Below are 71,402 nucleotides of genomic sequence, written 5' to 3'. Positions count from 1 at the left end.
GGTGGATATGAAATCAATCTTCTTTTTTTTTGCTGTGCCCATGCGCAGAAGTAACCTGACATGCACCAGATGTTTTCTCACACAGAGTGAAAGAATGTGAGCTTGCGAGATCAGGATGGTCTCATGAGGCTAGCGCAGAAGAAAAAAAAACTGAAATTGAAAACAAAAAGTTAAAACGATATAAAAATAAAAACGAATCAAAAAAGCTAAACTATTATAACCTCGACCTGAACAGGCCTCAGTAGCATCTGCCGCACACACACGCATGCAGGCAAGCACACACACACAAGCACTATGCACCCACACAGACCTCGGTCTTCTTCTGGGAGCCCTGGGCCTCTCTGGTGACGGTGGTGAAGCAGATGTTGAACTCCTGGATGATGGATGGGTACAGGCTGTTGAAGTCCAGCAGCAGCACAAACCTGTCATAGAAACCTTGAAAAGGAAAAGAGAACAGTTAGGAACACACGCACACACACACACACGGACACGCACACACACACAGGTACAACTACTAACCGACTTTGGGATCCAGCACCAGACCACCAGCGTAGGCTGCCTTCTTCCTCCTCTTCCCTTTCCCAGCGTCCACATCCTCCTCTCCCTCCGCCTGGCAGAGAGAGTGAGAGAGTGTGAGAGAGAGAGAGAGACAGTAGGAGAGTGAGAGAGTAAGTGTGCGCGCGCAGCGCACCTCTCATAAACAGCACTAGCAGCAAAGTCACCGAAAAACTAGCGATTCGATTGTGTGGGTGGGCGGTATTTATTTATACCGAGGACTGAGATTAACCAATTCAACTCGGTTACATTTGTGTGCCTGTGTGTGTGTGTGTGTGTGTGTGTGTGTGTGTCCGTACCAGGTCTTGTTGGGCCTTCTTGAAGGAGGGTTTGTCAGGAATGATGTAGTTCTTCTCATGGAAGGCATGGAGCAGCAAAAACTCATTTCTCTCTGCACGGCCTCCCATCAAAGTACGAGACTGAAGAGAGAGGGGTCAGGTGGCTCACAGGGGGAGGGATGAATGGTCCTCAGGTGTGTGTGTGTGTGTGTGTGTCTCACCATGACGTTGCCAGCGATGTTGGTGATCTGCAGGGCCAGAGGCAGCACGTTGAGCTCACACATGATGTGCAGGATCAGCTTAGCATCCGTCCAGGTCAGCTCCAACAGGTACAGCAAGTGAGGGGAGTCACTGAGGGAACCGCACGCACGCGCACACACACGCACACACTACCAATAGCATCAGATAGCATGGATGCCACACCTGTGGAGCTAGAGATTCAATACAGAGAACGGCTTTGTCTATACAGATGCTCACGGCAATTACTGAGGGAACCACACACACGCACACACACACCTGTAGAGGTTCTTTATGTTCTCGGGAGAGATGGTGGCTCTCTCCGTCTTCAGCACCTGCACCGCCAGCTCAGTCAGGTGGTAGCTCTTACAGCGAATCAGCTCTTTCGCCGAGATCTCCACATCACACACTAGGCGGCCACAGGTGGCGCTCTTCTCTGCGAAGCCACTGCGACCCTGATGCAAGGACGACAATTTTGGAGAAAACTGGATTAATCTCTAGAATTTCTTCCAGATATATAAGGATCATAAAGCTAATATTGTTTAGGCCTACAAGAAACATTATGATATGACTGCAAACCCTGAGCCTACCTGCCTGAAGGCAGGCTTGGCAGGAGACTAAATAACAGTGATTAAGGATGACAAAAGCATGTGTACGGCGGTGTTCCTGCTCACCCCTAATTTGGGCATGTTGGCCCGGCGGAGCCGACCCATCTTGGACCAGTGGGGGACCTTGCACGAGGAGATCCTCTGCAGCAGCACTTCCAGGTCAAAGCCAAAGATGTCATGACCCTACAGGAAGCGGCAGACGAGGCGGTTTAGCTGCAACTTCAACGTGAGAGGAACAAGCCCGCCCCCGCGCTTGAACTCTCCAGAATTGCGACCTTCCTTCTTCCCCTCCTCCTCTGAAACCAACCAACCACACGCTTCTCTAAATGGTCATTGGTAATGTTAAATAGATTGAACTTATATAGTGCTTTTATCCAAAGCGCTTTACATTCACCCATTCACACACACATTCGCACACCAATGGATGCAAGGTGGGAGTCATTTGGGGTTCAGTGTCTTGCCCAAGGACACTTCAACATGTCGTCAGGAGGAGCCGGGATTCGAACAGCCGACCCTACGATCATTGGACAACCCGCTCTACCTCCTGAGCTACAGTGGCCCCATGAATGTACACAGCTATTAGCTACCGTATGATCTACGCTTGCCGGACCGGTGTTTCTGAGGAGAAGGAGGAGGAGGAGGGAAGGATGGCGTATTCAAGACTGACCTCATCACAGACACTCTGACTCTGCTCTTATGATGGATCCCAGGCAGGCCGCAGGGGTTGCTACTCACCACTAGTGTTGCACGATATACCGGTACCAACGGTCTACCGCGGTGCCAAAACGTCACGGTACCAACTATACTATAAGCTCTATACAACGGTACTACCGTGGAATACGGTACTACCGTTGAACACGGCAGGGGGACAATGTTACCTCTGTTCCCAAATTCACTGGTTTCTGCTAATGAGAAGACTGGCTCGCGACACCGTTGTGCAGCTCCCAATGTGTTGTCTCGCGCACACATGCAGTCACAATACATAGGCTATTGACGTTATCTGTATGCCTGGGCGCGAGCCAGTTTTGTTCTCAGTAGGCTATCCTAATGTCAGAAGCGTTCTCTAGCTCCGAGTCCGCACCATCAAATGTAACATTATTGAAGAAATATAACTCTAAAAGTTTAATATGGAAGTATTTTGGTTTTAAACCATATAAACAAGGAAACGCCATAGATGATGGCCGTCTGTTGTGCAGGCGATGCAGCAATGCCGTACAGGCAAAATGAGGCAACACATCAAACTTAATAAAGCATCTACAATCTCGTCATCCAGACCTTGCACTGGAATACAAGCGAGCTAATGAGGTTAGTATGACTTTATTTGTTATAACTAGAAGTGTTCTTGCCATTAGCTAATATTACAAAAATTTATGAATAAACCTCTTAGCTAAAGCGTGTGCTGCTGTTGCTAGCTAGCCAGCCGATGTTAGCCAGCTGGCTAGCTAATGAGCTAATGAAGTAACGTTAGCCTACCTGCTGTCATGTCGTCATGCACAGCTGTTGAATGAAATTTGTCGTTCTCTCCATGGTTCTCTCATTCCAACTCCAAACTCCTTAAAATAATGTGAGCTAGATTATGTAGGCTGAGACGAATCCAATGATAATCCAATGATATCCACCTCTTGACATTTGGTCGTTTGATCTGGTTTTGACTTAAACGAAAGTGAAAGCTAGATAAAGCATGTTGATGTCACTGCCATCAAAACCCAGTGGCCCTCTGCTGACCTTTACTGGTGGTTGGTGATACTACACTTGTGTGTATACATGGCTGATTCTGTCGTTGTTGTTAGATATGCTTTTTAAATATTGAATATTAATAATTCATAATATGCATAATATATTTTTACTTACCTGTAGAGTTACAATGTAATGCGTTAAATGCATGTTATTCATGTACCACTCGTATAAAGTGATTACACTGTACTGTAATGTACTGTAAATACATTGCACGTTCATAAAAAGAAGAGAGAAAAATGTAAATGCTGCGGTATCGTGATACTACTTGGTATCGTGATACTTTGGCTGGTATAGTATCGCAGGTCAAATATTGGTATCGTGACAACACTACTCACCACCAACACGTCAGGGTCGATCTTGTGCATCTTGGCCAGGAAGAAGCCCAGCAGAGTCCTCTCAGTGGCGGCAATCTCCACCTTCCCATTCTGACACAGGAGAGAACACGAACGAACACACACACACACACGAACACACACAAACGAACACACACACGAACACACACACGAACACACACACACACACACACACACACACAGAAACACACAGAGACTGATCAGATCACTTGATTCCTGAAGATTATTTGTACATAAGATGTCGAGGAGACTTGACAGGAAACATGTCTCCTAGGTACATGCCAACTCCAGTCACTCACCTTTTTCTTGACGGCATCTTTGAAGTCGTAGGGGAAGATGCAGTCAATGGGTTTGCTGACCACTAGAACGCAAGACACACAAGATAAATATACAAACTCTCAACGATCAGACTCCTCTTTTCTCTCCTCCTCCTCCCCAGTTCATCTTTTTCCAATTGTAATATTCTCCTCCCTTCCCCTGTTCTGTCTAACCTGACGAGCCAGATGGTTTGCTTCGCATTACCATCTGGGAACTCTCCATTGAAAACTGTTTGGAAAAGGGTAAGCACTTGAAAAATACGTGGCAGGTGATTGGATGAACGATATCTGTCTATCATCATCTATCACTTACTTAGAAATGTAACGGCATGAAAATTTCATATCACCATTTCACAAAGTTTTATATTGAAAATCACAAATAAATTTGCAGCACTATGCACTTTTTGTTTGCATTAACATTAAAATAATGCATCTTGGAGACTGTTGATAACTTTGGTTGATGCTGGACAGTATTTACAGTGAGTTTTTCAAAGCACAGAAATCAAACACTGTTTAAGTGATAATTTGATTGCCGTTTATCATATCGTTACATCCCAACCAGTCCTCGCCATCGTCACACCTAGCCAAGGCCCAGCCTTGCTGTTTGAATTTCCTCTTAGAACACTGATTGGCAAGATCGTTTTCTGATCTGACACAAACGGTTGTCTATGAAGAGTATCCAGACTGATTTGCGAGAGAAACAGAATGTGAGCTTGCAAGATCAGGATGGTCTTAGGAGGCTAGCTACGTTCTGTCCGTTCCTCTCATCTTCCCCTCTCTCTCTGTTGGAGATTGGGGTCAAACTCACCACAGAAGTGGGTCTGGTAGATGGGGTGGGGAGGGGCCTTGTCCAGGTGGAACTGATGGTGGACCAGAGCAGCCAGGGCCACAATCTGGGGATGGACAGGAAATAAAGACAAGACAGGGGAAATGCTCTGTCACTCACGACAACGCTTTCCCGATAGGATTTCTCTCAAAGCAGATTGAAAAAAAAATTTGTAATAGATGCTGAAGACTCCCATCAGCACTCAATCTATAGATGCTCAATCTCCATATACAAGGAGCAGTGGGACTGGCTAAGGTTGGCTGCACCCACCTCGTTGTGGTGGGTCTTGGGGTTCTGGATGGTCTTCAGGCTGATGGACATGATGGTGAGCGGGGGCGTGGCCAGGTCTTTGACCACGCTGACCAGGTCGCTCCTCAGAGCCAGCGCCTCCACCTTACACCAGCTCACCGGCTGGCTGCTCAGCTCTGTACACACACACACACACACACACACACACAGGACGGACCACAGATTAGACTGGGGGGACTGGACCAGTGTGTGTGTGTGTGTGTGTGTGTGTGTGTCCTGGGACTGCACTGATGTCTGTGCAAATCCGAGGATGATGCAGATCAGTGCATGTTTGTGTGTGTGTGTGTGTGTGTATGAGTGTGTGTGTGTGTGTGTGTATATGTGTGTGTTAAACACCACTCACGTGGGGTCTTGATGTCCAGCCAGCAGGGTCCCCTGATCTTCCTGCTGAGGAGGAAGTGCTCCAGACTGGAGGTGTTGGTCCCAAACACATGGGAGAACGTCGCCCCCTTTAGGTCGGAGGGCAGAGTCGGAAACTCAGCCTGCAGGCCAAACAGATACTTGTTAAAATGTGTGTGTGTGTGTGTGTGTGTGTGTGTGTGTGTGTGTGTGTGTGAGAGAGAGTGTGCAAGCGAGTGTGCAAGAGAGCGCGTGAGCGAGTGAGTGAGCTAGTGAGTGAGTGAGTGAGTGAGTGAGTGAGTGAGTGAGTGAGAGCAAGAGAGAGAGAAAGAGAGAAGTGTGTCGTATGTGTCTGCACTCACGGAATATCTGACTTCCAGGTACTCGCACTGCGTGGGCACATCAGGTAACTCAAAGGCGTAGTTCTTCTCCACTTTCTGTAGAGGGGGATGGAGAGCATACACAGATTCACACACAAGCACATCCGTCTCACATCCGTCTCACATCTCTCACAGGAGGGAGTTAAAGGAGAAGGCTCTTTTTCGACAACCTAGACCTTATTTACGGTATATTATAAGACGTTTGACGCACCGAGATAACTTTGGTGTAATTCGCAGGCCTGTAGAAGAAATTTAAAATCCAGCGCAAGCCAAGTATATCCATGTAATGGTGGCGGACGGGGCACCGAGAATGCAGCTTCTAAAAAATTTATTTTCTGCAGCGAAACGGTTGTTTTCATCAATCTGTTTTTATGAATCGCTAGTTGTGCTTCCATAGAGCGAGGGCTTGTTGTGGTTTTCGCATGCCTCTGTAATATGATCTTTAGAAACGTCTTTAGAAACTAAATAAAGCTTCCCCTCTTGCTCCAGCACGCATGCGCAGAGCACTGCGCAGACTGGCTATTCTCCGACTGTAGGCTACACTCGCGGTTCACATTCTCTATGCTACGATCAGCTTGTTGGTGCCTGGAATATTGTGTGCAATATGGCTGAATATTTATCATATTTTGAGGATATAGAAGATGACTTAGAATGTGATGGAAGCCGATCGTAGAAAGCTGCTTCTCTCAAAATGACAACAAACGTGCAATAAAATGACAAGCGCGTGGCTGATTGTTGCCGTAGAGACGACGTGAAGTGTCGCCCGAAGCATAAATGCTACATGTCGAGCTACACATTTTTTTGTCAAGCAACACTTTTCAAGAAGCATATATTAGGCTTTAGGTAGTTTATCTAGTTTTTCGTCTCACAGTACAAGTGTACAGACTCCCATGTTTATGTAGAAGACCGAAACTCTAGCACGCTTGACAGCACAGGTAGAGGAATATAGATAAACTCTACCTTGGACTTGAACTTCATGATCTTGAACTTCTCAGAGAGGTCGTTGAACTCCTGGTAGACGTCCATCATTCCTACAGGGGTGTCGGACACCTCGCCAGTCTTAGGGTTCATCTTCTGCCAACAGCAACACAACCACACAACAACCCGTCATGTCCTGCCGACCGCAACACAACCATGCAACAGCCCGTCATATCCTGCCATGTCCTTCATCACAGTGAATAGGCTATGGCCGTGTAACAGGAAGCGGGAAACTCACATGTTCGCGGGGCAGGAAGTACATGGTCCTCTCTATGTTCTTCACAGCCACACAGCAGCTGACATGGGCCTTGGCCGACTCGATCCACACCTTACCAAACAGGTAGACCACACCTGGGCCACAGCCATGACATAACCATAACACAACCATACTTCACCAAACAGGTAGACCACAGCTGGAGGGCTGTATGTGGTAAAAAGTCTGTACTGGGATGACTGGTCACACTGGTATGATCATAGTACCCCACCTGGTTGGCTGTACTGGTCCTCGAAGGCATCCAGCCAATAGAAACGGAACATGAACTCTCCGTCCGGTCCCTCAACCAAGGGCAGGCTGCTGGGGTCCACCTGAACCTCCGCAGGGGCCTCGCTCCCCTGGCCCTCCTCCTCTTGACCCCAGGACCCCCCCCAGGACCTGGGGAGGGATGAGAGGAGGTTAAAAGTGTCTCTCTCCCTTTTCCTTCTTCTGTCTCTCTCCATCTTTCTTTCATTCACACACTCTCATTCATTTCCATCATTTGAACAGGCTCACTTAGGCAGACTTGTTCACCAGTAGACACAAGTAGATGGACATATGTTGAACATATGCAGTCAAGCATAGACCTCCACTGGGCAGCACACAGGCACGCATCACTCACAGTAGGACAGGGTCCTGGGGCTCCGCCTTGAGCTCAGCTTTAACCTGAGCTTCGGGTTCTGGCCCCGCCTCCTCTTTGGCTGGCTCCTCCTCTCCCTGTTCATGCCCCACCTCCATTGGCTCGTCGAAGTCCACCTCGTCAAACTGCAGACCATCATCCACTAAACAAAAGCACATACACACTGTCACAAACTCATATCAGAGAGACAGAGAAAGAGAGAATAACAAACAGAAAACTGATGTGTGCGTTTGGTTCTTACCCTCCTCCTCTGGCTCTTCCACCATCACTCTCTTCCTCTCCACAGCGACAGCGGGAGCCGAGGGAGGGGGGCGGGAGGGCACCCTGGGTGTCAGGTCAGAGGGGGTTGGGCGAGACATCTTGACCTTTGACCCCGAGGGCGACACCTGTCATCAGGGAAGTGACACGTAAAATTGGAACTAGACCAGCTTTTCAAAAGAGTGTTGTTGCAAAAGAGTATGTACTGATAGGTAATACATAACGGTGGTGGTGGCGGCGGCGGGTTATTACCTTTGGGGTCTGAGGTTTGATGGAGAAAGGGTTCATGGGAGATCCAAGCGACTTCTTTTTCCTCAGAGTGACAACTGGCGGGGGGGTCAGAAGTGACGGCTTCTTAAAGGGGAGGGGGGGCGGGGGGTATAGGGAGAGAGGATTTACATATTGTAACAGACCAACAAACTAAGATTATGTTCATTGAGGACTGAAGCGTCTGCGGGGGGGGGGGTGGAGAGACTGACCTCGGAGTGCAGGTCCTGCAGAATGTCTCCTAGCAGGTCGTCTTTAGACAGGTCCACGTCCTTCTGCAGGAAACACAAACACATGTATGTCTGAAGAAGAGCAGTGGCTCGAAACGTCACTAGAATACATTTATGAGAAAGGAGATGAAGTGTGCGGATCTTCTATTTTTCTGAAACACAAACACACACATGGTCCAAACATGCGGTGTCTCTGATCATGGCAGAGACACACACACATACACACGAAACGCACGCACACATGCAAGCGTGCGCACACACACACACATACATACACACGGGTACCTCTGCTGGTTTCTTCACATTGCTGTTCATGAAGAGACTCTTGATGCTGTTGGGTTTGGCCACAGCTGTCTTCTTCACACTCTTCTGGCAGTTTGCTCCTTTAGCACCTGCTTTACCTACACACACGCGCACAGTTGTGGACAGATGTGTACACACACAGAAACAGCTGCATACTGACATGCACACACAAAGACACAGGCATTCACACACTAACAAAGTCTAGTGGAGATTCCTACCTTTTTTGCCTTTCTCCACAACGTCATCCTCCAACTCTTCGTCAAAGATCTCTCTACCATCCTCCACATAGCCTGTTCCGTCTGAGATGGGTTGGTTGGTAGAGAGAGAGAGGGTGGAGAGAGAGAGAGAGAGAGAGAGAGAGAGCGAGAGAGAGAGAGACCATCAGTGGAGAGTAATGTGGTTTAATGGGAGATCTAGACTACAATTAAAGATGATTTAGATGACCCGTCAGGCCCGGTGGAAGGCGATTGGCCGCCCTAGGCAAACTAATGACAGTGCACCCCCGACAAGTTGTTGAGCGAGGGGGTGCTAGCGGACATTTCCGATTGTCGGGAGATGTGTAAAGTGGGGGGGGGGGTGCTAGCGGCTAGGCCACCTTACCATACCATACCATTTTATTTATAGAGCACATTTAAAAACAACAAAGTTGACCAAAGTGCTGTACAAGTCAAACAACAATAACACACAAAGAACACATAGTAAAACATACGCAGTATGTCACATGAAAAAGGACAAGTCTCTTAGGCCATGTCAGGAAAACGCCAAAGAATATAAGTGAGTTTTGAGGCGTGATTTAAACACCTGCAGAGTGGGGGCCTGTCTAACGTGCAGGGGTAGCTCGTTCCAGAGCTTAGGGGCGGCCACTGCGAAAGCCCGATCCCCCCTGAGCTTCAGCCTGGATTTGGGGACAACCAGGAGAAGCTGATCAGAGGACCTGAGGGACCTTGAAGGAGCATAGGGTTCCAGCAGTTCTGAGAGGTAGATGGGTGCCAAGCCATTTAGGCCATTTGTATGCCAAGTGCATGCGCTGCCCCTGTGACCTGTATGCTTAGTAAATACATTTAATATCAGGAGAGGTGTTCTGATTGACGTTTTTATTTTCCCTGAGGGGAAAACCGTCTTGGACACAATATGCTGCAAGTGTATTAATAAAATAAAAACATCAAGAATAATACAAATATCAAGTACACTAAAATCATCAACACTGGACAACATCAAACACTTATCTTATATACAAAGAGACTCGAGACCAGCACGCTCAACCAACATTTCACTCTGCCAGTACAATCATTTAGTGCCATTAGGTTACTGGAAGGAACTACAAAGTTCATTCTGCATTGGGGTACTGTTTGCTAGCTGGAAGAAACGAGTCCAGCCTTTCCAGGTCTGTCGGATTCGGCCTATGGGGTACTCCCACCAAACTGAAGTGGCCAGTCACTTAAAAGCCCCTCTGTTTTCAGACTGCCTGGCGTGAAGTGGGCATAAGAACTTGTGACTCACCATCGTCTATGATCCAGTCATCCTCCTGTCTGTCTCGCACCATCCGGGAGTACTGCTCCTCGTCCACCTCCTCATAAACACTGGCAAAGTCCTCCACCTGTTGGGCATGAGATGAGTGTGTACACACACACACACACACACACACACACACACACACACACACACACACACACCATTTATTACTCTTGTTATCTAAATGCAGATCATATGGGTCTACACACACACTCTCTCCACGCACGCACGCACAGTCCCTCACCTCATATTTAACCTTCTCCCCCTTCTTAGCTTTCCTGAGCTGCTCCAGAGCTGACTTTCTCCCCACTTTCTCCTTCTTCTCCCGTCGGGAACGAGACACAGCCAGACCACAGTCATCACCTGAGAGAGAGGGAGGAGAGAGGGAGGAGGGAGAGAGGGAGGAGGGAGGGAGGGGGGGCGAGGAGGGAGAGAGGGAGGAGGGAGGGAGGGGGGGCGAGGAGGGAGGAGGGAGGAGGGAGAGAGGGAGGGAGGAGGGAGGGAGGGGGGGAGGGAGGAGGGAGGGAGGGGGGGAGGGAGGAGGGAGGGAGGGGGGGAGGGAGAGAGGGAGGGAGGAGGGAGGGGGGGCGAGGAGGGGAAGACACGAGAGCTGTCAAGTTGAAATACAATGAAGACTGCAAATATATTGCATGGAAACTAGCTGGGAATTAAAAGAACAAACCTGCGAATCGTGAATTAAGAAACTGTAACAGAAGTCTATCAGGACACACGCACAGCAAGCTGACCCTGTATCTAGCTAGTTCGCAACAAGTTACACAAGTTAGCACGCAGCTAGCCCTTTGACGTTAGCGTGCTAGCTGGCTAGTGTCCTGTCTTTGTTGAAGTGGAGATATTATTTTCTAACTCAAAACTGCCTCCAAATTGCCACCAAACACTCACCGCCGTCTATGGTGTCCGCGTCCTTCTCTGGGTTGGACACGGGAGCCATGGTTTAGTCTAATCGTTATAATTCCGTTGCAATCTTCCGCACCGTCCCGGGATATCAACACAACACACCCGAGGATTCCGCGCGCTAACTCGCCTTCCCGGGGAAGTCACATTCGCGGAAATGACAACACAAAGTACGCAACCAATTAGAATACTTCTGGGCAATGTGCAGTTTGTCCACGCGATGGCGATGTTGTATCCTATTGCAGCTGATAAGATATGAGGAACGTTTATTCCAAGTATGGTCCATTGACTAATTAGTCTCAATGCCAAACCCATGAAAGTTCTTTCGCTGATACACTACGTAAGTTACGCTAACTACGTTACTGCATGCTGCAGATCCCTCTATGGGTCTGGAACACTTGATGCAAAAATCTGGTGCTCAAATCCTGGCAATTCATTGGTTTCGCAGGAATCCCTGCGACGCCAATCAGAAATGGCTTTTGCGATCAGGCGCTCCCACCCATAGATATGCCCCGCCCATCTAACCTGGGTTAGCGTCTCTCATTTGCTGCTGTGACCTGTCATTCTTTCAAAATTGAACTGTCGATACACCCTCAGAATACCAGCTTGGGCGGCGAAGTGGCACATACTCTATTATGTAGTATGTGGAGCGCAGCGATTCAGTGTAGTATTAAGTCTGGAGAGAGACTACTGATTAATCAAATGTGTGGGCAGTGTCCACTGTCCAGTCCACACATTTGATTAGTCTCAAATTATCAGTAGACCTAAATGTTGGGAGCTGTAGCATTATTTTCATGGTTGACAACCGTTAGTTACTGTACTAATACTAGGCCTATAGGCCAGGAGCCAGGTCACTCAGTATGTTTTTTGCAACCTTTTTCACAATTATTTCCTGTTATGTACCTACTGCCATGCTATCTGAAGTGAATAACAAAAAAAGTGGATACTATAGTAGGACTAGGAGATGCTTTTGAATGGTATTCAAACTATATTTGGTGATTATGCAGATAGCTTGTCTAAATCAATACACTCATGTAGTGTACAGTCATCACTAGTTATCAAGAAGCCAACCATCTTATAGAGTAGAGTAAACTTTATTAACCTACAGATAAACACTCAATACAGCCAAAATGAGAAACTAAAACACAGCTCAAACATAAAACAGAACACTTTTTTTTCTTCTTAGATCTCTTTGCTGCTTATCTATGCTGTAGTGGCCGTAATGGAAGAGTAGGTTATCTCCGACAGAGAAGGGTCTGGGTTGCCTGTTTTAATATATGTGTTGCTTTTATGGCTCTGTGTGCTACCAACCCTGTTTTGCCTTCCCTCTCCCTAGTGCCTCTCTCTCTCCCTCCTATCTTCTAACCAGGTCCAGTGGATGCCCCACTGTCACCAGCAGACCTCCCGGAGTCCGATAGATACCCCTGTGTCTGCTGTGGATGTCGTAGCATTTAGTTAACACACACACACGTACACACAGACATACACCAGCCTACTTCCAGCTTTAGGCCTGGGCCATAGCAAACACACACCAGTATTTGCCATGTCTCTCCTATGATGCTTTTTTAGCCTCTCTTACTCTGAAATGTAATTTAATGTAATTTACTGCTTTATAAATGTTCTTAGCCGGTAGACAAACATACTCCAGGAGCTTGCTCGATTGCCTTGTTGAGAGGGGTCAGGGAAGAATTTTTACAGCTCACTTATCTGGCCCCCGGGTGATTACTGTTTTTTTGCTTCCCTCTGGAATATGTAGAGGTGGGTCATATGCCCACCTCCCTTGTTCTCTGTAAAGCACATTGTTTTGTCTCTGGGTATGAAATGCGCTATACAAATAAAGCTTTGATTGATTGATTGATTGATTGTATGTTCAGTTCCCATAACCAGGCCCAACCCTGCGGAGTGAGTATAGTGGTTCTGTGTGAGTGCTTATGTAGCCCCACAAAACACATCATAACTACACAGCCTATCAGAAGTAAAACAATTATGCTGTAACATCCTTTAAGGTCAACACGGAGGATTAACTAGTCATATTCCACATGGCCTTTTCAAACTCTCCTTTAGCATGGGCAGTGAGATAATGACATCGGCTGGCTTTATAATTACTGGTGATTCCACAGATTCCAGCAGAATATGTCCCGGACCCTGAGTTTGATTTAAGCAATTTCATAGCTGTCTCTTCTATTGTTTTTTTGGTGTGGCAGCGGTTGCCTGGGATACAGTATGTGATCTGGCTACATTGATTACTCACACACCATGGCACAGCAACCGTCATTACAGAGGATGACGATGTCTATAGCGACTAGTCTACCAATCCTCTAGTGACTAATCTACCAATCCTCTCCGCCAGGCAATAGCCTGGCCGGAGGCATTATGGTTTCGGGTTGTCCGTACGTCCGTCTGTGTTACGTCCCCCCAAAATGAAAGGCGTCTAGGGGTATGAAAGGGGGGAGTAACACAGAACAAACTAAACCGGGGGTACAAAGGAGGCAGGAAAAAAACGGATGCGTTGAATAATTTAATCCAAAAATGAGAGTAACAATGACAAAAGAATCAGTCTCAACAGACTCAACAATAACTAGAAAAAAGGAAGGCCACACAGGCCTTGGCCCCAACACAAAAACAGCACAACATTATGCAATGGCAACGGGCCTCGACTGGTGCCTCTCTCTCTCTCTTTTATGTCTCCGGCCACAATCAGCAGATTGGAACCAGCCGCGCGCGCACACACCTCTCCGCCAGGTACCAGGGGGGGAAGGGCAAGTACCTGGGGGGGAAGAATACCAGAGAGACACCACATACACCACACTCCAGCCGTAACACCCTCCCCCTTAAGATCAAACAGGTAGTTTGATAGTAATTGATAGGTTGCCTGATTAATGACACCAAAGGCTGGAGCATCACCCCACCTCACCGTTCACAACAGGCAAGCGGAGCACACACCTATCTAATGGCAAAAGATAGAAAAGTAAACACCAAATAAATAGACACACAGGCTGCAGGCCCCATAACCCTCTCACCCTCGGGACAGGGCATCAGCCACCACATTGTCCACGCCCCTCTTATGTTTTATCACCAGGTTGTAGCCTTGCACCAACAGGGCCCACCACATCAGTCTCTGATTGTGGTTATACATCTGGGCTAGAAAAACAATGGGGTTATGGTCAGTATACACAATAACAGGGTCAACACTAGACCCGACATAAACCTCAAAATGTTGAAGAGCAAGGAGTAAGGAAAGTGTTTCTTTTCCGATGGTTGAGTAGTTCAGTTGATGTTTCTTAAACTTCACCGAAAAATAACTGACAGGGTGGGGTACACCTGCTTCACCATCTTGAACTAACACAGCCCCGGCCCCAGTAGCACTGGCGTCAACCTCCAACTGAAATGGAGCAGAGAAGTTGGGTGCCGCCAGGACAGGAGCACTGCAGAGGAGAGACTTGGGAGTTACAAAGGCATGTTGGCAATCATCACTCCACGTGAATGGTACCTTTGGGCTACACAGCCTAGTGAGCGGAGCAACCACCACTGAGAAATTCTGACAAAAACATCTGTAGAATCCAGTCATGCCCAGGAAACGGCGAAGCTCCCGTCTGGTTGTAGGAGTAGGATATGAGAGGATGGCTGTGACCTTGGCATCCACCGGCCGCACACAGCCATGCCCCACTTGCTTCCCCAGGTAAGTTACCATGGCCTTACCAAACTCGCACTTCGCAAGGTTGAGAGTCAAGGACGCTTCCACAAGGCGCTGGAAAACCAGATGTAAACTGGTCATGTGATTCTCCCAGCTGTCAGAGTACACTACCACGTCGTCCAAGTACACAGTACACTGGGGGATGTCACCGAGCACCAGGTGCATCAAGCGTTGGAAGGTGGCGGGCGCATTCCTCATGCCGAACGCCATCACAGTATACTCTAGAAAATGGTCAGGGGTCACAAAGGCAGATATGTTAGAGGCACGGGAAGTTAGAGGCACTTGCCAATACCCCTTCAGAAGATCTAGCTTTGTTATGTGCACAGCAGGACCAACACTGTCTATGCAATCGTCCATTCGAGGCAAGGGGTAGGAATCTGGCACATTCACTGCATTAACCTTCCGGTAGTCTGTACAGAACCTGGAGGTGCCATCAGGTTTACTGACTAGCAGACATGGAGAACTCCATGGGCTCTGACTGGGCTTCGCCAAGCCATTATCCAAAAGGTAAGCAGCCTCCTCTTTCATTACCTCCCTTTTTGCCATTGGGCAACGATATGCATGTTGCTTAACAGGCGTGGCACCAGCAACATCAATATCGTGTTCCACGACGCTAGTACGGGAGGGCACATCATGGAACAGAGCAGGATAAGATCGAATTAGCTGTACCACATCCTCACGCTGATTTAAAGGTAGACAGGATAACTGTGTCTCCAGTTCTGATAGGTATGCAGAGTTAGACAGCCTACCACCCTGTGGACCATCAGAGACCATCTCCTCCACTTCAGACCCTTGGGGAGCACTATTCCATGACCCGCCTGTAGGGGCCGCCTTTTCACCAGACAACATTGACGAAAACAGGCTGTCAGCTAGGTCAACATCTTGGGTCTGCAGTTTAGCTCGGGCTCTTGTCGTCAACACACTAGCTGTGAACACTTCTGGATGGTGCTCAGCCAGATCGTCATGTCCAGCAAAGGGAACATCAACTACTTCTGGTATACAATATACTTTCCCGCCAGCTATGTCGTTTCCCATAATAAAGTCAACACCCTCTATGGGAAAATCAGATCGAACAGCGATAGGGTAAAACCCTGAGCATAGCTCTGAACTCACATGAATGCGGTGAAGGGGTGCGGGCACAAAGCCCATACCAATCCCCCTCACGATGGCACTTACGCCACAGGCAGACATGACATCCAATGGCAGGACATTGGACAAGATAAAGGACTGTGAACCGCCTGTGTCCCGCAACACTCTGACCGGGCACTGGTCCTCAGATCTTCCTGTTAGAGAGACAAAACCAGTTGAAATGAAAGGCTTAAAACACTCATCAGGTACCTTGTCAGTACCCAACTGGCTGCTGCAGGCCAATGTCTTAATCAGACCCACACCCTTTGCTTTAGAACCAGCATTCCCGGGGGCTGAGGCTACAGGCTGTTTCCGCGCCCAGGCCTTACATTCTGCCACCAAATGGCCGGGCTTATGGCAAAAGAAACACAGCCTCTCCCCAGATGTTTTTTTTTCGTTATGCCGTGGCGCACTGGAGTGGGGGACACGCGTGTCACCAGCTTTCTGTGTCGAACCACGCTGAAAGGAGGGAGGGATTGATTTACTAAAAAAACCTTTGTGCGTGAGTTCGTACTCATCAGCTAAGGTGGCAGCATGCTGTAGCGTAGTGACTTTCTGTTCATTCAAATAAACAGCAGTGCGCTCTGGCACACAGTTCTTAAATTCTTCTAACAACATCAACTCACGCAATGTAGTCAGATCGTCTGCCTTACAAGAGGCGCACCACCTGTCAAAAAGCACGCCCTTCTCTCTTGCAAAATCACCGTAGGTTTGGCCAGTTCTTTTCCTCAGGTCTCTGAAACGCTGTCTATACGCCTCTGGTACTAGCTCATATACTCTGTAAATAGCGCTCTTTACTTTTTCGTATACAAGACTGTCCGCTAGAGGAAGAGTAGAACAGACCTCCTGCGCCTTACCCACTAGCTTACATTGCAGGAGAATGGCCCACGCATCTTTTGGCCAGTTCAGAGCCACTGCTATTCGCTCAAACGCGCCAAAATACGACTCAACCTCAGACTCTCTGAAGGCAGGCACCAAGGAGATGTGTTTGCCCACATTAAAAGGAACAGAGGCTCCTGACGGTGTACGCACACCGGGGCTATAGGCCAGGGCACCCTCCTTCAACTCCAGTTCACGCATCCTAATAGCAGTGTCTGCCTCTATTCTCTTAAGTTCCAGTTCTCGACGGAGCTGAAACTCCCTCTCCCTCTCCTTATCCTGCGTCTCCATCTGAAGACGAGCTAGACGCACCCTCCAGCGGGCAGAACCGGACACGTACTCTGGGGACAATGGTTCAAAACGGGGCATTTGTATCGTATTAACCTTCACCCCTCCAAATGCACCTACTGCACCGGGAGTAACGTAAGCCATATCACCCACCGGTGGCGGTGTGGGATCTCCAAATCTCTGAGTGTCGGAGCCTTTTGCAGAACTCTTCTTCTCCTCACCGCAACCCCCTTTCAAGGGTGCGATATCGGGAGCCTCCCCCAACACCTGTGGAGGTAGAACGCCGTGCTCCACCAATCCGGCCAACAAAAGCGCTTTGACTTCCCTCTTTACCAGGGATCGCGGAGCAGAAATACCATAATGATCACAAATTAATCGTAAATCAGCCACAGTACACATTTCCAACCGCCCAGCAGTCGGACTAGCCAAAAACACATCTAAACAAAACGCCATCGTCAAGCAAGAAAAATGCGCCACCACAAGCCACTAGTTTAGGTTACTCACAGCCAGCCCAGCTGGGATAACTCCCTCGGCACCTACCTAACCAGACTCTAATCCTAAGTATCTTCTGGGGTTTTCCGGGCACGAGGCGACATTAAAGGCTGAACTCAGTGGCCGAAGCCCTGAAAGCCTACCCCCGACAGAGGTCTTTAATACCCCCACCCAGGGTTCACCCCTAAAATAAGAAAGGAAAAATAACAAATGGGGGCCCGATGGAAGGGCTATGAAACCCAGCAGGACACCCCCCTTACTAAGCCGAGGAAGCCGCCCTCACAAACAGGCCAGAGAGAGTAATAAGTAACAACGCGCACCAATTAAAAAAAAGAGCGAGGTCCAACGCCGCAACAATCCCGGAGCCCCCAAATATGTTACGTCCCCCCAAAATGAAAGGCGTCTAGGGGTATGAAAGGGGGGAGTAACACAGAACAAACTAAACCGGGGGTACAAAGGAGGCAGGAAAAAAACGGATGCGTTGAATAATTTAATCCAAAAATGAGAGTAACAATGACAAAAGAATCAGTCTCAACAGACTCAACAATAACTAGAAAAAAGGAAGGCCACACAGGCCTTGGCCCCAACACAAAAACAGCACAACATTATGCAATGGCAACGGGCCTCGACTGGTGCCTCTCTCTCTCTTTTATGTCTCCGGCCACAATCAGCAGATTGGAACCAGCCGCGCGCGCACACACCTCTCCGCCAGGTACCAGGGGGGGGAAGGGCAAGTACCTGGGGGGTCAAGGTCAAGGTCAACTTTATTTATAAAGCACGTTTAAAATCAACCGAAGTTGCACCAAAGTGCTGTACAATATATAAAATAAACTAAAACAAAAAACAGAATAAAGTGCACATAATCACAGAACAATAAAAGGACAGGACACAAAACAGGACAGGGGATGTAGGCTATCAGGCCTCAAAAGCAAGTGAAAACAAGTGCGTTTTAAGCTGAGACTTAAAGAGCCCTAGGTTCTGTGCGTGTCTAATGTGTGGAGGGAGGCTGTTCCAGAGCTTTGGGCCAGCCACCGCAAAAGCTCGGTCACCCTTGGTCTTAAGTCTCGATCTAGGGACTATTAAAAGAGTCTCGGAGGAGGACCTCAGGGTTCTAGATGTCGCACGAACTTGAATCAGTTCAGCCAGATAGTGGGGGGCCAAACCATGTAGAGCCTTAAAAATAAACATTAAGATTTTAAAATCAATCCTGAAGCGAACAGGAAGCCAGTGGAGGGAGGCCAGCACCGGTGTGATGTGGTCCCGCTTCTTGGTTCCAGTCAGGAGGCGTGCAGCAGCATTCTGGACCAATTGCAGGCGCCTCAGTGACCGCTGGTCAAGGCCCACATACAAGGCATTACAGTAGTCCAATCTTGAAGAAATAAAAGCATGGATGACTGTCTCCAGGTCCTTAAAAGAGAGGTACGGTTTCACTTTGGATAAGAGCCTCAGCTGGAAAAAAGAGCCTTTAACCACAGAGCCAATTTGTCGCTCAAAATTAAAACCAGTATCAAAAGTGACACCAAGACTTTTAATAAAAGAGCGATTCTTGGCAGCGAGGGGCCCTAGGTTGCTAACATGGCTGTCTTTATGACCAAACAAAATAACCTCGGTCTTCCCATCATTCAGACTAAGGAAGTTTAAGTCCATCCAGGTCTTGATGTCATTTAGCGCAGATGTTACAGGCTTAAAGGAATCCTTACAGTTCAATTTCAGGGGGAGGTACAGTTGGACATCGTCAGCATAACAGTGGAAAGACACATTGTGTTTCCGTAGAATGGAACCCAGGGGCAGCATATATAAAGAAAATAATAAAGGGCCTAAGATGGATCCTTGGGGGACACCGCAGGTGAGGGGGGCCACACTAGAGGAGAACTCACCCAGCTGGACAGAGAAGCTCCTATCAGTCAGGTAAGACTGTAGGAACATGAGAGCAGCACCTTTAATGCCAGCACACTGTTCAAGGCGGGTAAGAAGGGTCTTGTGGTCCACAGTGTCAAAGGCCGCGGTCAGATCTAGTGTAACCAGGATAGCAGCACACCCAGAGTCGACAGTAAGAATAATATCATTAAAAATCCTTAAGAGAGCCGTTTCAGTGCTATGAGCAATTCTAAAACCAGACTGGAACTTCTCATACACATCATTCATCGCTAAAAAAGAGTGCAACTGAATGGAAACAATCTTTTCCAGTACTTTGGACAAAAAAGGCAGTTTAGAGATGGGCCTAGCGAGATTAGCGAGAACATTTGGGTCAAGACTAGGCTTTTTGATTAGTGGCTGCACTAAAGCATGTTTAAAGGAGGCTGGAAAGACTCCAAAACTAAAACATGCATGGACCAGAGTAAGAATAAAAGAGCCCACTGAATCAAACGCATCTTTAAAAAGGCGAGAGGGAACACTGTCGGAGGGGCAGTTTGTAGGCCGCAGCTCGTGGACAACGTCAGACAGTGATGTCAGGGATATGAGTTTAAACTCATTGAGACTAGCTGGGCACGAGGATGAGGCAGAGGGATCAGGGGCAGCAATGGGGGGCGCGGACGAAGAGACACGATTTTCTCAACAAAGTAATTAAGAAAATCATTACAGAGAGCAGATGACGGTACAACCGGGGCAGTATCCCGAGGGTTGACGAGAGAGTCCAGAGTGTCAAAGAGAACCTTGGGTCTCCCAATGTTATTGGAGACAAGGTTGGAAATGTACCCGGTTTTTGCAGCCTTCACAGCTCTCTGAAACTCCATTACACAGTCCTGCAGAATCCCGAACGAGACATGTAGCTTGTCCTTTTTCCACTTTCTCTCAGCACGCCTACAAGAGCGTCTGAGCGCACGGATAGAGTCAGTAATCCACGGTTCAGAGCGTGTCTTGGGACTTCTACTCCTCAAGGGGGCGACAGAGTCCAGTATAGAGGTGCAAGTGGAACTAAACAGCGCCACGAGCTCGTCCACACTGAGCGCACCAAGGCCATCCACATTCGCGAGGGTAGAGCCATCGACAGCTGCCGAGAAAAGCGCTGAGATGTCCGAGTTTATCACTCAAAAACGGCGCACAGGAGCACGTGAGGGGGCAACAGCGCATGGGACATCAGCAGTGAATAAAACAGGCATGTGATCAGAAATACAGGCGTTATCACAAATTTCATTTACACAGACAGTAAGGCCATGCGATAACACCAGGTCCAGCGTGTGGCCTTTATTATGCGTCGGTCCCGAGACCCACTGAGTGAGGCTGAAGGAATCAGTCAGAGCCAGGTAGTCTTTGGCCAGAGGACTGGATTCACAGCAGACATGGATGTTCATATCACCCGAAATCATAACATGATCATAATCCACCATGGTTCCAGACAGAAAACTCTCAAACTCCTGGATAAAATCCTTGTTGTATTTAGGTGGGCGATATACAATCGCACACAGCAGAGGGGGAGACGCGTTTAGTTCAAAGAGTTGCAGCTCAAAGCTCGAGTAAATGACAGATGGAATCTGCCGACAATGAAAGCTGGACTTGAAAACACACGCAAGCCCACCACCTTTCCCAGTGGTCCGAGGGGTGCTGAGATACGTACAGTCGGGAGGGAGGAGTTCGGAGAATGGTATAGACTCACCAACGTGTAACCAAGTCTCGGTCAGGAACATAAAATCAAGCCCACGGGAAGTGAAAAAGTCATTTAGTTGGAACGTCTTATTCGCCAATGACCTGGCATTAATCAAAGCCATGGACAAGATCAAGTTGGGAGTCAGACTGGTCGCAGCCAATCTTACTGGGCGCAGGTTATTGGGGACAACCCCATCAGCACGGGCTCTCCCCTGCCCGGACAGCGGTCCTGTTGTTCGGCTACACCAGCCAGAGGCAGCCGGCCCAGCGCGTGGAGTGGGCGCTGTCATCAGCGGGCCAGGCCGCACCGTAAGTCCAAGGGCATTCGGGCTGTGCACGTCAATCTGCACCCATGGCCTCTTGATCTGCAGCGATCGCCTGACAGTAGAGGAATAACAATATCCCCCACGCATGAGTCGCGGATTTTCCAGACAAGACGACGACAGGAGAGCCTTGACTTTCACCAGAACACCACTCCGCTTTCCCCGTCTCCTCCGGCGTTTGATCCGGGGAGAGGCACCAGGTGACCGGCGCAGGTAAGCAGGAATATCTGCTAACAGAGGGGGGGCATTCTGATCTCGCATGTCATCTCTAAAAAACATTTGCATCGAATCAGAAACTCGGATGCTTTGTAAAGTTTGACGATCGTAGGCAAATAGAGCCGAAACATCCCGACAGCAAACATTTAAAAACAGAGCAATGACAAACACAAAACTGAGTAGACGGGCCGACGGCATGCCAAACATACTGGCGCCATCTTGGTTCGTCACAGAAACGCGGTGGGGGGGAAGAATACCAGAGAGACACCACATACACCACACTCCAGCCGTAACAGTCTGTACAATGTTTGTTAATGCAATATCTCGGGAACGCAAAGACGGAATTTCTTCCCCTTTGGTACAAATGTTCACTGGCACTCAAGGATGAACTGCTTAGATCAGTGGTTCTTAACCTGGGTTCGATCGAACCCCAGGGGTTCGGTGAGTCAGTCTCAGGGGTTCGGCGGAGGTCAAGACACACACTCGACCATGGATGTATTAATTAAACTGGATACAGCCACTCCATTCACTGGCCGCTATCAACAATGAAGCCCTATTGAACCGCGCCATCTTGGCAAATTTGTAGTCATTTGACTATTTCCGGTGACTTTTGACTTGCGCAGTTGTGCTTTTCTGGCCTTCCGGTGACTTTTGACTTGCGCAGTTGAGCTTCTCTGGCCGACGCGCGTCCACGAAAAAGTTCACATTTATCTGAAATGTAGACGCGCGTTCCCGGCTCTCTCCGCTTTGATTTAGCAATGAAAACCGGCTTGCATATTAACCTGTTTTTGTCAAATATATCAATTGGAGAAATTATTTTTTGATCCTGGCATCTTAGTTTTAACAGGTTAAATATAATTGAACATGTTTTGTTTGCTAGTAGATGGTATTCATTCCGTTCGCGATAACGTTATTGCAGCCAGGCTAAATTCCTCCAGGGAGCCAGTGACCGGCGAGTTGAAGAGCTTCACTCCCCGCCAGCAGGAGCTCTGGCCGCGGCTACCGCATCTCGGAAAACCCGCTGAGTTCGTGGCTGCTATTTCACATTCGCCCTTGATCAATCCCAATACCGATCCATGGTAATAATGAATCAATCGTTCAGATCAGATGGGCAGTGCTGCATGCATGTTACAACATCATTGTTAGCTTTATTAACATAACCATAGCCTACATTTATCTCTCTAACGTTAGGCTATCCATCTTACACCAGTCGGCCATTCGATAGCTGGAAGCGGTGAACGCCAACGTTGACTGAAAACACCCAAACTCAGTGTATCGTTTCATCTTCATGCTACACATCAACTCCTTTACATTGTATGTGAATAAATTCCTGTTATTCTAAAAATATCCCATTTCTGTCCATTCTTGGAAAAGGCTAATAATTGCTGTCAAAAGATCACTCCAGTTTATCACCGTATCCCACTACCATTTCAACTATGCACAGGAGGTTGTCTTGTGGTCATTTTCATTAAAAAATGATTAGCCTGATCAGTTTGTTGTATGTATTAAGCCCTTTTTGAGCGGTATGCTTGTATTAATAGCTTATAGCTTGCCATACTCACCAACCTTGGGACCTCAGAAATAGGTCTGTTTGAAACTGTATGACTGTACAGTTCAACTGTATGAAAATGCAAAGGTTTCTCATGAATCAGTGATTGTGTTAATTCCCAAAGATGAACAGAAACACCAAAATGAATGGTTTGAATGCATAACAAAATGCAACATGGGCTTTAAGGAAGATGTGATAAGATGGCTTGGGGAAATTGAAAAGCTTCCTTGGAAATTGCATGTGACTGAAGAAAACCCAGACGCTGCAGAGACGGCCATTCCTTTGGCACCTGAGAGTGTACCTGGGAAAATGGTCACACCCGAGCAATCAAAGGAGACAGACCTTCATATGGATGATTCTCCACACTATGATGTTCTCACCTCTGAGTCAAACATGGAGGGAGAGAATGCCTTGCTGGATCAAATACGGCCAGAGGATAGTGCATCAAATATTGGAATTCATAACTCAGGCTCCAGAGTTTCAAGCACTACGGCTGCACGTATCATAGCTGAAGCTGAAGTAGCTGCTCTTAAAGTGAAACAACAACTGCTAAAGGATAAACATGCCTTGGAAGAGCAGGAGGAGCAGTTAAGAAAGAAAAGGGAGCAGATGGAGCTGGAAGCAACCATTGCTGCTACTTTGGCCAAAGTGAAAGTTCTAAGCTCATTAAAAGGATCAAGTGTTCGCAGCAAATGGAGAGCATCAAGAGGAAGTGATGGTATGAATTCATATTTTGAGAGACAAATTGAAAACCCGGCACAGAACCAAGCCAGGCCTTCAGGGGGGGCTGTAACTAGCAGCCAAGCTGTGGCTGCAGCTCCCAGCGAGCCTACAGATGGACGGGCTCTCCCAGAGCACAGCGTGAGGTTATCACAACAAATGTCACCTACCTTGGACGGTGCTGTAACTGGCAGCCAAGTTGTGGCTGCTGCTCCTTTAACACATCATTCAAGTAGTGGAAATGGAGATGGAAATCAAGGAAGGACTGTGACATCTACAGCTACACTGCCTGTTTTAAGCAACAGCGAGCAGAGTAATATTTATAGACTGATGGAAAAACAAAATGAAATCACTGCACTATTACTTCAGCAACAGTGTCTTTCAACCATGCCTAAGAAAGGTGATCCCCTCAAGTACCAAACATTCATTAAATCTTTTGAGCATAATATTGAAAGCAGGAATACGCATCCCAAAGATTTTCTCTACTATTTGGAGCAATATACAAGAGGACATCCAAGAGAACTTGTAAGGAGTTGCCTATATATGGCCTCAGACTCTGGATTCTTGAAGGCCAAATCTTTGTTGGAGAAGAATTTTGGTAACGAGCATAAAATTGCTACAGCTTACATGGACAAGGTTCTTTCCTGGACATCAATAAAATCTGATGACACAAAGGCTCTGCAAGCATACACCTTGTTTTTACGTGGTTGTTGTAACACAATGGATGACGTCAGTTATTTGCAGGAGCTCAACATGACTGCTAACCTGATGGTCATCATAAAGAAGTTGCCATATCGATTGAGGGATAAATGGAGAACTGTGGCTTGTGATTTCCAAGAGAGATACAACAATAGAGCTACATTTAAGAACCTGGTGGATTTTCTGGAAAGGCAAGTGAGGATTGCAACAGACCCAGTCTTTGGGGATATTAAAGACACTCCAGCAGTGAGTAGAGATGCAAGGAGATTGAAGTCTCAACCTCAACCAAAGAAAGGAAGTGCCTTTGCCACCACTGTGACAGTCACTGAGAAGAAACTGCACAAAGGAACTAAGGAAAAGGAGAGTCTGCCTGCTGTGTCCAGATGTTTATCCTGTGGAGGTGGACATGCTTTAGATATGTGTCCACAATTTGAAAAGAAGGCACATAATGAGAAAGTCTCTTTCATAAAGGAAAATGGTATATGTTTTGGCTGTTTGTGTAAAGGACACATAAGCAAAGACTGTAAGAAGCGACTGAGCTGCGCCATATGTGGTCTAAAGCATCCAAAGATGCTGCATATCCACCAAGTGAAGAGGAAGGACATGGACAAAGAGCAGGCAGAACCAAAGAAGACAGAGGACAGTACTGCAACAGTAGAGGGCAGTGCTGCAACCTCTGTGACCTCTGTACAGTCAAGTGGTCTCACTGGGGCCGGTGAAGACAACTGTAAGCTCTCAATTGTAACTGTAAAGGTGAAGGCCAAGAAGGGGAGTGCAGTAGTGCATACCTTTGCTTTTCTTGACCCAGGCAGCACTGCATCATTTTGCACAGTTGGTCTCATGAACAAGCTTAATGTGCAGGGAAGAAGATCAAATATTCTGTTAAGAACCATGGTTCAAAGGAAGATTGTTGAAACAAGCATTGTCTCAGGCCTAGAGATTGAGGGACTGGAAAGCAGTGACTTTTGTGCTCTCCCTGGCCTGTACACACAGAGAGCAATGCCTGTGCATAAAGGAAACATCCCACGTCAGAGCGACATTGAACAGTGGTCTCATCTGAGGAATGTACGCCTGCCTGAAATTCACTCTGAGATTGAGTTACTGATTGGCTCAGATGTACCAAAGGCTTTGGAACCACTGAATGTCATCAGGAGTGTGGGAGATGGTCCATATGCAGTGGAAACCATTCTTGGTTGGACGGTCAATGGGCCTCTAGGAGGGGAAAATGATGTCCAGGAGCATTCTGCCAACAGGATATCAGTTGTGAAGCTTGAGGAATTGTGGGATCAGCAGTTCAAGACTGACTTTCCTGAGTGCATTAGAGACAACCATGAACCTTCAAGAGAAGATGAACAGTTCTTGGAGTTGGTCACAAAGTCATCCAAAATGGTCGACGGCCACTACAGTATTGAATTGCCTTTAAAGACAAACCAAATCTGCATGCCTGACAACAGAAGTATTGCTGAACAGCGCACACTGAACTTGAAGAGAAGGTTCAAGAAGGATTCTGTGTTTTATTCAGACTACACCAACTTCATGTCTGACATGATATCGAAAGGGTATGCAGAGAAGGTACCTGATGAAGTCTTGGAGCGCAATGATGGCAGAAAATGGTACCTACCACATCATGGAGTTGTGCATCCAAGGAAGAAAAAACTTCGAGTGGTCTTCGACTGCGGAGCAATGTTTCAGGGAGTGTCGTTGAATTCCCAACTCCTGCAGGGACCGGATTTGACCAGTTCGTTGCTTGGAGTCTTCGCCAGATTCCGGAAAGAGTCTGTGGTCATTGCTGCAGATATTGAAGCAATGTTTCACCAAGTAAAGGTGCCGTGTGAGGACCGTGATCTGTTACGGTTCCTCTGGTGGCCTGATGGAAACTGCAATCAAAACATGGTGGAATACAGAATGACTGTACACTTGTTTGGGGCAACATCATCTCCAAGTTGTTCGAACTTTGCCCTTAGGAGATGTGCTGAGGACAATGTGGCACAGTTCAGCCCTCAAGCCATAGACATCATTCAGAACAACTTCTACTGTCTTGCTTCAGTGGCTTCTGAAGAAGAGGCGATTGCTCTGTACCATGAGCTTCGAGCAATCTGCTCTAAAGGAGGCTTTCTACTCAACAAGTGGATAAGTAACAGCCGTCATGTGTTGGCTGCAATACCTGAAAAGGACAGAGCCAAAGAGGTGATGACCTTGGATTTGGATCATGACAGTCTTCCCATGGAGAGAGTGTTGGGAGTGCAATGGTGCATACAGTCTGACACTTTCAGGTTCAAGTTCGTCCTGAAGAACCAACCTTGCACAAGAAGGGGGATTCTGTCAACTGTCAGTTCCATTTATGATCCTCTTGGACTAGTGGCTCCAGTTGTCTTGACTGCAAAAAGGATCTTGCAGGATCTATGTCGGAAAAAGATTGGATGGGATGATGAAGTACCAGACAGCATCATACAGGAATGGATGAGTTGGATTGAAGACCTTCATCAACTAGAAGACTTCAAAGTTGACAGATGCTTCAAACCCACAAATTTTGGAACCATGACATCTGCACAACTGCATCACTTTGCTGATGCGTGTGAGGACGGGTATGGAACTGTCAGCTACCTGCTGCTACACAATGACAGTGACCAGGCACATTGTGCATTTGTGATGGGGAAAGCGAGAGTGGCTCCATTAAAGCCAGCCACTATTCCTCGCATGGAGTTGACCGCAGCTACCATGGCAAGCAGGATGGACACAGTGTTGAAGAAGGAGCTGCAGATGGAATTGGCAGACTCTGTGTTCTGGACCGACAGCACCTCTGTGCTAAAATACATCAACAACAAAACAACAAGGTTCCGAACATTTGTGGCGAACAGAGTTTCTGAGATTGCAAAGGTGTCACATGCACAGCAATGGAGATACGTCAACTCTGCTAACAATCCTGCGGACATGGCCTCTCGGGGCCTGACAGTCAAAGCCTTTCTGAAGAAAGAGATCTGGCCAGCTGGGCCTCCATTTCTGTACCAGCCTCAGGAGGTATGGCCTCAAAATCCAGATGGGTTGGAAGAGATTTTATTGGAGGACTCTGAAGTGAAGAGCATCAGGGTGCACGCTGCTCAGATGACATCAGAGGAAGTGGATCCAACAACCCGCTTGATCCATCATTTCTCATCCTGGACTCGTTTGAAAAGAGCAGTGGCATGGATGCTCAGATTCAAAGGACTGCTTCTGTCTCAGAGCAGGAAGAACAGACAAGCCGATCAACATGACCCTCAGAAAACTGACAGACTTGGACTTGGAGAACTCGCTCAAGCCGAAATAGAGATAGTCCGCTTCTGCCAGAAGAAGAGATTTGCAGACGAAATCTCATGTCTGAAAAAGGGGATGAATGTCAAGAAGAACAGTTACATTCATAAACTCAACCCCACTCTGGAGAATGATGTGCTAAGAGTTGGGGGACGTCTTAGCCGAGCAGCGATGCCGGAAGAAGCGAAGCATCCCGTCATACTCGCCAAAGATTTCCACATTTCTGATCTGATTCTCCAACATGTTCATCAGGACACTGGTCATGGTGGCTGGAACTATATGTTATCCAGATTACGCCAGAAGTACTGGATTCCTGGCGCCACTTTGTCGATCAGAAGGATCGTGTCAAAGTGCGTTGTTTGCCGGCGTATGAACGTTACTCCTGGGAAACAACTGATGGCCGATTTACCTGTGGACAGAGTTTTACCCGACGAACCACCTTTCACGTATGTTGGAGTCGATTACTTCGGACCCTTTGGAGTCAAACGTGGCAGGAGTGTTGTAAAGCGTTATGGTGTGATTTTCACATGCTTGACTGTGAGAGCAATTCACCTTGAGGTGGCATCCTCACTTGACACCGACTCATTTATCCATGCCCTCCGTCGTTTTACAGCCAGACGTGGTCAAGTAAAGGAGCTGAGATCTGACAATGGCACCAATTTCGTGGGAGCTCAGCGTGAGCTGAAGGAAGCCATTGAGGGCTGGAATCAGGATCAGATCCACAATGCACTGCTGCAGAAAGGAATACGCTGGATTTTTCATCCCCCTGCTGGCTCACACCATGGTGGTGTATGGGAGCGATTGATTAGGTCAGTGCGCAAGGTTCTTAATTCCACCTTTTAACCTGCAGAGTCTTGATGAGGAGGGTTTGCAAACAGTTTTTTGTGAAGCTGAAGCTATCCTCAATGGTCGACCAATCACCAAAGCCTCAACGTATTCTAATGACCTTGAAGCACTAACTCCGAACCATCTCCTGCTTCTCAAAGCTACACCATCATTGCCACCAGGTCTCTTCCAGAAGACGGACATGTATGCTTGCCGCAGATGTAGGCAGATACAGTATATGTCGGATGTATTCTGGAAAAGATGGATTAAGGAATATCTTCCACAAATGCAGGAGCGGCAGAAATGGTCTCAAACCAAACGCAACTTCACCCCAGGAGACATTGTGATCATCGTGGATGATTCAGCACCACGAAACTCCTGGCCTGTCGGGAAAGTTGTCGAGACCATCATGGACAGGAAAGGACTTGTGCGCATCCTACGGATCAAGACCAAGTTCGGATTTTTGAACAGACCCATCACCAAGGTGTGCCTTTTGCAAGAGGCAGAAGAACTTCCATGAAGACCCATACAGACTTCCTTTTGTTTATTTTGTCCTCTTTTTAGCACCATTGCCCCTTATTCACTACACTACAGACTTTGACTGATGGACAAAGAGTGATTCCATCGCTCAGACTCAGAAGACCATGTGCTAGTAACCTCTGGTCTTACTGATCTATCTCTATCTCTTTGCCCCTCTATCGCTCTTGTAAAGCATCTCTGGCTTTATGAAGAATGAAGATCTACACAACGTTAACCGTGTTATTACTGTTATACCAGTAGTTGATAGTTTGTTAGTGTGTATGTGTAATGGTAATTATTGTTATTACTGTCTGTAACACAATAATTAGGGGCCGGAATTGTAGGAGCCATAATGTTTATTTTGTTTGTGTATGTTTATATTTGGTTTATTGTTTATGAGCCTGCATAACTGCCTTTGTTTATTGTCTATTATTTTGTCATTGGGTTCCTCTAATTGTTGTGTGGGTGTGTCTACCTACAGGGTGTGGTTCTACCTACATAACTGGAGGGAGGGCCTAGAACAGGTAGACAGAGAGAGGGGGTTAGTTGGCTCGGGATATTTTCTGTTGACCGTCATATTTACGTTTTCATTCATTTCTTTCAGTTTAGTTTCATATTGTTCTCTTCCTCATAAGTTTAAGTGCTATTTAGTTTGATTTAATAAAACCTTAAATGTCATTTTGTCTGGACATGGATCTTTCAAACGAGTCAAACAGCAACGAGTCCATCTAAGCCTCTCAGCGACCCTATATTGTTTTGTTTAGAAGTCGCTACAATAACTATGCTGATTCGTACAATGTAAGTATCTAAGCTGTGTGACTTACAGTTTCTGAGGTATGACGATTTGTTTGGCAACCGCGCTCCCCATTGAAACGTATGGCGCTGCACTCTAGCTGCTAATTTTGTATTTTTACTCTTTTTCTAACTTGTTGCTATGCTTATAGTTTTAACAGCTCATACACATATTATACATCAAAACGTTCACACAACTGTGCTGATTCGTACAATGTAAGTATCTAAGATGTGTGACTTATCGTTTTCGCTGTATGATGATTTGTTCAGCAACTGCGCTCCCCATTGAAACGTACTGTATGGCGAGTGAGTCAGCAAATTTTGTGTGTTCTGTGCTTTGGTGCTGTAGATCTGTGCTGCTGCGCTGTGGTTGCTATGGTGACAGTTCACAGGAGAGAGCTTGAAGGTATCTTAAAGGTATTAGTCGTCATTGTCTACACCTTCATTAGTCTACTTGAATTCTAACCTTATTTGTATTGTAACACTACTTGAATTTTATAATCCTTCTTCTACTCAAGTAACAGTAGTAACTGTGGTAGGCTATTTATAGTAGTTTATAATATATTTTTTAATATTTATTATTATTGGTAGTGCTAACAGTATATTTGTAGTTATAATAGTAATAGCAATAGAGTTTATAGTAGTTATACTTACAATAGTTACTAGTTATAATAGTACTGGCAGTAGATGTTAAATACCCTAACTCTAACAATAAGGTTACTGTTAACCCTAATACTACTGTTAACCCTTACACCACTGCAGTGATGATCTGTTAATGTAGGCTAATCCTCTCAACAGGCATCCTTTATATAACAGTAGTAGCACTTACTTCAACTTCCATACCAACACTACAACTACTGTCGTTCCTTATATTCAAATACTTATTCATAATGGCATTCAGGCTGTAAACTAATATTGATACCTTTTATACCTATTATGAGCTATTGAGTTTATTAAAACTGTACAAGTCATGAGTAGTAGGCCATTTGTAGTAGTTTATAGTAGTTTAAAAAATATATATTTATAGATATATTTATTAGTATTAGTAGTGCTAACAGTTATAGTAGTTATATTTACATTATTTATATTTATTTCCCTGCCCGGTTTTGACCCAAGGGGGCAGAGTCTTGCCCCACAACACTATCCATGCCATGGACCCCACAACTCAGCCCCTGAGTGGGCTAGAGACATAATGTCTTCACCGGGTCGGTGGATGGAGATTGCCCGGTCTGTAGTACTAACAGTAGTTGTTACAACCAGCTGCAGCAGCTAGCCCACCTCACATTTTCTCCAGGAAATGTATTTTCTAGTTGGATTAGATTTTGGTATTCCAATGTCAAAGGTCAACTGAATGTTAACTGCAACTTGCATTGTTGGGCGGAGGCATTTATATTAAAACTTTATTTTTTGAACCTGCGCTGCCTGCCTGCTGCCTGCTTTTGGGTCCTTCCTCCACCTACAGTACCAGCCTTATACCCTAACAATGTCTCTACATTGACCTTGAATCCATGCTTGATCCACCCTTCCAATGGGATCAGGATATTCCTGCATATTTAGTATCAAAACTATCCTAATCTCCACCTTAGAATTTTGAAATACCCAAGACCAACATTTGATCAGGATTCTGGGTAGGATTGGGTTTACCAAATCCATATTCCAATTTAGGAGGATCAGGATCACATATCCTGTTAATAAATAATAATCATATCCTGATCATTCTGATCCAGATTGAATGTTTTGAAATACTGTGCCCTAGTGACTAGTCTATCAGCCCTTTATGTATAGTGACTATTCTGTTTTTTTAGGGATACATAAACACTTAAGCACTCACACAACCACTATAGGCCTACTCACTCCGCAGGGTTGGGCCAGCAACCCAGAACCCTATCTGTCGGAGATAACATACTCTTCTGTTAATTTTCGAATACATTTTGCAACAAAAAAGATAGGCCTACAAATTTCATAGCAATTAGAAAGGGGAAAAGGGGAATAGTGGCAGGAATACAGCATAGATAAGCACCAAGATTGAAGAACCCCAAAAAATTGTTCAATTTTATGTTTGAGCTGTGTTTTAGTTTCTCCTTTTGGCTGTATTGAGTGTTTATCTGTAGGTTAATACATAGTTTACCTTACTCTATTGATGGTTGGCTTCTTCACTGAAATAGTGATGACTGTACACTAGTGTATTGATTTAGACAAGCTATCTGTATAATATACACCAAATATAGTTATACCATTCAAAAGCATTTGGTTTCTTACTATACAGTAGTATACACTTTTCATGTTCTTCACTTCAGATAGCATAGCAGTACATATTAACATATTGTTAGATGCAAGAAATATGCTTACTCCCATTTGGAAGGGTAGTAATTGAAAATTCAGTTTTCTCCGATTTGAGGTAGGCCTACTGTGAAGACCTTTGGCCACATGCAACTTCTAGATAGAAAAGTCATCTTGGGCTTAAATTGAAGCTCATAGACTTGGGAAGTGAGGCAGTGACATGTATGTCTATGTTTTAGAATACCCAATGCACAATGTCATACTTGTATGACTATTTATGCTGTTGCAGTATTAATATTTGCATTTACATCATTTCACCAGAAACGTTTCCCCAAAGTTTTTTTTTGGGCCCCTGAGACCAAATGGACCCGAGTTGGGAGTGCTCGTTATCAACTTGTGAATGCCAAAGGTCTGGGCTAACAGGAAATAATAGTGAAAAAAATTTAGCAAAAAACATCCTGAGGGGTGGACCTGGCTCGTGGCCGACTATTGAAATCAGAGAGAGGGAGAGAAATTACCACTGCACTGCCCATCTCTGAAGTCGATAAGTAGGGCATGTTTCTGAACGTTGGTGTGTCCAGAGATGCTTTGACTGCAGAAAATGTGTTTTTCCCGATGAAACTTGTTTCTACAGCGACTTGGCGGGACTCTTTGGTGCTCATAAAAGATTTCTGTCCCAGATTGGAGGATGAAAGTGCGTCGGGCGTGCTGTCTCGCAAGGCAGGGGGGCCAGGGGCTATACAGCCCGCGAAACGTAACAATGCGTGACAGAGCACACAGATTGATTAATAAATTGGTAATAATATTTTCTGAAAACCAAAAGGTGTCATAGATAGATATTGATTAGTAGAATGATTCAGAAGTGGTTTGAGGTGTCTGTGCCCAGAATTGGCAAAGTTATTGATAAAAAACTTGATTGAATATCTGTCTGATTGATTAATAAATTGGTAATCAATATTTTCAGAAAACCAAAAGGTGTCATAGATAGATATTGATTAGTAGAATGATTCAGAAGTGGTTTGAGGTGTCTGTGCCCAGAATTGGAAAAGTTATTGATAAAAATCTGATCGAATATCTGTCTGATTGATTAATAAATTGGTAATCAATATTTTCAGAAAACCAAAAGGTGTCATAGATAGATATTGATTAGTAGAATAATTCAGAAGTGGTTTGAGGTGTCTGTGCCCAGAATTGGCAAAGTTATTGATCCTAATCATATTCAATATTGGTTTAATTGATTTTTAATAAATTGCTAATCAATAATTTAATAAAACCAAGAGCTGTCATAGATAGATATTGATTAGTAGAATAATTCTGAAAGGGTTTCAGGTGTCTGTGCCCAAAATTGGCAAAGTTATTGATCCGAGCCACATGAAATATTGGTTTTATTGATTTATTGATTTTTAATAAATTGGTAATCAATATTTTCAGAAAACCAAAAGGTGTCATAGATAGATATTGATTAGTAGAATAATTCAGAAGTGGTTTGAGGTGTCTTTGTCCAATATTGGCAGAGTTATTGATTTTTTTCCTGATTATAATTGTACTTTCTCCACGGTCCCTAAAATTCCGAATATGAATGTCTGACATAATGTCGGACGTGAAACCAACTTTACCTCGGTCTTGTATGTTCTCAAATAGCGCTGTCCATGTTTTGACAACTTGTATAGTCTTTAGATAGAGTTGTGTTCTTTATAAACCCAACAAGCTACCGCACACAATATCAAACGCTAAGGCTACCATAAAGTCTGCAGAAGGCCTAAATGGGTGAAAGAGCTGGCCATTGTTGGAGCACCTGTTGGGAGTAAGAAGGCAGTAAGTAAGAGTCTCGCCTATTATAGGCTATAATAGCCTACTGGAGCGATTATGACCATGGACGCCCTTTTAACATCCGATGTGTCACAAAGTCTAGTGACCTTGGTGGTGACACAATTGGCCATTTAGCCTACTTGCTGGATGCCAAACCAAGCAGACTCGGTGAAAACTAAGTGTCCACATTGTTCTTCCTCTCTCGGTGGGTGCTTTTCCAGACGCGTCGCTCTAGGCTACTGCATTCGCACACAGGGAATAGCGCGGAGTTACACTGTGTCTGTCACCGGACGGGCCTGTAAACGAGAAGAATATAGTCTATTTCTCGATTGATCGCCACCAGCCACACCTAAGGTTCGCCTGGGTACCAGACCATGGTCGGACAACGACGCAACAACAGACCACACGGCAATTGTGCAGGTGCACCTGGGCGTAGTAAGGTACGTAGGCCCACCGAGTAAGCATCCCAGGAAGTATTCTGTGTGTGAAGGTGTAAAACCTACTAATATTAATAAAACAGTAATTGATTTTATTTGTAAAGCACCATTGCCCAACACACATTGGACATTGTGGGTCTGTAAAACAAAGTAACAGGCGAACTGTTGTTGTTTAGGCCATTGTAAGGCAGTTTGGCAAAAAAGTATGAATGAATGTTATAATTCAATTTCAGTATTATAACAGTCTTACAGACTAAATACCAGCAGGTGAGAAACGAGTAGTGCTTAAACTGGCTTATTATGCGTACATAAACTAGCCTACATAACACACTGTCAACAGGCATAGTGCTTCTGACAGAGAGAAGGGTTAGACGGAGTAGAAACGGACAGAAGGTTAACGGGACAGTGCCTTCACGTGATGCCCCTACGAGGCTCCACTATCAAAGGATAATTATACTTTCAAAGTGTATAATTCTAACTCATCAGTGGGTATAGCCTACACATCGGTCTCTATATAAAAAAAGAGCCGTGGCTTCTTCAAACTCATTTCTGGTCCTTCATGACCCCTGATTGAGAAATGCCCTGGATGCGTGTCAACCAAACAGCTTTACTCAATCTTACTCTGATTCATGAAGGAAATAGGAAATAAAGGGGTCGAGTAAAGGAGGCTTACTCGGTCACTCTCTCTCACACTTCTCTCACTGATGGTGCTATAGGCTGCCCAGCCAATCCTAAGCCCTCATGCAAATGAGACAGTAGTAGCTGCGCTCTGATTGGACTCTGGCGCCAACCCCCCGCTGGAGCTCTCTCCTCTTTGTTGTCGCCATGGCGAGAGCTCTGAGGCGTTTGGCTGCTGGTCTTTGAGCGAAGCATCCCTCTGCCAAGGGGAGGAGGAGGAGGAGGGGGGAGGAGGGGAGGTACAACTGAGGGTAGAGTGGGCGGGGGCACGTGAGGAGGCGAAGGGGGAGGAGAAAGAGACAGAGAGTGAGCGAGAGGAAGAGAGAGGTAGGGAGAGAGAGACAGAAAGAGGAAGAGAGAGAGATAGGCATCGTCCCACTGATGCTGAGTCACAGGCAGGGGGACCAACGCCGTATCCCATGAGCCTCTGGGAAAAATGGAGGAGCTCGAGCATACTTGCCCCCAGCCGCGCACGGTAAGGGTTGTGTGTGCGTGGTCCTTTGTTGCTTTTGCGCGTGCATGTCTGTGAGTGTGTCTGAAGGAGACAAAAAGATCAGTTAGGAGACAGTCAGGTTGTGCTTGTGTGATGCTCTGAATGCTGAGTGGACAGTGTGTGTCAACAGGGGGGTGGGGGGCGGCAGTTTGTGTGTTTGGAAGAACTGCTATGGGCGTGTGTGTGTGTTTTTCTGAAAGGAGATCGGACGGTGCCTGATCTTGGCGGGCATGACATCATGGCACAGATATCCTTAAGAGAGGAGAGGACAATAGTGAAAGGATAAAGAGGGGCGATGCCAGCCTGTCTCTCTCCTCCTCTCCTCTACATCCTGTCATTCTCTCTCTCTCTCTCTCTCTTTCTCTCTCTATCCTCTTTCATGTCCATCTACCTTTCAACCATATATCACATATCTACATCCGTCTTCGCCTTCTTTTCTCCTCTCCTTTTTTCTCCTAACCTCCCCCCTCTCACTCTCTTCTTTCTCCTCCTCATCTTCCACCACCGGTTGTGTTGTTGTTGATGTTGTTGTTGATAGCTCCTTTCTAGTTGCCAGTGTGTCTCTCGCCCCCCCCACCCCCCACCCCCCACCCCCGATGATAATCCTTCTTACGCCAGATGTTCACAGTGCCAGAATGTTAAGGCACGCTTTACTGAGCATGCTCACTGCGGTCAACCCGATTGGCTGCTCGCCCCTGGTGTGTCTAACGTTGGCCCCTTCGTCTGGCCCGCCCCCTTCTCACCTTGCCCAGGGAGCCATTGGATTGGCCACCTTGCCGCGTCCTCTCCGTGCAGCTCCTCCACCCCCATCTGTTGTCATGGCGATATGAGCTCTCCTGGGGTTGCAAGAGTACAGCTGACCCTCCGACGGCTGTTGTCTTGTTGTCATGACATCCATCTTCACCGTTCTGTCCATCCCCTCTCCCTTAGCCTTGGACAGTATATACCTGGCTGGCTGGCTGGCTGGCTGTCTATCTGTCTATCTATCTATCTATCTATCTATCTATCTATCTATCTATCTATCTGTCTATCTGTCTATCTATCTATCTATCTATCTATCTATCTATCTATCTATCTATCTATCTATCTATTCATTCATTCATTCATTCATTCATTCATTCATTCATTCATTCAGTCTCCATGTAGAGCACCCAAACGTCATCTTCATGTGGGTTTATTGGTGGTTATGATGTGTGGTTGGTTGCTGTTTATCTAAATATATGAATGAGGAGTGGTAACACTGGCTTTTTTCTGGATGAAATGCCTTGAACTCCTTTTCTCAGCCTCTCCTCCCTTGTTATTTATTCATCCATTCCTCTCTCTCTCTCTCTCTCTCTCTTTCTCTCTGTCTCTCTCTGTGAATGAGGCTCAGGGAAACATTTCCATTAGTAGACAGATGGTGTGTCTGTTTCTGCTACTGACTCAGTCCTCTCAGGTCTCTCTGACTGGGAGTGGAGATGGAGATGACGGCTTTCCACTCTCCTCCTCCTCCTCCTCCATACTCTACCACCCAGAACTCTGTCTAACAGTGTTGGTTAATTAATTGTGCTAGTGTGAGGAACCTACAGGTTGGTGTGCAGTTAGTCTGACTCAACGAATGTAGGTTTTGGGGATAAGCCTTGTCATTTGTTTATTACTGCCCAATTAGTGGCGCCGATTCATGTGATCGGCCAATCCAGACTACGTGAAACAACAACAACAACAACGGCTCCGCCGAAGACTATTGTGATTGAAGGAACACAGCATTTTTTACCCCCTTACCCCCGAACGGTAATGAGTCCAGCCAGACCTTTCTACAGTGCTGGCACAGCATAAACAAAGTGTGGACATAGGTCTGGCTATGCGAGACTAGTGTGCAGTCAGTGTTACGGGTCATGGGTGGCACTAGTCCGCTGATGGAAGGGATGGAAGGGTTGAATGAGGGAGATGCACTGACAGGAACAGGACAGAACTATTCCTGAATCCATTTCCCATTCCTCTCCTCCTTCCTTCCCCCTGAGACACGTTAACTCCTCTAACGCCTGAGAGGCAGGATACATCAGTAACACACGCAGATGCCCAAATTTAGAAAGAAATGCTCAAAATACAACTATTTGATACCCAGACACGCACGCGCTCAGACACACACGCACGCGTGCACACACACACACACTCAACACACACACACAACCACACACAGATCAATAGCACTGAGTGCAGCGCCGTCTGTCACACAATCAATAGTTGTGATAAGGAATGACCATCCACACTGATCAATAATGGAATGGTCATTACTGTTACTGTGTCAGGGTGAGACAGAGAACACCCGGAGACAGACGTTCATGCTGTGAACCTTTTCTCCTCCTCCATCTCTCCATCCCTCTCTTTTCCCTGGACCACCCCTCTCCTTTCTCTGAATTCTAACCCTTATGGCATCTTCCCATTGATCTTTCACTTCTAACTCTAAAAACATCATCTCTGTATCTTCACTAAGATGTTCGTTTCTGGTTTGTGCAAATCCCGCCCCGATCATTAAAGTACCTACTGTACTACTACCACTACTACTACTACTACTACTACTGAGCCATTAGTACTAATACTATTACTACTGCTATTACTGCTACTACTACTAGTACTACTACCACTACCAATACTACTACTGCTACTACTACTACTACTGCTGTTACTGCTGCTGCTACTACTACTGAACCATTAGTACTAGTACTACTACTACTATTACTACTACTGCTACTGAACCATTAGTACTACTGTACTACTACTAGTGCTACTGATACTACTGCTGCTTCTTCTACTACTACTACCACCACTACCACTAGTACTACTAGTACTACTACAGTACTACTACTACTACTACTACTACTACCACTACTACTACTATACTACTATGTGGTTTCGTTTTAGAAAATGAGAGCAGTTGAAGTCATTAGGTGTTGTTGTTGTTTTAAGTTCATCAAGGTAACTTGACTCTCTCTCTCTCTCTCTCTCTCTCTCAGACTCTGACTGAGCCGGCCATCTTTGCTAAGGAGACCAGTTGTGAGTGTCAGGCTCCTCACGAGAGACTCACGATCGCCCAGGCCCGCAAAGGCACGCCAGGTACTCCTCCTCCTCCTCCGTCACCCTCTCCCCCTCCATCCTCTCCTCCTCTGTCACACTCTCCTCCTCTCCTCTCCATCCATCACCATCTATCTGTATCCTTTCTAGGATGCTATATTTGGGCGGGCTGTTTTTAAGGATATTTACTGCAATGTTACAATTTTATATTACTCATACCTAATCAATACATTCAGCCCTTGCCGTTATCCCTCATCCTTCTCCTGTGTGTGTGTGTGTGTGTGTGTGTGTGTGTGTGTGTGTGTGTGTGTGTGTGTGTGTGTGTGACCAGTGGATCGGCCAGTCAGGGTCTACGCAGATGGGATCTTTGACCTGTTCCACTCCGGCCACGCTCGAGCCCTCATGCAGGCCAAGAACCTCTTCCCCAACACCTACCTGATAGTGGGAGGTACAGTAGGAACTTTCACACGCGCACACGCACACGCGCACACGCACACGCACACACACACACACACACACACACACAAGCACAGGCACAGGCACACACAGAATAGATAGGTGTAGCTACCACAGAATTAACCCGTGTGTGTGTGTGTGTGTATGCTTGCTTGCGTGCGTGTGTGTGAGACAGTGTGCAGTGATGAGCTGACCCACAAGTACAAGGGATTCACTGTGATGACGGAGGAGGAGAGGTACGAGGCACTGAGACATTGTCGCTATGTCGACGAAGTGGTCCGAGACGCTCCATGGACGCTAACATCAGACTTCTTGGAAAAACACAAGGTGTGTGTGTGTGCGTGTGTGTGTGTGTGTGTGTGTGTGTGTGTGTGCGTGTGTGCGTGTGTGTACACAATGTACAAGGCTATTTTTGTTTATCTGTTTGTTATTTTAACCTGCAGCACAGAACTACATCTCCCATCACCACCCTCTTCTCTGTAGTTGTATCTGCAACTCCCTGGAAGATACAGTTTCAGCGTAGTGAGTGTGTGTGTGTTTGTGTGTCCATACATGTACAGTCTAGAGTGACTGCAATACTGCATACAGTACATTTTGCATGTGTTTCAGTGCTGTGGTGTGTGTAAATTGTATTTATATATTGCTACTCTTGCACTTTGGCTTTAGCGCTAGATTATACACTTAATCACTTGTTTAGACAAGAAATACACATGTGAGTTCTGGCAAGTACTGTAGTAGTACACTGACTACCTATGTTAAATTCAATTATTGTAATCTTATCTTGTCTTATTATTGTATCTCTTTGGATAAAAGCATCAACTAAATGACTGTAATGTAATATTCTGTCACTTTTCTTCACTATTTCTCAGATTGATTTTGTGGCTCATGACGATATCCCATACTCCTCAGCAGGAACTGAGGACGTCTACAAACACATCAAGGAGGCAGGTGAGTGTGTGTGTGTGTGTGTGTGTGTGTACAGTAAGCATTAGCTTGTTCATCCTCGGTGTGACGTGAAGCAAAATTTCTTCAGTACATTTGTATTCAAAACTGTGTATGTATTGTATCTGTGTGTGTGTGTGTGTGTGTGCGTGTGTGTGTGTGTGTGTAACAGGCATGTTCGTGCCCACCCAGCGGACAGAGGGCATCTCCACCTCTGATCTGATCACTCGTATCGTCCGGGACTACGACCTTTACGCCAGACGCAACTTGCAGCGTGGTTACACCGCCAAAGAGCTCAACGTCAGCTACATCAATGTAAGAACAACGTCCCAACAACGTTTCCTGATTACAGCTCAAACGTTGTCCATAATGCCCACAATTAATCTATTCATCATTGGATTCCTCTTTTATTGATCTCCCTATATTGACAACCATCGACTGTCTAATTAACATTACTGTTACATTCCCATGACGTTCAGGCAAAATGAAGTAGCTTACGCCAAAGGAATCTTGGGTCTACAGTGGCGCAGCAGTCTAGTACGATGTAGCTGCCCACCGGGGACCAGGGTTCAAATCCTGGTCTCGCCGGAGCCAAGTCTGTCCGGATCCCCATAGGGAGTGACACATTGGACAGCCTTTACCTGTGGGAGGTTAGTTTAACTTGGCTTGGGGACAACGTGCGCTGCGGGAACCTCATTCAGGTCGCAGACCAGCGCGACAGGTTCTCATTAGCTAGGCCGGGGATAACTGGACACTACTGTAGGTCGGGTGAATTGACTATCAAATTGAGAGAAAATGGGAACAAATCCCCCCAAAAAATGTTTTAGAAGAAGACAAAATAAATCTTACCTTCATACATCAAAGTACTTCTGGTACTTCTTCTGTCACATAAGCTGCTACTTCAGTTTGCATGATCTTGAATGCCCTGCACTCCTCATTTAGGCCACAGTCGTGCTCCCTTTCTTCATAACGTCCCTCCAACATTCCTTCAACGTTCCACACACAGGAGAAGAAGTACCGTCTTCAGAACCAAGTGGACCGCATGAAGGAGAAGGTGCGGACCGTGGAGGAGAAGAGCAAACACTTTGTCTATCGAGTGGAGGAGAAAAGCCACGACCTCATCCAGAAGTGGGAGGAGAAATCCCGTGAGTTCATCGGCAACTTCCTGGAACTGTTCGGCCCAGATGGAACATGGGTAATTCACGGTGGTCTTGTTAATTGTGGAAACATACATGTATCGTCTGTACTTCCCAGACACTTCGTACATGGCACTTTAATAGACTGTATGATCAGGTGTATCTTCCAGCACCAGTTCTAGTTTTTTGTTGACAGTTGTATTTTAATTCTCCCTCTCGTCCTCTCCACTCTCTCTGTCCCCTCCTGTCTCTCTCTACCCCCTCTCCTCTCCTCTCTCTCTCTCTCTCCACTCTGTAGAAGCAAGTGTTTCAGGAGCGGAGTGGACGGATGATCTCTTATGCCCTGTCATCCCCACACGGGTCGCCCACCAACAGCCCTCCCCGGCAGCTCTCCCCCTCACGCTCCCCGTCGCCCCCCCCCCGCTGGTACCACGCCCGACCCTCCCCGCCCACCTCCCCGAAAGGAGCCTCCGCCTCCTTCAGTAGCATGAGTGAAGGGGACGAGGACGAAAAGTAAAGTCCCAGACAGTGGAAAACACACACACACACACACACACACACACACACACACACTCACACACACACACACACACTCACTCACACACACACACACACACACACACACACACACACTCACACACACACACACACACACACACACACACCACACACACAACCTCTCTCACAGCCATACACATTACTTGAAAAGTGTTCTCACACAGATGTACACACATACACACACACACAGTGGCACACCCCCTTCCTCCTCCCACACCGGCAGCAATGACTGGAGCTGAAACTGTATTTTCCAGGGAGTTGCAGATACAACTACAGAGAAGAGGGTGGTGATGGGAGATGTAGTTCTGTGCTGCAGGTTAAAATAAAATAAAAACTGCACGACGAAGCCATCACAGTCTCTGTTGCCCGGGCAACTGAGCAGAAGCTTGTAGAGGATGATGACAAGGACTGATCTGCTTTTGATTGTTCAGGCCTGGTGGAGACCGTCTCAGACAGCCTGTTTATAATATCAGTTCATCGTTTTGTGACCTCCCGTCTTTTAGCCTCTGTCCTGTTTTTGTTAATCTCTTATTGTGTGAAAGTCACCTTTTAGAGGAGAGATGATCGAAATGTGTAATGCTAGGATAAACTTTAGTTTAAATTCACATGACTTGTTATGTTCTGCTATTCCACAGCTGGTGTGACCGGTGATGTTGTCTGTGAGCAGTTAGAACAATTCTGATAGGGACTCACTTAAACATACAGAGACTTACTTCCAAATCAATGTCCAATCAAATAGGTTAGGCTTTGGGGAATAAATGGTATGTCCTCTCAATAAATTGTCTCTCTATCTCCAACACTCAAAAAAAGAAATGGAGAAACACTGCCCCCTAAAGCAGCAGAGGTGCTACTGCAGCGACCCACTTGCAACCCACATGGAAACACACAATAGAATCCGCACTGCTTTGCGCACCCTAGTGGTTACAACATAAACCTCGAGTTGACACTGAGCGGAATGGCTTTGACTGTTGTCGAGGTTACATTGTGAATCCCGTTAGTCTACTCCCAGTTTGACTCCCTCTGGCCCCAACTCCTATCAAAAGAAACCGGTTCCCACATTTCTGCTTCTTCTAGAATGTAGGGTTGTGATCGGAGAGCATAGCTGGTTATATTTGCCTGCATCTGATGTGCTCGAGTTTAAACTAAAGTTGGGAAATCGTTTCAAACAGTACAGGAGTGTCGCCCTCAGGCCCAGATTGTTGCAAAAACTACAGAAATACTGAGAATACTCTACTGTGCAATCAGAATATTAATGGCCTGAAAAATCCTTTCAATACTTCCCTGACAGGCTGCTGATCATTGGAGCACAGTGTACGTCAACCATTCTAAAACACTGGTGCAAGTCATGTCATTGCTGACATTTCAAACTGACATACATTTTCACGGTACAGTATTCTGAATATGACGGCAGCTTTTTCTCTGATCTGACCAGTTTTGCTCTAGATATGAATGTGCGTCAGTCTGTCCACCTTCGTGAACGACAAGCCAGAATACGCCCACAATCCTCCCCCAAGATCCCGATCCGTCTTAGAGGCGTTGTTGTCCTGTATGCACTACATGTAACCCTGCACTGTATGTACATAAGATCTGGGAATGTGTTTTCTGTTTGTAATGTCTTATTTTCTAACGTATAATTCAAAATGGCTTGATATGTAAATAAATAGAAAATGTATAATTGAAGGAGAAACAAGCTTTCAATGGGTCTGGATCTTTTAGCGCAGTAACCTCAAAGTCACTCATTCTTTTACACACACACGCAGTAGTTGGAGATCTCTTTATTGCAGGATTTGACAGGTGACAGTAGGTGTTATACGACTGGAATCATGCTGAATACCTCAATATTGCGACATACTGTATAGTTGTATTTTATAGAACATATATTAGAAGTACAGTCTGTTTTGTGATAACATGAGGTTGCGTACCTGTGCATGATGTTCTCTATGGGGAGGAGCTCATGCATACAAAGTACTCAGAGGTCTCCTAGTCCTAACGGCAGAGAGACAACAGGAACATATGAGGAGTCACTCCACACTGACTGAATACTGACCGTCATATTATTACACTGTACTGTACACCGATACTCAGTACTGCAGAGGTGCTAAAAGGTGGGGTCTTACTCTCTCTGGAAAGGATCAAGGATTTCTGACACACTAGAACTCCTAAGCTACTGCTACACTTGTTCCCAGTTCCAACAAGTTTGTGTGCATCGCATCCTGCCTTGCTTCCTTCTCTCCTTGAGGTGAATACTAATCTGAAATGACTGAAAAGGCTTGCGTTACGTGGCTGTCATATCCAAGGAAAGGGAAGGTCACAGGATCCATATGAAAGAAAGTGAACGGGGCCCATGAAAGAAGAAGACAGGAGAATCTTCAGGCCACCATCCTGTACTGACAAGTACAGCAGTCCCCTTTCACAGTAATGTAGCTCGGGCTATTACCAGCTCTCACCAGACACCAACACTGGTTCAACTCTAAAATAACATTAGGGTTGATCTGAACGGGATTACACTTAAGTATTGATCGGCTGTTTGTTGGCAGTTTGTGAAGGCATTGGCAGTGCTGAAATGTTCAGGTCTGGATGAAGATGGAGTGAGACATGGGCTTTCTATGCATAGTCTTAACGTATTTTCCTCTTTGTCTCCTTCACCTGCACTGATTTATACAGACTAGTTGGACGTCTCCCATTAAGTGAACTATGACCTGTCCTGCTACGTCCGCTCTAATCCAGTCCAGATATCAGGTAGGAGATGAGAGCAGAGGAAGGTAAACAGAAAGGAGACTGGTGGAGAAGATCTTCTCATACTGCTGACATGCCACCCATAGGGTTAGTGCTAAGGAGTACCGCTCTGTGATTGGTCCGTGATTTGGCCCGTGTTTAATTAACTGGCCAAAGATAAATAGTAATCTGTAATCGTCCTAGTATAGTATAGTATAGTATAGTATAAAGTGTCATCTGAATCAGGAGTGTGCATTTACTTTGTGGTCTGGATCTGAAGTTTCATAGAGCATAGGGACGGACAACGCCCTCAAAATAATCATCAGGCAGATCCACAACATCAAAGGCTGATTAAACAGAATAAAAACAATTAAATATTCCTCCCAAAGCTTCCATGAAGCAGCAACCACTCCAGATCCCTTCTCTGTGAGGGTTTAAAATCAGAAAGGAGGGTCGATACGACGTGGTGTAATGCTGGTGCAATATAGGCTATGGGAAAGACAAAGCTGAAATGGTGTATATTGGTAAGCTTCTTGAAATGTTCCTTTGGTCCTTGTGAGTGCCACAGACAGTGGGCGGAGCTAGGCAGGGTGGCTGGGGGTCAGAGGTTAAATGCTGGCTGAAAAAGCTGACACAGCAAAGGTGTGCTTGCCTGGGCTGAGAGGGGATAGCCACCTACCTAGTTCATGGTCTCTTCAACAACACATGTATGGTTATCTAGCATCTTAAAACCGCGGTTCTATCTTTCTCCCTTTTTGAAATGGACTGTAGCCATCAAGGCCAAAAAAGTTTCATACTTTACTTCATAAATAATTCCAAGAAATTCAAAGGGCATACAAAGGCTTTATCTGCATCTGAAATAATAAAATAAATATATCCGCTTTTGTTTTGTTCTTAAATATAAATAAAACATAGAAATGCATAATAATTGTCTGTACTTTGTTCCCGTAGGCTCAATGTGGTTCTCCCTATCCCACAAGTTCAGTGGGCTCAATAAAAGAGACGGGCCCTGTTACTATGACAGCGACCCGACGATCTGCTCCCAATCGAAACGTCCCAAAGCGAAACACAAAACCTCTTTCTCCGTGTCTGGCTGTTTAAGGGCTGGCCTGTACGCAAATGCAGCATTCTACAGCACAGACAGACGGCCACAGACAGCAGTGGCGGGGACAGACACGAGGGCGCTAGCAGGGTGAAGGGGACAGACACGAGGGCGCTAGCAGGGTGAAGGGGAAGGAGAGAGGAAGTGCAACAGAGCAATCATCTAATCTCAAACTTAATTCAATCTGGGGAAGGGTGGGGGGGGTGTAAGAGTTATCTTTTGGCCTTGTAGTTGGACTTGCTGGTGTCGCGTGGCTCTTTGCTCGGGTTGCTCCAGTCATCCGCCTCGGGGCTGGTCTGGTAGTGTCGCCATGCCGACTTGTTGAAGACAGGCAGGCGCTCGAACGACTCACTGGACAGGGCCTGAGGGGGAGGGGCAGCAGAGGGACCAATGGAAACTCAATTTGGCTGAACAGAGGCAAAGAGGAAAAGAAAGAAGAACTGCATACTGTAACTTTCATTCTGATTCGGAAACACATGTAGGTCAGAGTTCACAAGCAGTGGTCCTGAGAGCCTTCAGGCTTCTATTCCTGCCATGATTCTAAAAACCAGCCCAGGCTTTGAGCTTCACTTTTTTTGTGTGGTTGGAACTAAAACCTGTACACCCAGGCCCCATGTATATTGTGTGCAGGGTCTAGATTGGAGACTCCCGATGCCCATGATTAGAGGCCACTCCTACCTTCAGGTAAATGACAGCGTCTGTCCCCACCCCCTCCATGGAGTAGAGCTTCAGGTCTCCCTGGAAATAGCGAGCGTAGAGTCTGGAGATGGGCAGACCGTAGCCAAACCCAGCCTGGACAGACACAGGGAGAAGGGGTGTGATGCATTAGAGAGATTATTTGAAGCATAGAATGTGTGTTTGTGTGTATGTACTGTAGGCGTGAGGGTGTGTGTATACAGTATGTGTGTGTGCTTGTGTATCTTTTGGTAGAATTAACAGTAGTAATAACAATGGTAGCAGACAAGAAGCTCCAGGATGTTTGTTGCAACTTCCCACCCACACATGCTGGGCCCTCTCATCTGCTACAATGGTTAGTAATCACAAAAATGGTGGTGCAATCACAGAGCAAGTTAAAATTCTACCACAATGTGCACCCCCGCTCATGGATGTGTCTGAGAGTGAGTGAGTGAGTGAGTGAGTGAGTGAGTGAGTGAGTGAGTGAGTGAGTGAGTGAGTGAGTGAGTGAGTGAGTGAGTGAGTGAGTGAGTGTGCGTGCGTGTGTACCAGAGGGACAGCTCTGGAAGGTTCTAGGCTGGGCGTTGGGGCGGTAGAGTAAGTGTAGTTAAACAGACGCTCAATCTTTCTCAAAGGAACACCGCCCCCTCTATCGCTGATCTGAAAAAGAGAGGGAGATAGATTACTTTATTGTCTTTGCAGGAGATTTGTTGCTAATGTTGTACATTGCCTCACATGAACACAATACAAATACAACAGACATGCAGAGAGAGAGAGAGAGAGAGAGAGAGAGAGAGAGAGAGAGAGAGACCAATAGATTCTGATAAGACGCAACAGTGTGTGTGTGTGTGTGTGTTTATAGGCTTACCTTTATGGAGAGGTCCTCCTTGCCAAGAGTGACTTTGGCCTTCACCGGAGGGAGGCCGTCCTTACTGTTGTCATGAAGCTCCACTGTGGCCCGCATGGAGTTCTACACACACACACACACACACACACACACACACACACACGCACACACACACGCACACACACACGCACACACACACACACACACACACACACACGTAGGTAACTTCCCTGTATTTTATTTCATCTACAGTGTAACTGGAGTATGCCTGGTGCCTGAGAGGGGTGGCGGCAGCCCAGAGCTCACCTTGAAGAGCTCAAACAGCATGTGGAACAGATGAGAGGGCACATACACCGCCTGGATAGGCTGGCCAGGATTATTCACTGAAACACAGGGAGAGGCTGGCAGTGAGACATAAACACACACACACACACACACACAGCCTCGGTAGGCTGCACCTAATGATTATTTTTAACGATTAATCTGACGATTATTTTTTCTGTTAGTCTATTAATCTAACGACTAATTTTGCGATTATTTTTTTATTGCTCGATTAATAGAACACTTAAAGCTACATGAGATAACTCGGCACTTTGGCAGCCCCTCTGTTCGTGATAAAATCGGCACTGCGTTTTAAGAACCACCCTTCCCACAATCCCCCACTCACTCGCTGTAATGATGGGGAAAAATGATAACAAATGCGTGTGACTGGATTGGAAGATTCTGGAAGAATGTCTTCAAAGCAGGTAAATACCAGTCTTCTTTCTTTTATTTGCATGTAGATTTCGTTTTGCGGGGTGAAGTGTTTGTTGTTTTCCTGATATTGTGACAAGCAAAACGTGTCACTTCCGTTTCCAAGACAAGATTTCCGGCCAGTGTACTAGCCGGTACACCGAAATTCTAAAATAATAAATTCACAGGGTCTGTCACAAAAACGATTTTTGGAGTCTTGCTAAGGCCAATTCATAAACTAATAGCAATTGAAGGTGAATATTGAACCATTGAGCTTTAATTTACCCAAAATAAATATAAAACACATGTCTCATTAATATCTCAATATTTTAGACAGACAGATAGATAGATAGATAGATAGATAGATAGATAGATAGATAGATAGATAGATAGATAGATAGATAGATAGATATATAGATAGATAGATAGATAGATGTCAGGACAGCTAAATGACTGTAATGTAATGTAATGGATAGATGCTGTGCAGTATAGAATACAAGAGGATAAGATATATATGTGCATACATACTTTCAGCCAGTATAAATATACTCTAACTATAACTATACAGGTAGATAAGTCAAGGAATATACATACAAAGGAATGTCTGACCCGCTCCGTATTGCATCTGGATGGGATGAGCCTGTGGCTGAAAGTGCTCCCCATCTGCCACAGCTCACAATAGAGGGGATTGGAGGGGTTGTCTAGGATAGACTTCAGTTTGTCCCTCATCCTCCTCTCAGCCAGACTCCTAGCTGTCCAGTTGTTGCCCCACGACAGAGCCAGCCCTCCTCACCAGCTTGTTTGACTCCCCCGACTCAATGCTGCCTCCCCAGCAGGCGACGGCAAAGAACAGTGTGTTGGCTACAACAGACTGGTAGATTATCCTCAGTAGCCGGTAGAGGGCCTCAGTGATGTCAGTCCAGTCCAGTTTGTTGTTCAGGTGCACTCCCAGGAACTTGTAGTTCTTGAGAACTTGAGTCCACCATCTCAACTTCCTCCCCCTGGATGGTGATAGGGGTTGAAGGCCTGCTGTTCTTTCTGAAGTCCACCACCATGTCCTTGGTCTTGCTGATGTTGAGTTGGAGCTGGTTCTCCTGACCATTCAACAAATCTCCTGAGTGGGGGGGGGGGGGGGGGTTGAAATCACTGGAGAAGTCAAAGAACATGACTTCCTGGCCCCTCCAGGTGTGAATAGGCTCTGTGGAGCTGGTAGATGATGGTGTCGTCCACGCTGATTCAGGCCTAGTACACAAACTGCAGGGGCTCCTGTAGTCATTGACGACGCTGGGATGTGCCTTTTTGGGCACTGAAACCACAGTTGGGCCTGAAGTATCCAGCCCTGTGATTCTCTTCATCCCCTCCCACACTTCCTTGGTGCTGATCAGCTCTAGTTTACTCTCCACCCTCTCTCTGTAGCTCTTTTTGGCCCTCCGCAGCTCCCTCTTCAGTTCCTTCTGGACCGACCTGGCCTCCTCTCTGTCCTTCGCCATGAAGACTCTCTTTTTTCTGTTAAGCAGGGCTTTAATGTTCTTATTAATCCATGGTTTGTTGTTAGGGAAGCGGCGTACCTTTTTAGTGGGTCTGATGCACTCCTTGCAGAACCGGATGTAGTGTGTCGTGTAGTAGCAGAGACCGTCCACGTCCTCCTTGTAGTCCTCTGTGAACAGGCCCCAGTCTGTGGACTGGAGACATTCCTGTCTCTCTCTCTCTGGTAGCCGGCTGACGCCTAGGAACAGGCGTGTACCTGGGGACTAGGGGAATCAAGTTGTGGTTGGATCTTCCTAGAGGGGGGAGGGGGGTGGAGCTGTATGCCTCCTTCACGTTTGCATACAGTAGGTCCAGGGTCTTATCCTCTATGGTGCTGCATGTCACATACTGAGTTAAGTCAGTCAATGTGTGCATAAACGGAGGCGATCTCAAACTCGCATTACAGCTACAGGAATCATCGTAATGTTAGCTAACTGCTTTAGCCAACGATAGCTGCCGTCTTCTTCTTCACTTCTTATCCTTCGGTAAAACATGACAGCGTTGCATTGTGGTGTATGGGAGAAATTGTAGGGTACATCTTCTGTTCACTAGAAATCAACGTGAACTGTGGGTATTTTATAGTGGACTATATGTGAATGAAATTAACCGTTGAGAATTCAAACTCTACGAAAAAATGGCGGACGCACTACTGTATATAGTGCACTATATAGGGAACGGTTTCGAACACAGCAGCTGTTTCCACTTAGCAACGAGCAACCAAACATTTGAGTGTTTCCATTTTCCCCACTCAGATCAGCTGGGTCTCAGCGCGTGTGTGAGAGGGCGCAATACGGACCCGCTGTTGCGCAACATCGAATTGGAATGGAGGAGAGATGAGAGACGTCTCTTGTGATAATTTATAGCGAAAATGCTCCCTAGACGAATATCTTAATGTTATTGCTAGTTAGAAATGGGGTTGGAAATATAAAAGGTGTAAGATAACATTTATATAGCCTAAATATATAGAAAATTAATTTCCAATAATGTTAGTTTTGACCAGGTGCAGCCATCGTACTTCGTTGCGACGCGTTGATGCACGTTTTACATAAGTCAACGTATTTACATAGTCAATGACGTCGACTAAGGCCTGATTCATAGTCGACGTAAACAACGCATGCTACGTTGTGAACGCAAGCTCCAACATGACTCGAGAGCTTGCGTTCTGTGTTTTGTTTTGTGGAAACGCAAGTAATTGCACTATTGCTTGCGTCAACTGACAAATTTCGGCATGACACACGCAAGGACGCAACGAGATCTTGCGTGGCCTTGCGAAGCTTGCGCTTATGTAGTTTGTGTTGACTATGAATCCGGCCTAAGTCGACGCATCGCCCCAGCCCTAACACACACACACACACAGTCAGACAAAAGCAATCAGAGAGATTATAAACGAGTGAAGAGGTCTTACTGTAGACCTCCTCTATCTTGAGTGGGGGAGCAGACAGGTAGTACTGCTCACACAGCATCTTGGCTGTGTCGTAGGCATCTGGAGGAGGAAGCGACCATCAAATGTCATAGGACGTTACTCTGATAAGCTACAACTCAAGTAACAGAACAGTGTGTCGACATCTTACCGTGGTGTTTCTACGTTCTCACCTTTGACGACTTCAGCCACATGGCAGGCGGGGTCAATGCTGCCAATGTGTTTGGGGTGGGCGGGGTTTGTGTCGTTGCCGAACAGAAGAGCTGCAAGCAAGAAGGGCAGGAGACAGGAAACACATCACCATCCAGTCCAACAAAAACTAGAAGATGACACAAGTCAACAGGTGTGCACAAGTGTGTAGTGTGCACGACGTGTGCACTTGATATCCACACTTGTGTATGCGTGTGTGTGTCTGTGTGTGTGCCACTCACTGTGCTGGTTGATGAGCATGCGGAAGGAGATACGGTTAGTGAAGAAGCGATCCAGGAAGTACTGGATGCTGCTGCTTATGAAGGGGTCGAAGCCGAACTTCTCCTTGTACTCGATCACGCCCTGCGCCATGGTGGGAACCACATCGTTGTGCCGGTTTCGAACGTCAATCAGCAGCTCCAGGAAACTGGGAGGAAGGAGGCGGGAAGAGAGTTCGAAACACATCCCTTCATCCTACACCTCCCCAACCCAACACTGTCCGTCCAGGCATCAGTCATAAATCTGTTGTGTTGATCAATACCCACATCCCTCATGTCTCCCAGGCTATACTGTAGCTCCACACTCTCAGTCAGAATTTGGCAACAAAATCATTAACAAGTGTCGACAAGAATTTCCATAGATCCTAGGACATTTTCTGTGATGACTGATGACTGTCAGTTGTCATTTTTATCAGTCCCTCTTATCTACAGAGTATGATTCAGTTATACTGTAACTGCTCATCACGTTATTATATAAATAACCATCACTCACTACGTGTACCTGTACAACCAGAAGGACAGCTGTGTTTACCATTTGGGATTAGCCAGCTACAGGCACTTTCAAGGACAGAAGGTGTAAACCTAGTGTAAACCTAAGTCCCATTTAAGATTTAAATATTGCTGTGTAGCATCATGTCATTACAACTACAGCACTCGGCAGTGATCGTGCTGCATGCTGGGTGGGACATCCTCCCTGAGCACTCACTCATTCAGGGCGTGAGGGTCGTCTGGTTTTCTGTTCTCATACCCCAACAGATCTACAAAGCTTTGCATGTACCTGGGGAAAGACACACACGCGCATGCACACACACACACACACACACGCACACACACACTTTATGGAGGGTGGGAAGTGCCACGTTTCGCAGGTCTGCGTGTGAGTGTGTGTGTCTGTGTGGAACTTAGTGAAAAATTAGACACACTCACACACACACGCACACCCTATGCTTGCAAAGACATAGTTAGGGAATCAGCCAATCAGATCGCTGGGATTTACATATATCTTTAGCAAAGATAAGGTGTGAGTGTGTGTGTGAGTGTGTCTAATTTTTCACTAAGTTCCACATAGATGCACAGTCACACACACACACGCAGACCTGCGAAACGTGGCACTTCCCACCCCCCATAACACTTCCGTTTTATTGTGTCTGTGTGTGTTTGTAGTGTGTGTGTGTGTGTGTATGTGTTTGTGTGTGTGGGTGTGTGTGTGTGTGTGTGCATGTATGTATGTATGTAGTGTGCATATTTGTAGTGTTTGTGTGTGTGTATGTGTGTGGTGTAGGTATCTGTAGTCTGTGTGTGTGTGTGTGTGTGGTGTGGGTATGTGTAGTGTGTGTGTGTGTGTGTGTGTGTGTGTGGTGTGCGTATTTGTAGTGTGTGTGTGTGTGTGTGTGTGTGTGTGTGTGTGTGTAGTGTAGTGTAGTGTGCGTATTTGTAGTGTGTGTGTGTGTGGTGTAAGTATGTGTAGTGTGCGTATTTGTAGTGTGTGTGTGAGTGTGCTGTGTCTCACCATTTCTGCACCAGTTTGATGGAGGGCTGGCTGAGCAGGTTGTCTGGCAGCAGGTTGACCTCTCTCATGGTGTTGGCCAGCCGTACCGGAAGCTCCTTCCGCAGGAACATGTAGGACGTCTTCTCACACGCATTGTCCCTCCCTGAGAGAGAGAGAGAGAGAGAGAGAGAGACACACACACACACACAAACAATACATATACACATTAATTATGATTATTATTATTACCATTTTTACATATGATACAGCATTTCTTATTTGTATAATATATTTGTATAATAAGAATAATTTTGTTATAGTCTTTGTTTTGTGTATCCTGCCAATAGAGCTTGTTGAATTGAATTGAATTAGGCAGGCTAGCCTTAGGCAGGATAGTGGATATTTATAGGAACCGTATAAACACACACACACACACACACACACACACACACACACGCACACACACACACACACACACACACACAAGCACTATGCACTGTATGCACTATTATTTATCTATTCTCAGTTATATTTGAATCTGTAAATGTAATGTTTATTGTGTAATAGATATGGTGTTATGTGTTGTATCATGTGTTATATTATGTCTTCCACTCCACAAAAGAAGTTCCTAGCGGAAAATAAAGTACTTTGAATCGAATAATCCATGACACCATGTGGTGGTCAATGCTGGAAACATTGACAGTGTGTGTGTGCGTAAATGCTGGAAACATTGACAGTGTGTGTGTGCGTAACTGTGAGAGTGTGTGTGTGTGTGTGTGTGTGTGTGTGTGTGTGTGTGTGTGTGTGTGTGTGTGTGTGTGTGTGTGTGTGCGGGCGTGTAACTGTGAGAGTTAGTGTAATGTATGTGTGTAAGCTCTGCGAGAAAGATAATTAAATCCCTCTTCCTTGCCCACACACATAAATCTTCTGCCATTAATTATGTGGTCACCAGACTCACCATACAGTACACAATAAGAAGGCAACTAAGGAAACACAGACTCTCCCTCGCTGCCATATAAAATCCCATCACACACAAACACACACAGCCCTAGCTTCAAGCCGAGTGTGGTTTTCTGGAGAAAGTCAGGTTGCCGCAGCCACAAAACAGACATTATAAAGAGTTTTAGCCCAAGACGACATGTCTGTCTTTATAGTAGCCCTGTTGAACCGAGAATTGAAAATGCGTCTGACTGTCTGTGTGAGCTCTGAACTTAACAAGGAGAGATACAGTAAGGGGACAATGTGATTCTGCTATTGCTAGTTATGTGTTATTCCTACTTTAAAAGTAGAATACAGTATATGGTTTCTGCGGAGAAAAGGGACACCTACTGTAATACATTTGGTACCTAACTTGGCCATCCACGCTTCAGCGCTGTTGGCACTCTGGGACGTGACAATCGTCATGTCGCATTCCAGTGCAACGAGGCGTTAGAGAAGCATCGGACTTGATGTTCAGATACACAGTCTATGCAACTGTACAGTCCGACACTGCCTGAACATTACTGCATTTAACTGATACCACAAAGTATTCGTGACTTAATATGCAATGTTGAGAGATCACAATTGGCAATGCAACCTATAGGCTAGGCTATGCACGTTTCATTCCTGGATGGTGATGTGAAACATTTTGATGCAACAGCTGCTGTTGGCTAGATACCACGAATCATAAACAACATGGAGACATTGATCTAACGTTTTCTTTGGCCAAATTTACCCCCACTGTCAGCACAAATGGCATACAGTAGCCTATAGCCTACGCTGACTGAGAAGTCAAGACTACTTACCAAAATCCAGAAACTGCTTGATGGACAGCGGAGACGGAGAAAATCTAGAATAGTATTCTATTTTGGGGTTGGTGTTTTTCAAAAGAAATGTAAACAACCTCATTGTGAAAAGTTGTTGTCGTAACTGTTAAATTATGTCTAAATTAAAACCAACACATCGCTTTCAATAACACTGACAGCGAAATGTAACATCCTTTGTCAACGTCCACATTTGATGTTGTATACGCCTGCAATAAATAGTTTCTAATAGGTTAATTGATAGAAAACAAATTTATTCTCTGTGAATATTCTGGCGCAGCGGTTCTGGCCATTGCCATGGATGTAGCGCGCAACCGCACATGACAATATGACTGTTGATGGCATAGGCTATGATTGGTTTACACCATCTGTAAAACCCAGAAATGAGAAAATACTAAAATACGATTGGTGGGATGGCCTTTCTGTCACTTACAGCTCTCCTTTAACCTTTGACAGGCTAGTTGAATATTGTTGTACACATTATTGTTTATCCCTGATAAGTGAGAACGGTTGTCTCTCAGTTTCAGTGTAGCCATTCTGTAGATCATTGTATAGCCTGAGGCAGATAAGAGAATCGAGGAAAAGAATGACTAGGGCAGTACATGCACACCTGTAGAAGAACATAGCCTACCACTGAATATTATTAGGAAAGAAACACTCAAATAAAGGCCTATAAGTGAAACACGTGTAGGCTACAATCAGTAACTAGGGCTGCGAGCAGCAGTGAGCGGGCCCTCGCACCCCACGCGTGTCGGGATTTGGCGCCGTTAAAGGGTGTGCTATTTCGGTGTGCAGCACTGAGAGAAACTTCCTGTCACCAGTAGGTGGCGCTCTAAGCGTGACTCAATACCGAAGCATAGATGTGTTCAGGACGGTACCTTGATGAAGCGTGAGAAATGTTGAGTAAATCGGATAACGTATGTAGGAGTTATGAGTACTTCCTGTTTGACCAGTAGGTGGCGCTGTAGGTATGACGCAATACTGACTTACAGAAGTGTTCAAGATGTGACCTTCAATACCGATGCATAGATGTGTTCAGAAGGTGACCTTCAGGAAGCGTCAGCAATTTGGTGTAAATCGGATGATGTATGCAGGAGTTATGAGGACTTCCTGTTTCACCAATAGGTGGCGCTATAAGTATGACGCAATACTGACACAAAGATGTGTTCAGGACAGAACCGTCATGAAGCGTGAGATATATCGGACAAATTGGATAATGTATGTAGGAGTTATGAGGACTTCCTGTTTCACCAATAGGTGGCGCTATAAGTATGACGCAATACTGACACATAGATGTGTTCAGGACAGAACCTTCATGAAGCGTGAGATATATCGGACAAATCGGATAATGTATGGAGGAGTTATGAGGACTTCCTGTTTCACCAATAGGTGGCGCTATAAGTATGACGCAATACTGACACATAGATGTGTTCAGGACAGAACCGTCATGAAGCGTGAGATATATCAGACAAATTGGATAATGTATGTAGTAGTTATGAGGACTTCCTGTTTCACCAATAGGTGGCGCTATAAGTATGACGCAATACTGACACATAGATGTGTTCGGGACAGAACCTTCATGAAGCGTGAGATATATCGGACGAATTGGATAATGTATGGAGGAGTTATGATGACTTCGTGTTTTATGGCGAAATGTCAAACTTTGGCGGGGCGCCACGGCAAGGGTGTTTGGTGAAAACTCAATTTTTTTGATAACTTTTGATCACAAAGGTCTTAAGATTAAGCTGACCCGATATGAAGTTGATCGGATGAAATCTGTAGGAGGAGTTCGTCGAAGTACGAGGCATGGAAATGGTCAAAACAAGGACAAAATGGCACATTAAAAGCAAAATGGCGGCCTTCCTGTTGCATGTTGGGTATAGCTCCAAGAGACATTTTAGTGCGTCTCGATGAACTACATATGCCCTCCGAATTTCGTTCGCCTACATCAAACTGAAAGGTGGGGCTCGCCATTTAAAATTTTCCAGGGGGCGCTCTTGAGCCGTTTTGCCACGCCCATTTCCGTCACCCATGAATTATCAAATTTTTTATCGGGACTGACGTATCTGCAAAGTTTTCTTCGTTTTCATCGATGTTTAGGCCGCCAAAAAGGCATTTGTTTTGGAAGAAGAAGGTAGGAGAATAATAATCCTTCGAAATACAATAGGGCCTCGCACCGCCAGTGCTCGGGCCCTAATGATGTTACACTCAACGCAGTAGGACAGCCTCCTGCCGACGATTCAGGTCCAGCCTGGCTTATGTGCGTTGGCTGGCTTGTTTCTGTGCAGGACTGGTAGGATGGTACTGTCTGATAAATAAAGATGGGTCTTGTCACCTGGACACATCAGTTCCAATGCTTCCAATGCTAATCCAGCACAATGAGAGCGGGATAGCCAGTTAGCTCATGGGCTCACAACAACTAGCAGCAGCTTCTATAACATTAATAGTAGCGGTCAGTGGCTGAAGCAGTTACACTGATGATTCCTGTAATGTTAGCTATTTTGCTGCAATGTGTTCAACTTTTGTTTCTGGATAAAAGTCTTGACTTGCTGTGTTACACTTTCCTTTAGGTGGTGAATAAGTAGACCCAAGACACAGTGGGTTATTTTGACATCTACTAGGATCTTGATATTATATTGATATGAAGGTATGAAAGTAAAGTATTTGCCCTTAAAAGTAAATTGTAATTAAAATGGTTCTTAGCTAAGTAACCTAAGTGTAGGCAGACTTGAAAGGTCAATTGTAATAATATTATGAATGAACAATTGTAAACATAGTACTCAACAGAATAGGTAATAGGCTACTCAAGTCTTGATTGAAACTTTTCCTAAATGCTTTATTAAACATACAGACATGCACATTAAAAGTAGGCATAAGTTGTTATTTTGCATGTGCTCTCAGGACATGTTGTGGTTGGGAGCATCTTTGTAAAGAAGAGAGGCATGTAATGCACATGTATACAGTCGTACAGAGCAGTGGCGGCTGGTGACTCAAAAAACTGAGGAGGACAGGAGGAAGAGAGGCGAACCGCCCATGGGCGCCGGGGGGCACTTTCCCTCAGTCAGTTATTATTTGAAATATCAGCTTTAAAATGTGGATTTACAGTCAATTTTAGCATATGAAAAACTGAATAACACTTTCTTTAACTACATGCAGCATTTATTTATCATATTCATGATAAAATATTACAAAACAACAATAAAACATTGTAAGCAATAGTTTTTGTAATGGATTGTACTCTTCTCTAAAGAGAGAAAATAATTGATATTGCTGAGGTGCTGGAGAGGTTATAGGTGATATATGAAAAATGTTTTTGATTAGGGGATGTAGTATATTTTTATACTGTATTACATCAATACATTTGTATTACTCTCATGTAGTAATCAATTTACTAAGGCTTAAGGAATAAACTTCACTTTAGGTAAGAACTGTGTTAATATAACAGGATATTCCTAGTCTACAGTTGAAACGTGATCTAAGCAGGACAGGAAGAACCCAAGATTGCCCCCATGTCCGGAGGGGGGGCAGAGCTCAGTGACCTGTTGACCAATTACAAGACTAGTTGACCAGATCTGTGTTAAATGTACATCCATTGTATGCAAATTTGTTTGTCATGTGAGCTTGGCCTGAAGCCAAGTATATAAGCTCGCTACCTCGTAAAAAGAACTTAGTACTGCCGAAATTTTGACCTGTGTGGCGTGCTCAATAAATATTTGGTTTAACCGCATTTTTCTCCTGAAGTCCATTCATTTTTTGCCCAAAAGTCAAGAAGAAAAGAAACCACAGGGACACTGAGGTGTGCTGGCTCTAATATATTAATACATCCATGGCTGGCTCTCAAACAGTTTGTTGGCAAATAGATTTGACAACTGGACAATGGAATAGCCTACGTTGCACAGCAAATGCAGTATCCAATAGTTCGCTCATGGCTAGCTAGCCAGCTATGGTACAACTATGGGTTTTGGGTTGCCTACAATTGCCTATAGCCTACAATTATCAGAACATAGATGAGGAATAAGCACCACAAAGCGATCAATTCTCACGCATTTCTCCGATCCGGTGTTGCGACCCAGTCTCTAAGACTATTGTTGTTGTGGTCCACGTGCGTGGCTGCCTTGTTTCTGTTCAGGACTGGTAGGACGGAAGCTAGTCATGCCACTGAAATAGCTGTGAATTGAAATGACATGAAATGTCTGTTAAATTATGATAGGTCTTGTCGCCTGGACACATCAGTTCCAATGCTTCCAATGCTAATCCAGCACAATACGAGTGGGATCTATATAGCCAGTTAGCTCATGAGCTCACAACTAGCAGCAGCTTCTATAACATTAATGGTAGCGGTCAGTGGCTAAAGCAGTTACACTGATGATTCCTGTAACATTAGCTATTTTGCTGCAACTTCTGTTTCTGGACAAAGGTAAGGGATAAACCCAGATAACCAGGGGCGGAGAGCTGGTTGGGGACAGTATAGACCTGGTCCAGGGCGATATCCTACGTATAACGCCCTGTTACCGGAGAGCGCCGATTCGCCGGTAGAAGAAGACAGTCGATGCGCTGTGGATATTAGACATTTAAGTGTACAAATTTGCCCTTTATTTGAAAGGTGGGGGACTACAAACTGTAGCGCTTTAGGAGAAAAGGCTTTCATCTTTCCAACGATGTGTTTACTTTGGTGAGTAACGAAACGGTTTTGTCTGTAGAGTCGGACGACCGGACCGATGAAGCGCTTCCATAGGCAAATTGCATTGAGAGTAACAGGGCGTTATACGTAGGATATCGCCCTGGACCAGGTCTAGGGACAGTATAGTGACCTCAGTGTAATCTCCATGAAGACCGTGGGTCTCTAGCCCACTCAGGAGCTGAGTGGCGTGGCGTGGATAGTGGCAAGACTCCACCCCTGAGTGGCGAGACTCCGGCAGGTGATTGCCAGGCCATCCCCATGCACCCCTCATTGGAGACCGTGTGTCTATAGCCCACTCCAGGGCCGAGCAGTAGCTGTGGAGGTGTTGTATGGAAGTTGAGGAGAGAAGCAGTAGCAGTGAGAAGCAGGTGTTCAAGTACTGCTAGAACGACACTCAATAACAGGGACGGCGCTACACCAGGGCTAGGCAGGGCTATATCCCTACTAACACAGTGGGTTGCAGCAACGTTGCACATAAGTTGTACTTAGGTAAGTTACAACGTTACCATCAGGCGATGTTGTGACAACGTCCATCTATGGTCGAAAATAACTTTACCCTCCTAAGTCTAATTAGACTTTACTGCAACGTTGCAGAAACATTGGCAACATGGGTCCCTGCAACGTCATTAAATAACGTGACAGTATTACAGTCCTATTAGGCTAGCAATCGGGCTATCCCGTGACGTCACTGCTTGCTTGGTTCACAGTTGAAGTAGGCAGGATTCTTTGCCAAACTGCTCCTGTCTTTTTTCTTCTTCTTTTTTATTCGCTTATATCCTTCATATTGTACTGTATGTTGAGGTTAATAACTCATCTTAGAAATGTTATTGATTGTATATTTCCCTGTTTGTTATAAATGTAATGCTTCAAATACATTTTCATTAATTAAATTAAAAAAAAGTAGGCAGGATTCTCTATCACTGCGACCCATGGTGGAAATCATGTGTCTAAAGGTGCCATCTCCTCCGGAATGTAATCAATGAAATAAGAGATTTGACACATGAATGCTCAATACAGATAAAAACAGAACAACCAATCACACTTCTGACCAAGTGAAATGATTGGAATGACCTGTCAAACTGCCTAATCAACCTGCACACAATTTGATGTTTCTTTTCTAATCTACTAACGGTTTATGCCCCCTTGCTGAAAACAGAGCACCTTTAAATGACACAATCATGAGCAACTGGACTTTAGTTTTACATTTTCATAGTCACAGCTAATTATTTAATATAATTCGGATTGTGATTGAAAATCAACTATGATCAGCAGAATCAATAAAGTTTGTCTGCAAGTATTTGCCGTTTAAGGCATTCTACTAACTTTTCGGTGTCGACCAAGATATTTTTCAAAAGACGTGTCTATGAGAAATCCCATTCATTCTCTCTGCATTATTGAACGCTACCACTAGGGGGCGATGAGATTACTTTCCCTCCCTATTTGGTTCGCCGCCTACGTCACAGCAGAGTGCGCACGCAGCCTCTAGGCAAAAAGGCAAACGAACTCGCTAGCCACAGTAGCCAGGAGCTCCGTTTCATGTAGCTAATTATGCCTCAAAACTGCTGTGATGTGAACTGTACAAACAGAAAAGGACAAGATGATGGCCTCAGATTCTTCAGCATCCCCTCGAGATGTCACCCTTTTCAGAGGAACCGCCGAAAGCTGTGGTTTAAAGCCATAAAGAGCGCAGATTGGGGACCAACAAACTCTGGAAATTAAAATGTAGAGTGGGTCGTATGCCCACCTCCCTTGTTCTCTGTAAAGCGCATTGTGTTGCCTCTGGGTATGAAAATAAAATATCTATATAAACTAGAAAGTACATTTCCTGGAGAAAATGTGAGGTGGGCTAGCTGCTGCAACTGTATGTAACAGCTACTGCTAGAACTACTATGGACCAGGCAATCTCCATGCACCCACCGGCGAAGACCGTGCGTCTCTAGCCCACTCAGGGGCTGAGTTGTGGGGTCTGTGGCGTGGACAGTGGCATGGTGGTGAGACTCCGCCCCCTCAGGTCAGAGCTGGTCGAGGACAGTGTACCCCTCTCCAGGCCACCTACCCGCCCGCACCGGTGAAGACCATATGTCTCTAGCCCAATCAGGGGCTGAGTTGTGGGGCCCGTGGCGTGGATAGTGGCGTGGGGGTGAGACTCCGCCCCCTCAGGTAAGAGCCAGTCAGGGACAGTGTACCCCTCTCCGGGCCAACTACCTGAATCAACAGGTGAAGACCGTGTGTCTCTAGCCCACTCAGGGGCTGAGTTGTGGGGCCCGTGGCGTGGATAGTGGCGTGCTGGTTAGGCCCCGCCCCCTTGGGTCACAGCTAGTCGGGGACAGTACAGTGACCTCTGGGCAATTTCAATGCATCCACCAATGAAGACTGTGTCTCTAGCCCACTCAGGGGTTGAGTTGTGGGGCCCGTGGCGTGGATAGTGGCGTGGTGGTGAGACTCCATCCCCTCAGGTCAGAGCCAGTCGGGGACAGTGTACCCCTCTCCGGGCCACCTACTTGACTCCACCATGAAGACCTCCGGGAAGTCTCCTAGCACCCACTGGTGAAGACTGTGTGTCTCTAGCTCAATCAGGGGCTGAGTTGTGGGGTCTGTGGCGTGGTGGCGAGACTCCGCCCGAAAGAAAGAAAAAAAGAAAGAAAGAATGATGGAAGGAAGGAAGAAAGGAAGGATGGAAGGATGGAAGGATGGATGGAAGGAAGGATGGAAGGAAGGATGGAAGGATGGATGGAAGGAAGGAAGGAAGGAAGGATGGAAGGAAGGAAGCAAGGATGGAAGGAAGGATGGATGGAAGGAAGGAAGGATGGATGGAAGGATGGATGGAAGGATGGAAGGATGGATGGATGGAAGGAAGGATGGATGGAAGGAAGGATGGAAGGAAGGAAGGATGGGAAGGAAGCAAGGATGGAAGGAAGGATGGATGGAAGGAAGGATGCAAGGAAGGAAGGAGGGAAGGATGGATGGATGGATGGATGAAAGAAAGAAGGAAGGATGGAAGGAAGGAAGAAAGGAAGGATGGAAGGAAGGATGGAAGGAAGCAAGGATGGAAGGAAGGATGGATGGAAGGAAGGATGCAAGGAAGGAAGGAAGGATGGATGGATGGATGGATGAAAGAAAGAAAGAAAGAAAGAAAGAAAGAAAGAAAGAAAGAAGGAAGGAAGGATGGATGGAAGGAAGGAAGGATGGAAGGAAGGAAGGAAAGGAAGGAAAGAAGGATGGAAGGAAGGAAGGAAGGAAGGAAAGGAAAGGAAGGAAGAAAGGAATGAATGAAGGATGGAAGGAAGGAAGGAAGGAAGGATGGATGCAAGGAAGGAAGGAAGGAAAGAAAGAAAGAAAAGAAGGAAGGAAGGAAAGGTGGATGGAAGGAAGGAAGGAAGGAAGGAAGGAAGGAAGGAAGGAATGAATGAATATGAATATGAATATGAATATGAATGCTAACACAGTAGTCATAAAAGGGTGCCTGTACAGAGAGCCTGCACGTGTCCCCAAATTCAAATCCCAACTGACACTGTGAGCATCCTCTCATTCACTTCAATAGAAAGGCATGTTGGCTTCAGACAGCTCTCTCTCAAAAAGTATAAAGGTCACAGCCTAGATATTGACACCGTAGGAATCCTGAGAAAATGCTGAACATTTTAGGCTATGATATGTCCGTGTAGCTTAAAAACTGTAGGCATGGCGACGAGTTAGAAAAAGGGTAAAAATGCAAAATTAGCAGCTCAAAAGGTAGAGTGTGGGCCCATACGTTTCAATGGAGAGCGCAGTTGCCGAACAAATCGTCATACAGCGAAAACTATAAGTCACACGGCTTAGATACTTACATTCTACGAATCAGCACAGTTATGGGAACGTTTCGATATATAATATGTGTATTAGCTGTTAAAACTGTAGGCATAGCGACAAGTTAGAAAAAGAGTAAAAATGCTAAATTAGCAGCTCAAAAGCTAGAGTGCATTGCCATACGTTTCAATGAGGAGCGCAGTTGCCGAACAAATCATCATACAGCGAAAAGTATAAGCCACACTGCTTAGATACTTACATTGTACGAATCAGCACAGTTGTGTGAACATTTTGATGTATAATATGTGTGTGAGCTTTCAAAACTGTAGGAGTGTCAGCAATTTACAAAATGTGTGAATATTTTCAAAGCAACTGCTGCCACCACTCTAAAAACAAAGTTTCTGAACATCCCAAAAGCAGTTTCAAGCAGTTTCAATGGGACAAAAAATAGTTTTAATTTCTAAAAAACTATAAAAAATATCAAAAATCTGAATGGATCCGTTCAAGAGCTGAACGTCATGAACATTTTAAAGTTTGAATGAAGTTTCTAGCACAAAGTATGAAGAACTAGTTAAGGTTCAAAAAAGTGGGGAGAATAATAAGAAAGAAAGAAAGAAAGAAAGAAAGAAAGAAAGAAAGAAAGAAAGAAAGAAAGAAAGAAAGAAAGAAAGAAAGAAAGAAAGAAATAGTGGGAATATCACAAGTTGGGCTAGCTTCACTAGAACAAAAAAACACTTTTTTGTGTGGTGCGCACTTCATCTCTGGTAAGTTATCTAGCTAACGTCACCTCAGGGTTTTTTTTCTCATCAAATTACATTGATTTGACTGTTGCTGGTTTTGCTATTTATTTGTTTACTTACTGGTAATATAAGATTTAAGTAAACAGAAGTAACTCATAACCTGCACGCTAAACTAAGTTCAGGAATTGGAAGCCTAATGATAGCTAGCTAACGTTAGCTAATGCTAGCTAGCACGCTACCTAGTGTTAGCTAGCTAAGTCAAGGCCCGAACTTGGCTAACGTTTAGACCAGGGGTGTCAAACTCTGGCCCGCGGGCCAAATTTGGCCCGCAGTGTAATTATATTTGGCCCGCGAGGCAATACCAAATGACTACTAGAGCTTGCCCACCAGTATTATACAGCGCATTCACCGCTAATACTAAAAAATCCCATAATGCTCTGCTGTTGTTTTGGCGCGTCAATCAAGACAGGACCCAGAAACGCCCTCTCTTCTGTGACAGTAGTCATAGCAATCTCATACTACAACTGTAACCATGTTACCCCTTCTTAAAAATGGCGAAAAGAAAGGCAGAAAACAGAAGCTTTACGTTATGTAACGTCTCACTGTGATAGAGACACCTGTGTTGACCTAGCCGGCCGCTATGTTTGCTCTGTTCCTGTTCAATCCTGTCTGCCTTCTTGCCGGCCTGTCTGCCTGCCTGTCTGCCTGGCTGTCTGTCTGTCTGCCTGCCTGGCTGTAGGACAGTCAGGGTTTTACAAGCTTCTCTACTGAGCAGATGGAGCACCAACACTTGTGTCTTAGGGCGTATTCACATATGTTAGTGCACACCATTGATGCGCACCAAAAGCGAAAGTTATAAGTGCATATTCAATGTTAAAGCAAAACTTGTTTGGGTCCATATTAAAATTTTCATTTGTTCAATGTTGGCCCGCGACTTTGTTCAAGTTTAAAATTTTGGCCCACTGTGTATTTGAGTTTGACACCCCTGGTTTAGACAATATTGCAAATACTCCGACAAACTTTTGCAAACCCTTTTTTCTGTTACTGCTGGCTTTGTGTTCGCCGCGAACATTTGCAGAAACATAAGCGAACGGTCTGAGCTGGTAGTTTGTGTTCGTTAACGTTACTCTAAAATGGCCGCTGGACTGAGGGAAATGTGAATTGTTTGTTTGTTTGACTGCTGAATTTGAGACTCACATTGGGAGCTCGCTCGTGTCAGGCTTTCTAAGGCCATCACGAATCTTAGGCTAATATTACATAGGCAACAGTGAAGGCGAAGCCAAGATAATGCTTTATATATTTTCAATTTGTCTGGAAAGTGGGTGACTGAGAACGATGCCACCCACGAGGTAAGCGGGGTACCATGGACAATAATGTTAGCTCGAAACAAAGATGGAGGCAGCTTTGTTTGCCACATTAATAGTATCGGTGTGTATTGTTGGAGTTCATGAGTCAAATACAGGCGTTCCTGTTAAAACTGCGAGTAGTAACGCGTGATTCATGGGCCTTATACATTTAATCTGTGCACTGCAGTGGCTAATGCCTAAACTAGCTTCATGTTTCCCACACTTATGATTGACCGCATCTGTCCTGGGCAGATGCCGGCAGAGAATTAAAAAAGAAAGAATAGTATAGAATAGTGGCGTGTCACTAATTACTTATCGTCTGTAATGACTTGTTGAATTGTTAAGTTTTAGTCGCTTCTTCCCCTCTGCCTACTTTCCCATAGGGTCCTTATGTGTTTATAACCTTCATTTTTTTTGTTTATTGGGCAGAATGTATTGCAGCGTGGAGTTTCTGGGGGAGGACACTGTCGGTTGTCCCAGTATCCTGGCTCTCCAAAGAGGATGGGGTAAGAAAATGTTTGTGTGAACAATGTTTCTGATTGGTGTGCTACTTTTCAATTGTACAGGGAAGCGGGTACTAACATGGTTTCACTCACAGTTGCAGATGTGTTCCTGGCCAATGAACAAAGTCAGCCAACGGATAAAGAGCTGTGTGGAACCTAACCCTGGCTGGGCGCTCCACAGAGTCCGGGTTTTCCCAAAGTCCACAACTGGTACTGTTTGCATTTTAAGCTGTTAAAAAATACTGATGGGGGAAATAAATCATGACTCATTATTCTGAGGAAAAAGGATGGCTGAAATGTATTGATTATGGTACTTTGTGCACACAGATCATTACGAAGGTGCCAGGCTCATGGCAAAGGTCTTCGAGCAGCAGTCGTCAATGGACGAGTGCCAAGACGTTAGAAAGAGACGGCGCAACACGCGCTATCACTCCAGTGATGAAGGTAATATACTAAAGTGCATTCAACAGTCCCAAAAGAGTAGTACTTTTGAAATCGAGTAATCTGAGCTAATTTACTGATATTCCACTAGATATCCCAAGCCCCGGGCAGCCATTGGTCCCCACAATGCAGGCCAAAGACAGTATGCCAGGTGCCGGAGTTGAAAGGCCTCTGCCGACTGTCCAGTACAATCCGCGTGTGCTGTACAATCCAGGTATGCATGTTTGTGTTGAAATGAAATGTCTATGCCTGCTGCACACTGATAGTTGGACTATTTTTTATTTATTTTGAATACCATTTTACTCATCTTGCAGATTTTCCAAGCTCGTCCCATGTGAACGAGCGGGGCCCAGACCCCAGGTATAGCACCCCAGCCAGACCAGGTAAGAGTGGCATGTACTGCTGTGGTGTTGTGGTGTCTACCTGTTTCATGTCTTAATTTAGTTTCCCTCCAAATGCCAGAAGCCAAAGCCAACACCATAAAGTTTCCTGCTAATCCCTTTACTGCTAATCCCTTTAGGTTTTCAGTTACCTCTGTGATTGTCTTTTTTAGATTGAATACCATTTTAGTCATCTTGCAGATTTTCCAAGCTCATCCCCTGTGAGCGAAAACCATATGAGCCCAGGCCTCATGTATAGCACCCCAGTCAGACCAGGTAAGAGTGGCATGTACTGCTGTGGTGTTGTGATGTCTACCTGTTAATGTCTTAATTTATTTTCCTTCAAATGCCAGAAGCCCAAGCATGCTGCCAACACCATAAAGTTTCCTGCTAATCCCTTTCCTTTATCCCTTTTGGTTTTCAGTTAGGTCTGTGATGCCGTCGCCCAAGAAAACGGCTCCATCACCATTGACTCCATCACCATGTACCCCTCTACCCAATCGATGCTGCTCAGCAGATGCTGGTATGGAACTACTTCATGTTGCATGCAGGGATATATTTTGAGTTTCATTTAGTTTTATGTCAAATGTACTTATAGCCACATCTGTGTTTATCTAGATTTCCAGAGGTCTGTACATCAGCAGTTCTCGGACTTGCGGGAGCAACTCCGTGAGCTTGCGCAGAGTGTGAGGGAACTGGCCCAGAGCATGCGGCCTGGGGAGTCCGGAGGTGCCCAGGGAGAAGTGCTGGATGCACTGGACCCTGCCCAAACGGAGGAGGAGCTGCAGGTCTTTGAGGCCAGGTTGAAGGACCGGGAACATCAGAGGAAGATGGTGAGCAGGGCAGAACTGTCTTATTTTTGCAGGGAAGGGTACAGTAAATGACTGTCTTTGTTTTGCACACACAATACCTAGGTGCCATTGGTGGCAGAGACTTGGCTGACACAGTCCGGCGGGTGCTGTCAGCTGTTGCCACACATGCGGTGTGGAGCGCCTACAGTGTGCACGGGAAGAAGGGGAAGAAGCCACTGAAGAGTATGACACTCTTCAATGTTCTAACACGTAGGAAATGGTTCATATTTGTAATATTTTTTAATACATCGTCTTTGTTCCATGACCGATGTGAATTGAAACCATTACCTTTCTTGATAACTTAAAGGTGCAGTTATCGTCTCCATGCCGAAGGCTACGATGGCGGTGGTAGCCGCCCAACTGCAGGAGACATTAAAACATGCCCCTGCTAAATGCAGAAAAAGTGATGTCTTTTTTTGGGGGGGTTTCACCTACCCAGTGACACGGCATGGTTCCAATGATTGCGTACCACTTTTTTGTGCATGTGTGTGCGTATGTGCGTTGTGTATTTACAGCCATTTCATTGTCTTTAGGTATCTGCAGAAGTCCGTCGGAGCACAGCCCATCCAAGCACAGTCCATCTGAGCACAGCCCAGCATTCTGATGAAGAAGACTTCCCTTCCTAGCTGCCCCCCAGCCCATCTGACGCCCACCCGCACCCCATCTGAGCACAGCCCCCCCCCCTGCCTATCTGAGCACAGCCTGTCATTTTTTTTGTAAATAACTTTGTTTTTATGTTTTTTAAAATCCTTTTTGTTTTTAGAACTTGTTTATTATGTTGCAGGCCAGACATTGTGTGTGCTTTAATATAATAAATTGTTCTTAACTGTTAATGGTGTTGTGTCATAACTTTTGTACCATAATTTTGCTTGCTGCATTGACTATGGCATTAATAGGCTCTTTGCACAAGCTCCACTACTTCCTGACACTCTACAGGCGTATTTCTTTCCTGTCCTATACTAGTGGATGTAAGTGATTGATCAGGTGTGCTGCACACCGGATTCATCGGAATTGCTATCCAATAGTATAGGACGGTAAGGTTACTTCCTGTCCACGTTGCAGCAACGGCGACAAAACGTGCGAAATATACATCGAAATCATCACGGAAATCACAACGTTGTGTGCACATTGCAGGCACGTTGGACCTCCACGTTGCAGCAACTTGTGTGCAGATACCGCGTTTGCGTTGCATGCACGTTTAACTTGACGTTGAGTGGACCATACAAAAGTCTAAATTGCACATTGCTGCAACATTGCTGCAACCTGATTGTGTTAGTAGCCCCGTCACAAATCTGCTTAGCCCCGGTTAATCCCCCTCAAACATTTTGGTATATTTTTTATTTTAAAATAAAATACAAAAGTAAAAGTTCATAATCAGCCATTCTCTCTTCATAATCAGGTCCCATGGTTGCGTGCTCGTGCTACAGGTACCCTGCGATTTACATGCGTGTGGTGGGGTCTGGTCTGCTTACTATGCCTAACAGCTCGCCTCGCCAGTCTTACTACATCGTCTTACTATAGGCCTATAGCCTATTATATCCAACGTGTTCTGTTCTCTGTGCCATATCATTTTATTGAGAAAAAAAAAAAAACCCTGCTTGGATGTTTTCGCTGTATGTATTAGGCTATTAGGTATAGATCAAATGAATAAATATCACACGTTCAAGAAAATTCTTTGATTTAATTGTTTGCATCCATAGCCGTAGGAACCGGGGGGGGCGTGTCCGTGTACGGGCGGATGGAGAAAAACAAGTACGCGAGGGATGAGGGTAGCTCGTTTTGACAGTGTTTGAATATTGGCCAATCACCACCAACTTTCACTTCACTTTCACTTGTGGAGCTTTAATGTGACCCTTTCTCCCGCTGTGAGTTTGAGGACGATTGCATTTGGATGAGGTAAATGTCTCTCAGTCATGAGGGTAAACTAGCAAACTTTATGAAATTAGACATTGGATACGATTAAATCAACAAATTTGATTGTTGAAAGATTCAACAAGTTTTGAATCAGAACGTTTGATGGCTTGCGACTGATTTTTAGCCTAGTACTAGCATAAGTAACTTACTTCTAACTTTAGCTAACTGGCCAAGCTGGCTGACAAGAAACAACGGCTTATTATAGCTATGAAAACGGCGTGTTTATATGGCGTGTTTAATGACAAAATCATTCCTACGGCCTTGTCATGAAAATCAACTTTTTTCTTAGCACCCCCATGTATTGGTCAAGCCCCTCCTTAGCCCCTGGAGAGAAAAAATTCTGTCGCCGTCCATGCTCAACAAGGAAGTGGTAGCAACTTAGAACTACAGGTTCTGGGACCACTGCCTCTTGTAGTAGCAACATAGAACTGCAAGTCAACAACAGGACAGAGGAAGCCAGGGAGAGAGGGAGTGACAACCAGACATTTGCCATCATTGGAGCGCTGGCTTACAGCCCCGCACAAAAACACAGTGCAGCACCACCCATATAAATCTAAGCCTATAGCCTACTTACAATGTCAGTATCAAAATTTGCACCCCTGGTTGCGCTGGTTGATAGATCGTCCGGGGTGGGGGGGGAACTCCGCTCTATTAATACATCCATGACTCTGCTACACATCAAGCAGTCACAGCACTAGGCAGCTAATGGGTCAAACGTAGCCACAGGGGTCAGGCTGATGCTGCAATCACGTGCTCCTCGGATGGTCCAATTCAATGTAGACCTACCATAACTAGCAACACAGGGCTATAGCACAAGCTATACAAACTGATAAAACGATATGTCTCATATAAACTTCTGAAATAATGTTGTAAATATGTGTTACACCCCCTACGTCCCTAGCTCAAGAATGACAACTGAGAATGTACGTTTAAATAGCAATATTATTTATTCCAACGTCCTGCTTGACAGACATGTAGGCCCACATTGACCTCTTTCCAATAGACCCCCACAGTCAGTGCTAACAGGGCAGGGGCTATTTCCACTGCACACCACCCTACTAACACAGTACGTAAAACTGACGGGACACATTGGTGGTATTGTGGTAACTTTGCGACGGTACCAGCAGCGGACCTAGCTGACACCTAGCTGACACTTGCCTTTTCAGTCGCAAAATAACCAAAATAGCCGTCCTCAAGGACACTGTAAGGGAACGTAGCCGCCACTGCTGCTTAAATCCGTAACTACGATGTAATTAAATAACGTGACAATGTGGTTACATCACAGTCCCAATCTGACTTCATTGGAAATGTGTCACAGTGGGTCAGAACATTTGTAAATTACTTAGGTTTTAAAATAAATTTTGAAGTCATACAGTTACAGAATTGTAATAATGAGGAGAAATCCTGCATGGCTGTTTTGTGTGTAATTTCTCATTTACAGTTAATATAAACACTAAAGATTTGCAGTCTAGGCCTAATAAAAATAATGATAAAAAATATGCCTATGAATAAAGTCCTAATTTTGCAACCTAAATGTGAGCAATGAACGCTGAGCAGTGAACGTAAAACAAAGAATGCAAGGCATTGGGCTACTTTCTTAGGTGACACAATTGAAGAACTAGACAAACATGTTACACACTCTGGTACAGTAGGTGGCTGTATGCACATTAAAGTTGTTTGCGATCCGCCACTAAACCCAGCGAAGAAGAAGAAAACGACGACGGGTTACTTCCGTTCGAAACAGAAACGATTGAGAAAGACCAACCAGTCTTTGTCCCCGCGACAACACAGATCCTGTAAGTATATCAATTTCAATGTATACATAGCTAGCTATGTATTTTGGTATCGTCCCAGATAA

General features: G+C 45.6%; 3 protein-coding genes across 4 annotated transcripts in view; 1 reads left to right on the top strand and 2 right to left on the bottom strand.

Annotated features, from left to right (window-relative positions):
* pola1 (polymerase (DNA directed), alpha 1) overlaps positions 1–11,378 on the bottom strand; it is a 114,596-nt gene extending 103,218 nt beyond the window's left edge. Inside the window, exons 1-24 of the mRNA XM_084450827.1 lie at positions 11,281–11,378; positions 10,625–10,743; positions 10,369–10,465; positions 9,087–9,167; positions 8,851–8,966; positions 8,548–8,610; positions 8,321–8,422; positions 8,052–8,196; positions 7,793–7,952; positions 7,403–7,569; positions 7,156–7,268; positions 6,900–7,013; positions 5,922–5,996; positions 5,564–5,702; positions 5,182–5,336; positions 4,894–4,978; positions 4,068–4,129; positions 3,751–3,840; positions 1,745–1,861; positions 1,350–1,525; positions 1,055–1,184; positions 855–974; positions 520–610; positions 311–435 (exon numbers count right to left, since the gene is read on the bottom strand). Of these exons, the coding sequence (XP_084306953.1) occupies positions 311–435; positions 520–610; positions 855–974; positions 1,055–1,184; positions 1,350–1,525; positions 1,745–1,861; positions 3,751–3,840; positions 4,068–4,129; positions 4,894–4,978; positions 5,182–5,336; positions 5,564–5,702; positions 5,922–5,996; positions 6,900–7,013; positions 7,156–7,268; positions 7,403–7,569; positions 7,793–7,952; positions 8,052–8,196; positions 8,321–8,422; positions 8,548–8,610; positions 8,851–8,966; positions 9,087–9,167; positions 10,369–10,465; positions 10,625–10,743; positions 11,281–11,329 (2,691 nt within the window). The 5' untranslated portion in view covers positions 11,330–11,378. The remainder of the gene's footprint in view (positions 1–310; positions 436–519; positions 611–854; positions 975–1,054; positions 1,185–1,349; positions 1,526–1,744; positions 1,862–3,750; positions 3,841–4,067; positions 4,130–4,893; positions 4,979–5,181; positions 5,337–5,563; positions 5,703–5,921; positions 5,997–6,899; positions 7,014–7,155; positions 7,269–7,402; positions 7,570–7,792; positions 7,953–8,051; positions 8,197–8,320; positions 8,423–8,547; positions 8,611–8,850; positions 8,967–9,086; positions 9,168–10,368; positions 10,466–10,624; positions 10,744–11,280) is intronic.
* A 24,539-nt stretch (positions 11,379–35,917) lies between these two features.
* On the top strand, positions 35,918–42,088 carry LOC311327548 (choline-phosphate cytidylyltransferase B-like; the record flags this gene model as incomplete). The annotated part of the gene is made up of 8 exons (XM_084460629.1): positions 35,918–35,968; positions 38,980–39,079; positions 39,369–39,485; positions 39,669–39,820; positions 40,363–40,441; positions 40,608–40,750; positions 41,442–41,630; positions 41,870–42,088. The coding sequence occupies exons 1-8, from the start codon at positions 35,930–35,932 to the stop codon at positions 42,086–42,088; spliced, it is 1,038 nt and encodes a 345-aa protein (XP_084316755.1). The 5' UTR covers positions 35,918–35,929.
* A 1,836-nt stretch (positions 42,089–43,924) lies between these two features.
* LOC311318006 (pyruvate dehydrogenase (acetyl-transferring) kinase isozyme 3, mitochondrial-like) lies at positions 43,925–55,187 on the bottom strand. 2 transcript variants are annotated; one of them, XM_084449182.1, is made up of 11 exons: positions 54,888–55,187; positions 53,125–53,266; positions 52,321–52,392; positions 51,579–51,763; positions 51,321–51,410; positions 51,133–51,210; positions 47,775–47,851; positions 47,490–47,591; positions 47,171–47,281; positions 46,625–46,738; positions 43,925–46,308 (listed from the first exon to the last, which is right to left on the bottom strand). In XM_084449182.1, the coding sequence occupies exons 1-11, from the start codon at positions 54,988–54,990 to the stop codon at positions 46,159–46,161; spliced, it is 1,224 nt and encodes a 407-aa protein (XP_084305308.1). In that variant the 5' UTR covers positions 54,991–55,187; the 3' UTR covers positions 43,925–46,158. The 2 variants fall into 2 exon arrangements, with proteins under 2 accessions (XP_084305308.1, XP_084305309.1); XM_084449183.1 differs by lacking the exon at positions 52,321–52,392.
* Between the last annotated feature and the right edge of the window lie 16,215 nt (positions 55,188–71,402).

Source organism: Borostomias antarcticus (assembly GCF_949987555.1).
Source record: "Borostomias antarcticus genome assembly, chromosome: 2".
NCBI lineage: Eukaryota > Metazoa > Chordata > Actinopteri > Stomiiformes > Stomiidae > Borostomias > Borostomias antarcticus.
The sequence above is the reverse complement of the archived record's forward strand: the minus strand, read 5'-3'. Positions and strand labels throughout refer to the sequence as shown.

What these genes read in the sequence shown, in the direction of transcription:
- LOC311318006 (XM_084449182.1), bottom strand. Translation starts at nt 54,990, where the DNA reads ATGAGGTTGTTTACATTTCTTTTGAAAAACACCAACCCCAAAATAGAA. An exon ending in CATGCTCATCAACCAGCACA is followed by an intron (nt 51,411 to 51,578) that starts GTGAGTGGCACA and finishes TCTTGCTTGCAG; the next exon opens with CTCTTCTGTTCGGCAACGAC. An exon ending in ACGCTGTCATTTACCTGAAG is followed by an intron (nt 46,309 to 46,624) that starts GTAGGAGTGGCC and finishes CCTCCCCCTCAG; the next exon opens with GCCCTGTCCAGTGAGTCGTT.